Source organism: Bidens hawaiensis, unplaced genomic scaffold (assembly GCF_021521415.1).
Source record: "Bidens hawaiensis isolate Kalapana, Puna unplaced genomic scaffold, B.hawaiensis_p1.1 tig00012097_1, whole genome shotgun sequence".
NCBI lineage: Eukaryota > Viridiplantae > Streptophyta > Magnoliopsida > Asterales > Asteraceae > Bidens > Bidens hawaiensis.
In genome coordinates, this window is record NW_027491973.1 from 207,421 (window position 1) to 279,509 (window position 72,089).

General features: G+C 35.4%; 2 protein-coding genes, 3 non-coding genes and 2 pseudogenes across 6 annotated transcripts; 2 read left to right on the plus strand and 5 right to left on the minus strand.

Moving 5' to 3' along the window:
• Window positions 1–6,098: 6,098 nt before the first annotated feature.
• LOC143539943 (loganic acid O-methyltransferase-like) lies at window positions 6,099–8,257 on the minus strand (annotated as a pseudogene).
• A 6,695-nt stretch (window positions 8,258–14,952) lies between these two features.
• LOC143539954 (protein ARV 2-like) lies at window positions 14,953–17,552 on the minus strand (annotated as a pseudogene). The gene is made up of 9 exons (XR_013136516.1): window positions 17,370–17,552; window positions 17,236–17,283; window positions 17,048–17,134; window positions 15,862–15,907; window positions 15,680–15,762; window positions 15,511–15,604; window positions 15,379–15,445; window positions 15,226–15,301; window positions 14,953–15,148 (listed from the first exon to the last, which is right to left on the minus strand). The product of XR_013136516.1 is annotated as a protein ARV 2-like (transcript).
• A 3,103-nt stretch (window positions 17,553–20,655) lies between these two features.
• On the plus strand, window positions 20,656–23,764 carry LOC143539979 (cell division cycle protein 48 homolog). Its single transcript, XM_077033154.1, has 7 exons — window positions 20,656–20,707; window positions 20,796–20,961; window positions 21,086–21,314; window positions 21,406–22,466; window positions 22,550–22,831; window positions 22,913–23,272; window positions 23,353–23,764. Exons 1-7 carry the CDS (start codon window positions 20,679–20,681, stop codon window positions 23,641–23,643), a joined length of 2,418 nt encoding a protein of 805 aa, XP_076889269.1. The 5' UTR covers window positions 20,656–20,678; the 3' UTR covers window positions 23,644–23,764.
• A 22,905-nt stretch (window positions 23,765–46,669) lies between these two features.
• On the plus strand, window positions 46,670–46,740 carry TRNAC-GCA (transfer RNA cysteine (anticodon GCA)). Its single transcript has one exon. It is a non-coding gene; the product is annotated as a tRNA-Cys (tRNA).
• Window positions 46,741–49,091: 2,351 nt separating this feature from the next.
• Window positions 49,092–49,175, minus strand: TRNAY-GUA (transfer RNA tyrosine (anticodon GUA)). Its single transcript has one exon. It is a non-coding gene; the product is annotated as a tRNA-Tyr (tRNA).
• A 177-nt stretch (window positions 49,176–49,352) lies between these two features.
• On the minus strand, window positions 49,353–49,424 carry TRNAE-UUC (transfer RNA glutamic acid (anticodon UUC)). The gene has a single exon. It is a non-coding gene; the product is annotated as a tRNA-Glu (tRNA).
• A 5,230-nt stretch (window positions 49,425–54,654) lies between these two features.
• Window positions 54,655–56,311, minus strand: LOC143539955 (serine/threonine-protein kinase PCRK1-like). The gene is made up of 3 exons (XM_077033137.1): window positions 55,590–56,311; window positions 55,371–55,493; window positions 54,655–55,280 (listed from the first exon to the last, which is right to left on the minus strand). Exons 1-3 carry the CDS (start codon window positions 56,229–56,231, stop codon window positions 54,744–54,746), a joined length of 1,302 nt encoding a protein of 433 aa, XP_076889252.1. The 5' UTR covers window positions 56,232–56,311; the 3' UTR covers window positions 54,655–54,743.
• Between the last annotated feature and the right edge of the window lie 15,778 nt (window positions 56,312–72,089).

A 72,089-nucleotide genomic window follows, 5' to 3' on the forward strand; every position in this document is an offset into this window, starting at 1 on the left:
AATGTGACAAATGATTAAGTCACAAATACCTTTTGTTGGTCTGAGATCAATGTCCAACCTTTCCCATCATTAGTCACATCTAAACACTTACTTAACTCAAGCATAAACCATTCCCAATTGTCATTGTTTTCACCCTCAACCACTGCCCATGCTACAGGATACATTTGATTGTTTGGATCCCTACCAATAGCAACCAATAACATACCACCTAGAAAGGTTTTAAGGAAGCAACCATCTAGGCACAAAATCTTCCTACAACCTGCTAGAAACCCCCTTTTCAAACCATCAAAACATACAAACAACCTGAAAACATACCAATTCTATGTTAAAGCTTCTATATATTAACTAAAACTATATAATCATTAAAAGTTAAGATGTACCTGAAAAAAGACTCTATTGGGGATGCTTCCAAATCTTCCCTATTGTATCCTGGTGGGGCAGTAACTAGTTCAAATGTTGATGTTGGGTTTGCCTTTCTTAATGCTGCTATATATGAACCAAGTTTGCTGTAATGATCCCTCATTGACCCATGCAACATTTTATAAGCACAACTTGTCACACCCCGACCAATGAAGGCGAAAACGTCGAGGCGCGACATGATTGCTCATTGCACAATGACACTATAAAGCTAGAATATTTAAACAACTCATTTAAATCCATATCATCATAAATAACACAACAATTGTTCATACAAAATGCCAAATAGATAGATAAACAAATAACTTGTTCTTTTATTTTCTAATATCCTAAAGCCAAAATAATAAGTTTCTTCAAGTAATCCAATCAAGCTAACATCAAACCTGTAACATTGCATAAAATAGAGTTTGTCAACACGAAGGTTGGTGAGCAATTTTCATAGTTTTGGACAATAAGTATATAGTATGAAATCCACAACTAGTGTATGAAAACAATAAATAATAGCAACAATTTAGATAAATGAAACCGTCAATAAGAATACATTGACGAACCGTCAATAAGAATACTTTGACGACAATAATGAAATCGTCAATAAGAATACATTGACGACACCTTTCTATATGGGGATACCATATATACTCGGAATTAACGTATGATCATACTTTGATGAGGCTACCCGCCTTAACATTCAAGAGGCTACCCGCCTTAGCATTCAAGAATTTGCACATTATCATGTAAAGCATATAACACCAAATCGAGCATTTATTTAAATAAACATATACAATACGTGTTGTGGTTTAAGACTCAAGTATAAATCATTTGAATTTGAATAAATATGCAATGCCACCCCCAAAACGAAAGATGGAAAACGGGGGATGAAAAAGTACTCACATTAACAAGTAACTTGAAAGATAGTGTCGTGAATAATCAGAGAGATCGGTTTAACGAGCAAGACCTATATTAAACGGGTCTTGTGTTAGTAGGTAGTCTTGGAAGGGTTTAAAATAAAATACATGACAAATAAAGTAAATAAATAAAGTTTAGGATTTAAAATGTAAATATTTGAGAAATTAAAAAAAACGAGTTTTGTAAAATAAGTTTACTCGAAACCGGGTCTCTGTATTCTATTCATTAGTTTTTTTCTTTTTTTTTACTCAACCTATGTTAAGTAATAATGTGGGTTAAAATGCGATATTGCAAAACCTTTGGTTATAAGAATACCAAAACGAGGTTTAAACGAGTGTTCGGGTTTGTCGGTTCGAGACTTGATAATTGACCAAGCTCACAGTTAACTTCCCAAAATAATAAATGTTATGAGATAACTCAATAAAATCAAAATAGACTTAACCAAGTATGTAGTATTGTGAAGAACCTTAACGTTCGTTAAGCGAGTATACGACCTTATCGGTTCGAACTTGTTATAAGATCAAGTTGGTTACCGACATGCCAAGTATGTTTAGAAATTAACTAAAATTGATTTAAAATATAATCTTGAAGAAAAATATGAGTTTTGGTGGCTAAAAACACACTTGTGTGTCTTAAGCGAGTGAACTCGGTTTAGTTCGGTTTTTGGTTCGGTCCTTGACTCGGAATAAGACCGAGGATGGTTACCACATACCCAATTACCATGGAACTTGTAAAATAACTTATAAATAATAATACTCAAGTTTTACATTTTTAAAAGTTAACAATAAAGCTTTTAAACAAAAGTTCGGTTTTTTGGTTCAGTCCTTGACTCGGAATAAGACCGAGGATGGTTACCACATACCCAATTACCATGGAACTTGTAAAATAACTTATAAATAATCATACTCAAGTTTTACATTCAAAAAGTTAACAATAATGCTTTTAAACAAAAGTTCGGTTTTTGGTTCGGTTCTCAACTCGGGATGAAACCGAGGCTAGTCACCACATACCCAATACCATGGAACTTGACAAATATGAAAAATAAACTAAAATATGTAGAATTTAAGCAAGTATAACAAGTTATATGGTTAGATTTGTTAAATATATAAACAAGGACTACAAAGTCCTCCATGTAACCTTGCCTTACTAGTCCGACATTTCAACCGGCCGAGACCGGAGAAATGAAAGACCGAAGGTAAACAAGGAGTGTATATTATATATATGTTGTAACATCAAGCTTTAAGTATTGAGAAGTTAGTTAAAATGAAAGATTAGCTTATGAAGAACAACCTTAGAATTCAAGAATTTGAGAGAGAAATGAAGAAATGAGCAAGCACAAATGAAGAAGATGGGTGTGTATATATAGGGTAAGTTGAATGGTCTTTCATAATGGGTGTTTCATGAAAATGCGTTGGTTATAGACCCAAGAAAGCACAAACTACAAATGGGTCCTTCAAGTCTCCATTTTGGTAGTTTTAGTCCATGGAGTTCGTTTTGAGCGTTTTCGGGGAATTTTAAGAACCGAAAAGGGTGTTTTTTTTATCCAACAACTATAAAACAAATATTTAACATACAATTCATCATTTTGATAATATCGAAAGGTTCGGGATACAAAACGGGTCGGGTTTACATTAAGAATACAAGTATAAAATAACCCGAAATTGACAAATGTCACACAACTCTTGGCATTATAAGCCATCCACTTGTTTATGATCACATGATACTTTTCTCTAACAGCATCTTGAATATCTTTGGCAGACCAATTTGGTTTTGCTTTAAACATTGGTAAAAAGTCGGTAGCAATGTATGAATTAGTCAATTGCCTATTCTTTTTCATGTTTCTTTGGCAACTGTGTTCATTTGTTACAGATTTAATCATGTAGCTTTTTTTTCCAGTATCATATGAACAAAACAACTTGAATGGACACCCTTTTACACACTTAATACTTATTCTGCCACCTCTGTGCTTGTTACTAGAAGAAACAGACAGATTCCTACCATTTACCACGGCATACTTCTTCATAGCTGATCTAAAAGCCTCCCTACTTATAAACCTTATTCCAACATACCAGTTAAAATTTGCCCAATCAGTTTGCTTACCTACAATTGGAACATTTTCTCTGTACTTGTTGCCTCTTATGTCATCATCTTCACTATTTCCAGGTGTGTGAACATCACCATCTGAATCTTCATAACTACTGTATGTGTCTAAGTGACTGGTCCTCACATGACTTAACAAGTTCAAATCATCTGCATCTTCACTTGTTTTGTTTTTCAACAAATCATCAAGAAGCTTCTTTTGTTTTTCAACAGCCCGTTCATTCACTTGTTTTCTTGCAACATATGAGCTCCTGAACTCTTCATCCTCAGATCCCTCATCATCATCCAGATTGAAATTATAAGATTCATCCTCTGAATCATCACCAGATCCAACATCAGTAGACTCATCTGAACTACTATGAATTGGGGATGCAAGTTTATCAATTGGTGGTGAAGGTGGAGTTTGAACAATTGATGGTGATGAAATGTTGACTACTGGTGGTGGAGGTGGAGTTTTGACTACTGGTGTTGAAATCTTAACTGGTGAAATTGGGAATACCTGCTTTCTTGCTGTATTCTTGGAATACCTACGAGGACTTAAGGTAGTTGATGGAGAAGTGGCTACAATAACTGGGACTGGGTTAGCAAGAGCTTGAGGGTTAGTGGGCTGGGCTTCCATGTTAATGGGCTGGGCTTCCATGTTAATGGTCTGGGTGGGTTGGGCTTCCATGTTAATGGGCTGGGATTCCATGTTAATGGGCTGGGTGGGCTGGGATTCCATGTTAATGGGCTTGGCTTGAGGATTATTGGGCTCCGATGGCTTTGGTTTGGTTATCTTTTGGGTTTAAACATATATGATCAAACGTTCTGATGCACTTAACAAGGAAGCCATCTCATGCACTACACTATCACTATCCAACAATTTCACACGTCCATCACCGGGTATCATGGCATACAACTACAAATCTTCCTTCTTTTCATACGGATCATAATCCATTGCATAACCAAGTATCTCAAAAAAAGGATAGCTTATCAACATCTAACTCTAATGAAGTAGTTTTTACATTACCAACATACCTTAGCTTCGGAGGTTCGACCTCAAATTTCCCACCTGTCTTGAAGTCGATGATAATATTATCACCCATTGTCAGTGTTGCTAGGGTTTGGAGTGAAGCAGACGAAAATGAAGAAATTGGGGCTTGATTGAGGAGAGTGAAATGGCGATCAATCGATTAAGGAGAGAATTAGGGTGAGAGTGAATGGTGACTAATCAATTGATTAAGGAGTGACGAAATTATTAGGTTTTAGTATATTACGAATTCTATGTCATCATCCTCGTTAATTTAATCTATATGTTTTTTTAATTAATATACCAGTCAGCATCCCAGTCAGCCGGTTACGTGACAACTCAGCCGCCACGTCACAAAAACTAACGGCCGGTTAAGTTTCTGTTAATTTTCCACCCACATGCGTAGTTGGGATTATATTTTTCCATTTCGATAGTTGGTCCTTATATTTGCCAATGGGCCATACTTAGGATTATATGAGGCCAATATTCCTATATTTAAATATAAGGATATTGTTTGGCATTCATTCCCTCAATTGCATTACGCATCAACTGGTCGACAAACATGATGCATTCTACAAAACTAGATTTTGTAATCTTGGATGTCTTTCATCCTCAACCATGTTTGCGTAATCTATCACATGTATGGATTATCTTTTTCTAAATTAACTAAATATATATATCCTCAATTAATTCAAACAATATAATAACGAAACAAATATTACTCCTAACTTTTATTCAAAGTACAGTTGTCATCGACTATGTAATGGTATCTTATTTTTACCCATAAAAAAAGGTCATTCTTAACTTTTACCTAAAACCCAAGTTCCAACCCCCCGAACTCAATTTATTGGCGTTCACCTTTGGCATTGGGTTCACGAACTCAATTTTCAATCCAAAATAGAAGGTGATTGAACCCAATTTATCCAATGACATTTTCTGAAGGCGTCCAATACGTTCTAACAAAAATCAATTCATATAAGAAGTTGGGTTAGAGCATTCTCAGCCCGTTCCTTTAAATATGTGCATATTTAAAGTAGGTTTTGTAAATTACATGGTATGGGTTGTGTGGTTGTGACTTGTAAGTAGAGGAGAAAGAAAATGTTATGTGAGAATGTTAAATTTGGATTTATAATGTTCACACCGTATAATTTTTTAATATTTTATAAAAGTGGTTATAAGTAGATGATATAAAAATATATTAATAAATATATAAAAAAATATTATTTAACTGAAAATAAAAGAGAAAAACTAGTGTGTTTTAGTGTAGTTATATGAATATGATTATGAAATGGGGTTGGAATGCCCTTATTATCTAAGATAATAGGGTTGTTTTTATTTACCAATTTTACAGCACCACCCTTGAGGCGAGTCTATGCAAAGACCCATAATTTTCTATCCTTTTTAGGAAATAATTTCATCCAAACCATTTAAATGCAGATTAATAGTCAATAGAACCAGAAAAATTAACCAATCATACTTATTAGCTTAGAATATAATGCAACTCGACTTAATGGTGGATAGCGTCGTCTCACTCTTCACTAACTTCCTGCGTGGTCTCTCTCTCCCTCTCTCTACCCCCGACTTTAAAGTGAATAGTGTTGTCCCACACTTCCCTAGCTTCATGCACCCCCTTCCCCCATCTCTCTCTCTCTCTTCCGCATCAGCGTCACATCACCTTCCTTAGTCGTTTTTTCTTCCCTAAATTCATGGTGTCGTTCAAAACTCCCTATACGTTTTTTGAATAAAAACATTAACACATTTATGTACAAACAAAAATATAATAAAAAAAGCACCAATAGTTGAAGATAAACAAGTAAAAGATTTACGTGTATAAGAGCATTCATATTTGAATCTTTATCTCTGTCACTATAATTTAGCCAAAAAGCATATTTCCATCTTATTTTACAACAATTTATGACTAGGTGTGTCTGTTTGTTAGAGAAAATCTTGTACGAGTAAAAAATAACATACATCTGGATCGAGTGTTGAATGAGAGTATATGTCATACCTCACTAAAGCGGAAGACAAGGGGTGACGATCGTGCATCACAACTAAAGTTCAAAGAATTAAAATGCACTAAAAAGATAAGAGTTGTGACATACGCGAGCACGTAATGTCTAACCATGTCTTACACGTACTTCAAAATAACACCAAACAAAACAAATTATTTTGCAACTAAATATTAGCATATATGCAATTAATTCAAGCCATAACAAATGTCATGTAAGAGATTATATGAGGTTGTCGTCTTCATAAAGAACTCGTGGTTGTTTCGGACGACATGGTGTGGCTATATTGTAATAGCCAATCGATCAACTGTACATATTGCCAAAAGTCAAGTATATCGTGAGATGACAAAAGATATGTCAGTTGATTGTCATCTTATTAAGGATCGTGTGGTGGACACCAAGCAAATCCTTCATTCATTCAATCGGTTTATATCAAGACGGAATTCCAGCTTGCAAATATTCTCACCAAACATTCTGAAAAACACGGATAGATTTTATATTTGACAAGTTAGACATGATTAATATCTATGCATAAACTTATAAGGAGTCCGTAGTATTATTGTATTATTAAAGCGCATGTTTAAAGCGCATTTTTAGGTCATGGCCATTTTTTAGGTCATGTTTAAAGCGCATTTTTAGTATTATTTAGGTCATGGCCATTTTTATCGTTCATATATTATTCCACCTTACAAATTTAAAGCGCATGTTGATGCATGCACTTTAAGGAAGGCAGCATCGGTTGGCTGGGTTAGGTGCAGGAGCAGCGGCGGCGGTCGGTTAGGGAGGAGCAGCGGCGGCGACGGCTATTGCGGCGCTGGAGGTAGAGGTCGCGGTGGTGCGGTGCGGCAGTGGAGGTCACGGTGGTGATGGGGAGGAGATGAAGAGGAGGAGAAGGTAGAATGAAAGGGGGCTAGGGTTTGGAATAAGATAGAAGATGCAGAAGATCTGAAAAGAAGAAGGTCCATGTCTTCCAGGATAAGAGGGCGCGAAGACGTTTTTTAATGAAATGTCTTCAGAAAAACAAACAGTCTGCAAGCCTAAAGGTTTGTACGGTACAGACATAAGAGGCCAGGAAGATCTTTAGATAAAAAACAAACATCACCTAAGTTATAGGATGATTACCTCCTTAATTAGCCATTTCCAACAAGCACAACCCAAAACCTCTAACAACACCTTACCAATGCACTTGGAATGTGGAATTTCATTTGGCCGGGCTGACACTAGAACCACAGCAAACCACCTCTTCAACTCGTGCTGGTGCATTTCGAAACCCACACATATCTCTCTCGTATTGCTGTTTATAAGCCATCCCCACCTCTTTTTCACCACCACAATAATGAATCTCCCTTTATTCCAAGCCGAAGACACCTTATCCATCACCTCATCAGGCACTTTAGAAAGCTAATGAAGTGCAAACGAAAAGTAGACGACATGAAAAAACGAACGAGGTAACAAACGAGTGTAAAACGAGCTAGGGACACCAGCTGCGAAGTAAGGTTTATCGTTAGGAAGGGTTTGGTATTTGAGTTGTACGGAGTTTATTATGTTTTGGAGTACTGCTAGCTAGAAGGTGTTGGGGTCGACGTTTTGACGTCTAGCTTTTCGGCAATGGCTTCGTCAGTGAGCGAGATAACGACTTCATCGAGTGACTTCTACCTAAGAGTTAAGACCAATAAAATGATCATGAATAAAGATATAAATGATATTTGAGATCACAGATGATATGAAATACCTAATATGAGGAGTAGTTGGTGTAGCTAGAATCACCATCTCCACCCTTCATTGGATAGGCTTGGGAAGACTTGTTGCTCTCCATCTTTTAATATGTTTTGAAAGAACAATAGAACATGAATGCAAATGCTATCTTTATTTTTGTGCTGGTTTTCATGTTGTAATTTCAGATAGCTATAGGGTGACACAATCAAAGATTTGAAGAATTAGGGTTTACGAAAGTTGTTGGATTTTATTATCTACTATAGTTATTATTTTTTGATTTTGGGTCATACTGTTGATACATCTTCCCATGCATATGCATTCTATTTGACACCTTCGAAGGCCACCCACAAAGCACTCTGACAACCGCTTTGAGAAAAAAAAAATGTCAAAATTAGAAAATTGTTCAGAACAGTTGTTTGAACAATATCCTACGTGTTCTAACTATAAGGTTGAAACTATGAAAATTATTGGTTAGAATGACCGTTAGGCAATCTGGACAATCAAAATTAATTTTTTATGTTAAAACGGTTGTTCATCTCTATCTGGACGGCCGTTGAAACGGTATGGTATTAGATGTCAGTCGCACATGACTATATGTATAGCTGGTTCCTTTGATTTTTCATTTGTGCACTAAATCTTTTTTGTTTAGTGGTATCCCTAGTTTGAATATTAATATAATATTAACATTTTATCGTCATCATTAGTTGTTTAGCTTTTCATCTATTATGTGTCGATAACTAAGTTGAAAACATACGTTAACTTCTAAAACTTATATTCGAATGATTTATATACTTAACATTGGGCATACTACAAGAGAATTTTGAATGCTGTCAGGTATGCAAGTGAGGTACGAGCGTAGATTCTCGTTTTAGTAATCTTGTTACATTGTTTTATTAGCCATTTAAAGCATACGGAAGTTGCCACTTGCAAGTTGTCAGCTAGTAATGATATTATATATATAGAGCCGAACATCGATTCTTTTATGGTCTTCGATACAATGATCCAAGCAGGCAGCTACTAATTAAATATTCTGGATTACGTACTTGCCTAGCTAACTTGTACAAATATTTGCACATAATATAAACAACACCGTTACCTAATAATTTGTGTAGTGAACAATAGGTCACTAAAATCCATTATTACAATAAAAATTTTACCACCATGGAAATGATAATACAAATGAAGTAGATGGCCTAATTTTGAAAGGTATCCCATAGTAATATTATGATATTCTGTTTGCATCAAACATGTGTTGACATTTAATTATTATTTATTTATAAAAACCTAATCTTGAAAGGCATTCCTCAACATGAACTACTTTTTTAACTTTTTTTTTACTCTATCATACTCTTTGGATTGCTGTTTTATTATGATCTTGAGGTTATGAGCTCAAGCCGTGAAAAGCAACCTCGTGTACAAAGGATAGGGTCAGGTTGCGTACGTCATATTCATGAAGCGATCTAGCTCCTCCCTAGATCTTGCACTAATACGACATTGGTCTTGTCACTTGTGTGGCTTGCGAGTAGGCGGTAATTCTTAGACCATTTTCAATAAGGGCTCACGAGCCACTCTCTTTTATGAACATGCCCCTAATTATTTCATTTTTGCTTTATATTTTCTTTATACATATGATGTGACCTTTTTTTTCTAAAGAGAGATCACCACTACATCACAAAAATTCCCATACGCAAATTAAAAATAAATTTACTAATATGGTTGAAATAAATTTTTTAGTTTAAAAGCAATCTACCTGTCCGCCTGATTGAAGCATTTGACCAAACAAAGTGGTAGATGAGAGGGTAGGGTCTTGAGTTTGACCTTCTGGTTTATCTGACTCAGCTCTGACTATGTGTTGTGAATTGTGATACTAAGTTATCCATAATTAAGCACCTTCCATGCACTCATGTATGTATGTGTCATGCATAACATGACACTCCACCATGACTTTCGTTTATAACATGCATACATGATACATGAATTAATTAACCAACATATTTACATAAACTTGTAATGATAAAACCGTGGCCTTGAATCACATTTTCCAATTTGTTTATATCGTTGATTTATTAATTTAGTTTTGCTAATTTGTGTATGGTGTATATTTTCAATTTAAACACTAAGATAAAAGGAATTTTCACATATATCCCTTATTAAGCCTCTTAATTATATATCTTTTTAATATTAAAATCTTAATTATATATTTCCCTTTTTAACATGCAAGTACTCGTTTACCCATATTATGTGACAAAATTTGTTCATATGCCACCCAAGTTAGAAATATTTAGCTTATTAACTATGTAAAAAATATTTTTGATATTTGCTAACGATTAAAAAATTGACTCCAATAATGTGTTAATAATAAAAATAATAATAATAAAGGGATTAAAAGTTTTATAAAAGTTTACAAACATTTTAGATGAATTTCAATTTGTATCATTTAAAATTTCAGTGCGTCGAGTGATGTTTCGGAAATAATATCCATAAATTTAAATTATTAAATCTAGACATATATCCATTTGAGTAAGTCCAAATTAACAAGTGTAATTATTCTTGTTAGAAAGGGGATATTTGTAAATAAGTGTTTAACTAGTTCATTAAGGGTAAAATAGTTATTTTTTTAGTTAATTTTAATGAAATGGGGAAATATGTAATATATATGGTTTAGGGAGGGGAAATATGTAATTGATTTTTAATGGTTGGGTAAATAAGTAATTAGGGCTGTAAACGAACCGAACGAACACGAACAAGACCTTGTTCATGTTCGTTCGTTAAGAAAATAATGTGTTCACGAACGGTTCATGAACACTTACCGAACGAGCGTTTATGTTTGAGTTCGTTCATCAAGGAAATTAATGTGTTCACGAACGGTTCACGAACATAAATGAACACAAATAAAATCGGCAGAACCTAGAGATTGAGACCGATGTATTCATCAAAGTGAATATTGAAAGCCTTCAAACGAATCGAATGAACACAAACAAGGGCATGTTCTTGTTCGTTCATTTAATTTTAAAAGAACACGGACACTTAATCGAACAAATATTTATGTTCATATTCGTTTATTTAAAAATGGACATTTGTGTTCGTTGGATTAAATCTAAACGAACATATCTGAACAAAGATAAACGAACATGTATGAATAAATGTAAATGAACACAAATATAAACAAACCTAAATAAACACAAATTAACAAATATAAAACATTTAAGCAGATGACCTATCCAGATAATATTTAATTAGTTTTCTATTAATACATAAATGAACATAAATAAACAGCCATAAACGAACGTTCATGAACATAAATGAACGAACGGAACATGTATTCATGCTCGTTCGTTTAATTAAACGAACACAAATTTTGTGTTCATGTTCGTTTGTTTATTAAATAAAATAACATAAACGAACTTCCCGCCGAACGGTTCACGAAAAGATCACCGAACGCTCGGTTCGTTTACAGGCCTATATGTAATAAGGAAACTTAGGGAGGGGATATATGTAAATGCCTAAGATAAAATGATGGAAAAATTACAAGAGCATTGTGATGGATCAAAATATATATCTAGCTTCTTTTGGATCACCTCAGGGTATGCTTGGATGGAGGTAATGGAATGGGAGAAGGAATGGAATGGACAAGGGAATGAAATGGACCATTTCCATTCATTTGTCTTGTTTGGTTAACCTATATGAATTAAATGAATTATTACTTTATGTTGTTTGGTATCAAAAAAAATTGTATGAATGAAATAGAATAATAAAAACACTCCTATTTAAAAATATTTTTTTTACAAAAAAAAAAAAAAAAAACGCAATGGCAATGGTGGTGGTAGCTCCGGCGATGAAAATGGTGGTGTCGATGATGACGGTGGTAGCGGGCGATGGTTGTGGTGGTGGGGGCGGCGGTGGTCAAGTGGTGGTAGCATTGGTAGTGATGGCGATGGCAGGGCGGCGGTGACGGTGGTGGCGATGGTGACGGCGGCGGCGGTGATGGAGGTGGTGGCAACGACGACGGTGGCGGTCAGCTGGTGGTGGTCGTTGTTAGGTGGTGGTGTTGTTGAGAAAGTATGGTGAAGGAGGAATGGAATGAAAAAAAAGAAGGGGGGTGGGAATGAATAGTTTTGATGGAATGAGATTCCATGTGTAATGAATGATTTTATTCCATTGAGCAACCAAACATCACTTTTTCCATTTCCATGTAATGAATCATTCCATTCACAGTGTCATTCCTGCATACCAAACGCTACCTTAATTTGAATGCCTTAGTAATTACGTGTGTTGATAATAATATACCGTCAATGATACTCTTTTTTCTAGTTGTAACAGCTAGTTGATGAGTTATGAAAGTAAATCATCGAAAGTCTTTCACTCACATAATATTTAACAAAAAGGTTTTTACAGCCAATTTCAAGAAAATATTAAAGTGAGTTAATATGCATGCAACGACAATCATACCCATTACCCAGTAAATCCTACAAATCCGTTAATATGTATACAACGAAGATTTAAAAATATAAACGAATATACAAAAGAATAAGGTAGCGTTTGGTAGAAGGGAATGAGAGAGGGAATGGAATGGGTCATTCCAAATGAATGAAAAAAACCATGTTTGGTTGTCATGTGGTAATGAAATGAGTCATTCCATAATGAATGAAATTCCTCACAAATATAGGATTTTCATTCTTTAAGGAGTAAGTGTTTTTTTTTCCATTCCTTCAAGGAATGGAATCAACAACAATAATAATAACAAAATATTATGATTATTATTATATTATTGTTATTAATTTTATTATATTATCATTATTTTTTATAATATAATATAAAAATTATTATATTAGAGTTATTATCGTATTACCAATATTAGTACAATTATTTGACGAGTTAACGCTTCATAATACGTATGCGTGATTCAACATTTTTATGATTATTTTTATTCGCTTTAGTGGTCTCGTTGAAGCGTGCAGGTCTTAAAATGAGTTAATACGAATATTCATATTATTAATATTATTTATTATTAATAATGAGCATTCCATTCTATACGGTAACCAAACATGACAATGAAATGGTAATAGTCAATTTCATTCATTTGTTCATTTTATTATCACATTCATTATATTCAGTCGTACCAAACATACCCTAAGTATCACAATCTCAATGAGTGCCCCCAATATGGGGACAGTTCCTCGGTTTTGAATTTTAATCTCCCCATAACACGACCAAAACGGTAGGTGAAATGTAAACATTTTAATATTTTATAAATTAAAGTTATCCATTTTAGTTTGACGAAAATAGGTTTTTAAGAGAGTAAAAACATGAAAGAGTAACCAGGTGGATATTGGACATTGGAGGGTAGGTACGACATAATTGTCGTTTTAAGCGTGACAAATAGGATGTGGGTCCCACTCCTTGTCGTATCCAACGTCACTGTGATCTGTTTGTGGGCCGTGGCCCATGGGTATTGAAACGATGATACGTGGATTTGGACTTTACTTTTAAAAATAATATTTTTTTTATATTGAATTGAAATAAAATAAACAAAGCAGAGTGGTGCATCTACTTCAAGTCTACCAAGGCATGAAGCATGACTTCATAGCACTTAAAGTTCCAGAAGGCATCAGCCCCATGATGATTATTTTAATCTTAATAAAAAAAGTTATTGGATTTTAATAATCTTAATCCGGACAATATTTACAGACAATCTAAACTTTGAGTGAATTTTTCTTCAACAATCCCATACATATTTTCCAGATCATCAAAAAACTAACAGGATCACTTTTCAGTTAGTATGGAATTACTGAAGAAAAATACGTTCAAAATTGGGGTACAGTCTGTAAACATTTCCTAAGTTGGAATTAATCTAGAGTTCTCAACCGGTAGGTGGAAGTTGGGATCACTAAAGCAATAACCCAATAAAAAATGGCAAATACCATTAAAAACCAATATACATTCAGCTTTTTCTCACAAAAGTTTCATAACAATTTTTTGCGCGTTAAAGTCCTTGCACATGTCAAATTTGAACAAAAAAATGACTTAACTTATAAAACACTATGAAATTGATAATTTTTTTTTTGCTTACGACTTTATTTTTTCCTTAAGCGCGCATGTGTGGATAGATAAGTTCTTCCAGCGTTATATATAAACCTAGATAACAAAATTCACCGCAGGGTGAAACGAAGCGTATTCGGTCGATGTTGGTTAGGTTCGTTAGGGTAACATGTATCGGATTATTTCCAGCATTGGAATTAAACAAAAAAAGCTGTCGATGTAAAATGACAACAAATGAACATATTTAAAATAGAAACACGCGCGTTATGAAGGTCAACTACTGCGAACTCGTTCAGTATCAATGGGCACCACAAAAACGGCCACAAATTAGGAATATTAACAAAACTAAAACTAAAAAAATAAAATATAAACAAAATGTTGCTGTTGGGAGTTGCAAAATAAACTCACACAAAAATAATAAGTCACGTTGGAGTTTGTTAACTGTGTAAGTGAATATGATAAACCACTCAACCACAGTGAAACTTTTATCTTTTTTTTTTGTTTGCCTAATAACTAAACTAAGAAACATAACTGAAAAATAACACATAAGCAAAACAAAACAAAAAAATCAAATTCATATTGTTTCAATAAGTTACGTCACTTTTTTGATCAAATTTAACATGTGCAAGGACTTTAACATGCAAAAAAATTTTAAGAGACTTTTGTGAGAAAAAACTGAAATTATGTTGGTTTTTTATGGTATTTGCCCTAAAAAATACCAATTGTAAAAAAAAATTATTGTACATTTATGAAGATTAGTGTGTTACAAACAAAACAAAGTATACATATGAATACATTAATCACTTGTGTAAACATTTTACATCTCCTGTTCTGCTTCAGAGCGTGATTAAGTTCGCGAGGTTAATGTTTAGTGCTAAACTGACGAAGAACTTGACGGCATGTGCACACAGGCAAACACCAAAACATTTACTTATTGCTGACTCACTCATCACTGAAAAACCACAAGTTAGCACCAAACCACTTTTATGAAATTGAAAAGCAAGCAACATCTTAAACCGTGCTTCTTACCATTTAAAGCCAGCGTGTTTGATGACAAGACAAATATATCGATTATGAAAATCACCGAAGAAGGAAACTCCCACACCTGATAAAAAACAAACTCGATAATAAAGTAATATTATTTGCACGGGATTCAGAAGAATTTAGAACAAGTAGGCGTACCATCATTGCAAAAAGGAACAATTTTAAGTAGCTTGATGCAAGGATAGTGAGCCATATGTTTTTGTACCTGAAAAGGGATCAGTATCGCATTAATAATATAATAAAACACAAAAATATAAAAAATATGCTTACCTGGAGACTTCGGAGGACGTATCAAGAAAGATCTCGTTCCAAGAACTAATATACTAATAAACAAAAGATTTCCAACAACAGCATCCAGCAATATCTATAATCATAAGCAGGTTTTGAGTCCAATATTTAATGTTATAGATTTCAAGCATGAAAACGGTTATATTCATACCTTTCCGCAGCCCCAGATCAAAGAAGCCGTGCTCGGATTTGAACCTGAATCCTCATTATTTGGAAGTAAAATGGATATTCTGTCTTGAGTAGCTAAGGTTAACAGACTAACAAGATTGAGTATGTGATTACTGATTATTATCTTACTAGTTTAATGAGTTATCATGTGTGTAAAATGGATACAAGCATCTAAGAAGAGAAACCCGAATGTCAGCTTCCACGTTAGTCCCTGCAATAACACGATAAGTTTAATCACTAAATATAGATTCCAAACAACTAATTGCATCGTAGGGCGTGTTCGTTTCACGGACTTTTTTTAAAGGATTTGGAATTGGAATTGGAATGGAATGGAATGGAATGGAATGTTTGAAAATCCCTATCATGTGTTTGGTTGGTTAATATCATAATATGTATTGGAATTGGAATTGGTTTCGAGCTGACACGAGTTTTCGCACTGGACGGGTTGTGTTTCAGTTTCCTTTGATCTTTTTGGTCGGTTTCGGAGCACTAGACGGGTTGGGTTTCGGTTTCTTTTGTTTGTTTTTGGTCGGTTACGAATTCGTTTTCGGCCTTTTGTTTCGTTGTGGTCGGTTTTTTCAGTTTCATTTCTGTTCGGTTTTAGTTTTTTTGTTTCGTTTTGTTCGATTTTTTCGGTTTCCATCAATTCGGTTCAGTTTTGGTTTGTGTTTAGTTTTCGTCGACTTTCGGTTTCGGTTCATTTCTCTTTTTCTTTTTTTTTTCTTTTTCTTTTTTCTTAAAGAACAAGGGCAAAGGCGGAAACGTTTTAGTTTTTTTTACATTTTTCGTTTTTTATTTATATTTTGAGTTGTGTTTTTTTTTTATTTTTTTGAATTTTTTTGGAGGTGTTTTTATTAAAAAATTTCAAAAAAATTAATAAAAAAATCATAACTCAAAATATACATCAAAAACGAAAAATGTAAAAAAACTAAAACGTTTCCGCCTTTGCCCTCGTTCTGCAAAAAAAAAAAAAAAAACCGACCCGAAACCCACCCGTTATGACCCGAACCTTTTGACCCTAACCCGTTCCGACCCGAACCAAAACAACCCTTCTTTTAGTTGAGCCATTCCGACCCTAACCCGTTCCAACCCATGAAAACGACCCAACCCAACCCATTTGCCACCCTAGTACTGATTAGGGTTAATAAAACAATCCTTTATTTTCCATAACAATCCTTATAAAATAGGTGGGATTTTAAAATCCCATGAAATGTGGGATTTGATGGGATTTAGTTTCCGTTCCCATTATTTCATTTAATGAAACGAACATATCAATTCATGGGATTTAAAATCCCATTCCTTAGAATTCCTTCCAAATCCTTGAAACGAATAGGACCTTAGTGATATGTACAAAGTTAATAGCTTTGGGATCAAACATGTTGTAGAACAGATGTCGATACGCCTTCGCCTTATGAAGGATCAAATCAATTAGAAGAATCTAAAGAAAGTAAGGATGAAAGTTAGAGCATAGCTCAAAGTCTGAAACCAAAGTATGTATATATGATGCATACATATAAACAAAAAGTAGGCTTCTTTTACCATGATTTCACATTCAATGTATTCATCTGCAACTGCTCTGCAATTTTGCTGTTGTCACAATTTAAATGAATGGTTGCATAACCTAAACAAGCAACACAAACAGTTATGATTGAATGCTTAAATATACAACTTACACATTTCATGAGGCGGATATTTCCTGGTGAATATTGCACATATAGACTTTTTATATGATGTCCGCATTGGACACATCGATAATCCATCTCATTCAATCAATGATTTGTCACTTTGTCCTTCCTGAAAGTCGTATTAAACGAAACTGAGAACCGTTGGTAACCAATTCCATGTATAAAAACATTGAAACTATGATAATCAAATTCCACATTGCCTTTTTGCATGACAAAATGGTAAATAACCATGGATCACAAACTCATAACAATAAAAAGTGGTATGCATACCATAATTAGTGAGAAACAGCATTTCAAAGTGTGAAAATATATATTATTCATTATGTAATGGCAACTACCATCCTCACTTCCACAAATTAGTGACACCTATGGGTGTTCACGGTCTGGTTTGACGGGTTTTTATCACCTAAATATGGAACAGAACCGTTGAAAACTAAAACCGAACCAAACCAAACCGTTTCTAACTGTTTGGATCCGGTTTGATTTCACAGTTTAGGCTTTTTAGGCCTTCATACAGATTGTTCACAATAAAGCAAATACATGAAAACAACCAAAAGTCGATAACATATAAACAAAAAGTTAGCATGTAAAGAAAGTTGGCCCATCGACAACTTATCATGGCATCAACACAATGTTATGCCGTTCACAAAAAAAATATATATATGATATATCAACAGAATGTTGCATGCAAAACCGAAGTGACATAAAAATGAAGTCTTGCCCGCAATAATTACTACATTGTGGCTTAGCAAAATGAGTTAAAATAAAACGCCCAAATTAATCGCAATTAAAATACATAAAATCAAATAACTCGAAGATTAAAAAAATTAAGAATTAAATATAGTTAAGCTTTATGGTCTGGTTATATGCGATTGGTTTTTGGTAAAAACCGCAAGCCAAACCGTTTGTTACAGTTTGTAAAAAAAACTTGAAGCTGACTAACCGAAAGTAAAAAAAGAAAAAACCGACCACAAAGGCAAACCGATGACCGGTTTCACAGCTTTGAACCGAACCATGGCCACTCCAAGACTGACACCACCATTTGGTTTTTTTCCATATAATCAATTAAGGTGCTTTAAAGAGAGTAATAGAATTTTAAATACTTGAATGATTTAACATCTTGAATAGTATTTTTGTTAACCAAAATCATGTGTGATTCAACAATATCTACAGTTAAACCAGAAGCTAAACTAATACAAGCCTATGCAGAGCTAAAATAAACTAAACAAAGTGATTAGCTTAAATTAAAACATTATTCACTGATTATGAATCTAAATCAAGAACACAAGTTCACCTGAGCACGATGACATCCAGTGTTATTGGAGGTTCAATCCGAGGAATCTTGGAACCCTAATCGGCGGATCAACTGCCCGAGTTCGATCAGCAGCACCCACTTACCTTTTGGGCCTCAATTTTGGGTCTGTACATAAATGGGCTGATATCCAAACCAACATAACTGTCTTCAGATAATAAATACCTTCGGCTTAATCGCTACCTTACTTCGTATTACGGTATGTCTCCATGCTTGACACCAGAACTAATAAACGGGTCGGGTGGAATGGGTCAATTCAAAAAAGAGTTAATTGGTTCGGTTTGGGATAGATTTAGGTTGAAAGGGGTCAAGTCAGAACGGGTTTTGGGTTAGAATGGGTTTTGGGTCAAAAACAGATTGGTTTAAAAAGTTTTTTTTTTATTATTGTACATTTCAGTTTTGTTTATGGTTTTTGGCACATGTTATGCACATTGAAACTTTCAGCGCCGGTCGTGCGTTCGGAGCTAGTCACATGTATCGGAGCTATGAAACGCACGAAACCCTGACATGATTCACGCTTAACACAATGCTTTGCGTGTTTACTGCCGATTATGAGTTTTAATGTCGATCACGTGTACCGAATCGAGAAACGCGTGTCTAGCACCACATAATGCGTGTAACTCGGCCTAATATGTGCCTAACTCAACACTTGACACATATCTGGCTTCGCATGATTAATCAACATTGATATGTGCGTTGTTGGTTACATGTGTTTAATGTTTGTTACATGTGCAGTGTCATTTATGCGTTTTTTTTTTGTCAGTCGGGCGCATCCTGACATCAATTATGTGTCTGATGCCGCATTACACGCGTATTGCCACCGCCATCTTGTTTGTTTAATGTTTTCTTGTCAACGCCTCTCCATTCATACACTAACGTGAGGGTTGCCCCACCATGTCTTCTAGTCATCATATCGGGATTTGTGCCATATTCCTCTCAGACATCAATTTGTTTGTGTTTTAGATTTTCAACGTATATCCCTTTTCAGATACTTTAAATAAGTCTTTGAACAATTGTTGCATTTCTTGTAATACATCAAAACCTACTTGAACTTATTTCCCGTTATTAGGAGGTGTTTGGGATTGTTTATTTTAGTCTTTTTATAACTTATCAACTTGTTTAAAAGTAATAAGGTTTTCGGGTTTGCTTTTCGTGTGGGAGTGATAAGTTAATAAGTTACAATTTTATAACTTAGTAACTTATTGAAAAGTTAAAAGAAGTTTTCATAAGGAATCCCAAACACCCCCATTAGTACGTCACTCATTATTCAGTGTCATCTTCTTGCACATCTCGTTCGAGTTATTGGCATTTTATCACATTTATCAATGATTATGGTCGTTTTACACATATTTTTTCATTAACGTACAAATACCAAGCTCTTCATTCTTTTTACCATGCTAGCTCTGTTGTTACAATTCTTTTTCTCTAACACCATCAAAAAATGTTAATGTGATAGTTAAACCAAACTGATTTAGTGATAAATGAGTCAGCCATTATATATCATATCTATTGCGCATATAAACCTCAACAAAACGAGGCACTTGCACGAAAAACTATCACATGTCTCAAATTCCAAGTACTTAACTTTTTAATGGCATATGACATAAGGGCAGTGAGGGTGGGCAGCCTCGGGTATCCCCTGTAAAAAAAGATATGATGTTTATATCAATGCGGACGTATTTTCAAACAACTTATTTTAACCTAACTCAAATCTTTTTTAAACTCTTTTTAACCCGGATATATAGACTTATTTTTGACCCGGATATGAGTCGGCTATTGCTACAATATCTTCGAACTTATTTAAGGCAAATAGAAGATATCTTTTTTTACAAGAAAGGTTGCGATACTTCTAGATATATATATATATATATATATATATATATATATATATATATATATATACACAACCAAAAACCCAATTCCAAGATCATCATAATCATAATCCATCCATCAATCAAACCCTCAAATCTTCACAACAATCAATCATGACTGATCACGCCGGATCATCCGACCCGTAAGTACCAATTACCCCTTTAATCAAACTAATACTATCTTCACTCTGTTTTCCTAATCAATTTCAATTCAATTCTTGTTGTTCACAGTAAGGCTGCCAAGAAGGACTTCAGTACCGCAATTCTCGAGCGAAAGAAGGCGCCGAATCGACTCGTTGTCGATGAAGCCATCAACGATGACAACTCAGTTGTGTCCATGCACCCAGCAACCATGGAAAAGCTTCAGCTTTTCAGAGGCGATACAATCTTGATCAAGGTAATAATTGTTATTTGTTCAATTATGTCATCTGGGGTTTGTTAAATTCATGTAAATTTTGTTAATTTAGTATATTGGTTGCCAAAGTTAGGATTTTTATAGGGTATGTGTGTTTTGAGTGTAGGGTAAGAAAAGAAGAGATACTGTATGTATAGCACTTGCTGATGACACCTGTGAGGAACCGAAGATTCGGATGAATAAGGTCGTTAGATCGAATCTTAGGGTTAGACTTGGTGATGTGATTTCGGTGCATCAGTGTCCTGATGTTAAGTATGGGAAGCGCGTTCATATCCTTCCGATTGATGATACGATTGAAGGGGTCACTGGAAATCTGTTCGATGCTTTCTTGAAACGTACGTTTAGTATTTTATAATCGATTACGGTTTGTTAAGTGTAATTTATTATTAATGTTCTGAGAATCTGTTTGGTTTGTAATATTTGCAGCTTACTTTTTGGAAGCATACCGCCCTGTGAGGAAGGGTGATTTCTTTTTGGTAAGGGGAGGAATGAGAAGCGTTGAGTTTAAAGTTATTGAAACCGACCCTGCTGAGTACTGTGTGGTTGCACCCGATACTGAGATATTCTGTGAGGGTGAGCCTGTGAGAAGGGAAGATGAGGATAGGTTAGACGAGATTGGTTATGATGATGTCGGTGGTGTTCGTAAACAAATGGCGCAAATCCGTGAGCTAGTTGAACTCCCGTTAAGGCACCCGCAGCTTTTCAAGTCTATTGGTGTTAAACCACCGAAGGGGATTCTGCTTTACGGCCCTCCTGGGTCTGGAAAGACTTTGATAGCACGTGCTGTTGCTAATGAAACCGGTGCTTTCTTTTTCTGCATTAACGGGCCGGAGATTATGTCGAAGATGGCGGGGGAGAGTGAGAGCAATTTGAGGAAAGCGTTTGAGGAAGCGGAGAAAAATGCACCGTCGATTATTTTCATCGATGAGATTGATTCGATTGCACCAAAGCGTGAGAAAACACACGGTGAAGTTGAACGGAGGATCGTTTCCCAGTTGTTGACTTTAATGGACGGGCTGAAATCACGGGCTCATGTGATTGTGATGGGTGCAACCAACCGGCCTAACAGTATTGACCCTGCATTGAGACGGTTCGGTAGATTTGACCGGGAAATTGATATTGGTGTGCCTGATGAGGTTGGTCGGCTTGAGGTTCTTAGAATTCATACTAAGAACATGAAGCTAGCTGATGATGTGGATTTGGAGAAGGTTTCGAAGGATACACATGGATATGTGGGTGCTGACCTGGCAGCTTTGTGTACCGAGGCCGCACTTCAATGCATCAGAGAGAAAATGGATGTGATTGATTTGGAAGACGAGTCTATCGATGCAGAGATTCTAAACTCTATGGCGGTTACAAATGAACATTTCCAGACCGCTCTCGGGACAAGCAATCCTTCGGCTCTTCGTGAGACCGTTGTTGAAGTGCCCAATGTTAGCTGGGAAGACATTGGTGGCCTCGAGAATGTTAAGCGAGAGCTACAAGAGGTATTACTATTAATATACTTTTATTATTTACATACATAATATTTTCTTTATTTTGATTAACCGTATAAACCATGGTTATGCAGACTGTTCAATATCCAGTGGAGCATCCTGAGAAATTTGAGAAGTTCGGTATGGCTCCGTCTAAAGGAGTTCTGTTCTATGGTCCACCCGGTTGTGGTAAAACTCTTCTAGCCAAAGCTATTGCAAATGAGTGTCAGGCTAACTTTATCAGCATCAAGGGTCCCGAGTTGCTTACAATGTGGTTCGGTGAGAGTGAGGCTAATGTTCGGGAAATTTTCGATAAGGCTCGTGGGTCGGCTCCGTGTGTCCTCTTTTTTGACGAACTTGATTCCATTGCAACCCAGGTTTGTTCACTTAAATCACTTAATTACACCTTAAATTTTATTCACTTTTTTATTTAATTACTTGATATATATTACGTGCAGAGAGGGAGTAGTCAAGGAGACGCTGGTGGCGCAGCTGACAGGGTTCTGAACCAGCTTCTGACTGAGATGGATGGAATGTCTGCCAAGAAAACGGTTTTCATTATCGGTGCAACCAACAGGCCTGATATCATAGATCCAGCACTTTTGAGGCCTGGTCGACTTGATCAGCTGATTTACATTCCTTTACCTGATGAGGAGTCGCGCTATCAGATCTTTAAATCTGCATTAAGGAAGTCACCAGTCGCTAAAGATGTTGATCTGCGAGCTCTTGCCAAGTACACACAAGGCTTCAGTGGTGCTGACATCACGGAAATCTGCCAACGGGCCTGCAAATACGCCATCCGCGAGAACATAGAAAAAGTAAGTATCATCATTCATAATATGTTAATGCATTTGCAGATATATATGCTTAAGTGGGAATATCTTTATTTTTTTGGTAGGATATTGAGAGGGAAAAGAGAATAAGCGAGAACCCGGAGGCTATGGAGGAAGATGTGGAAGATGAGGTGGCAGAGATCAAAGCTGCTCACTTTGAAGAATCGATGAAGTTTGCACGAAGGAGTGTTAGCGATGCTGATATAAGGAAATACCAGGCGTTTGCTCAAACACTGCAGCAGTCGAGAGGGATTGGTTCTGAGTTCAGATTTTCTGAGACAAGTGGACGTGCTGCTGCTAGCGACCCGTTTGTTGCTCCGGCTGGTGCAGCTGATGATGATGATCTTTATAATTAAGGTTTTGTTGAATAAATGTCTACTTGTTTAGTGTGCTTTTTATCTATGGTTAATAAGATGTCTCTAGTTTGTATGTTTGCACGGTAACTTTGTAAAACCATGTGTTATGAGTTTGTGAAAAAATAGTGGTAATATATCCTTAAAACATAATATTGTGTGGTATCTGGTGAAACTGTTTAAAGAGTTTCAACTGTTTTTTAGCAAATATTTGACGCTAAGCAGTTAATGCGGAAAAATATCGGATAGCGGCAGAGGACCGATATTTGAGATATCGGTTATCGCGGTAAGATATCGGTAATTTTAATATCATGCAGATATCGGTTATCGTGGTGAGATATCGGTAATTTTAATATCATGCAGAATATATATAGCACTTTAACACTAACAATTAAGTATATTCTCCTCCTATTAACAAATTAGCCTTTTGTAACACTAACAATTGTAGCAAGTAGGAACTGATTAAGACTCGAAACACCAACATTAAACACTAAAGTTGAAAATTAAGATTTAAAGCACTGATATCGGGAATACCGTTGATATATATATCGGTGAAATATCGGTCAATATCGGTAAAATATCGTTCAATATCACTGATATTATCGGTACCGATATTCTGACCGATATTTCATATGAGGGCCGATAACCGAGATACCACCTAGATTGACTGCATAGATTTGACGTAAGCATTAGTAAACCAGCCTAGAACCCCAAGATTCCGTACTTGAGAAGTGGAGAATCGCATTTGAGCTATTGACCAGTCATTGATCCAAAAAAATTTGCTTTTAAAAGAAAAATAGTTTGTAAACCTTCCCATAATTCTTCTATGAAACTTAACTTCCTTTTACAAATTTTATTTCGAAGAATTTTATAATTGAAACAGCTCTTAAATGCCTTTATTTAATGTTTTATGCCATTTAATTCTTAAGAATAAATTTCTTTATAGTACACACTAGATATTGGACCAGAAAGTGTAGTGGTTCCGTTTGCAGGCTGCAGCTTTAGACTGTGCTCAAACACGAGTGAATTATTTGGACTTTAAAGGTGTAAATTTTGTATTTATTCCTCACTGAAAACGCTTTAATATTAAAAAAGTATTTATTTGCTATCTTCTTTATTAGATAGATACTAGAAACTGAACGGGTTTGTGTTTGTTTATGTTTGCTCGTTAATAATATATATGGATGTAAAAAAAAGAACACAACTGAACATAACAAACATTAATGAGTTAACACGAAAAAAACGATGCACACGACCTAAAAATCAAGAAAACAAGACTAAATAGTAATAGGTCTATTTTTAATATATTAATAAACTCAATTAGAAAGTGTGTGTCGCGCGCGCATATATATATAATAGTTAATCATAATGATTTGAGGAATTGTAAAACGATAGTTTGAGATAAAATATGATTGAATTACGTATAAGTGACCAACAATTTTTTTATTTTTTATTTTTTATATTTGATGTCATATATCTCCAATGATTTATTATACTTAATATATTTAACAATGCATTATTTTTATTAATATAAATACTATGAGGCGAAATAAGAGAACGAGAAAACAAATCCCGGGTTCACAAAATTTTAACATTTGGCACACCAAGTTATGTACCTATCTATTAGATATAGATGTAAACAAATTTGAACAAATGTAATATGGTGATCACTAGGCATGAGATCGGTAATGTACCGGTACCGTCCCGGTATCAATACCGAAAGTACCGATACCGAATTTGAGAAAAAATGGGTACCGAATACCGTACCGAATATATCGGTTTGGTACCGACACGGTACCGGTATTTCGGTAATTTACCGCTTCGATGACGCTTTAGCATTTTATCTTTCTTCAGTAATCCAAACTAGCGTTTTATTTCTTTTTGCAACACAAAGTCAAACCATTTTTAGATGTATTATGTGGGTCAAAACTTCCTATTTTTATTACTCATTGGTTATTGTTAATTTATTGAATTTTTTTATGCTATTGTGATAAAACAAATTATAAAGTGGCAACACTTTTATAAATCTCTTCAGATTGTTCTTTCATCTTTAAGCTAGCTGGTGTTTTGAAATCTTGAATGATAATGCTTTAACTGTGTAATTTGTTGCTTTTCAAGAAAAAAAAACTGAGGTTTGTAATATTAATTACGAACGAAATATAGATAATTAGATACTCTGATTAAAATTCCCTTAAAATAGGTAAATACAATTAGTGATACCTTTTAAAATTCAATCAAGGATCCTTAAAAATCTCTAAATATATCTTAAATAAATTCGGTACCAATACCGATTTTTACCGCCAAGTACCGGTACTGATACCGCTTTTTACCGATACCGAATTTAAGAAAAACGAAAACCGACACCGGTACCGCTAATGATCGGTCGGTACAGTAATGATACGGTACCGGTACGATGTCGGTATTCGAGAAAAAAAGCTCATCCTTAGTGATCACAGATGAATGTAAACAAACAGACATACACGAATTTAAATGAATTAATAATGTTCATGAACATAAATGAACAAACGATAATATGTGTACATGTTACTTCATTTAACTAAACGAACAAAAGTTTTGTTTATGTATGTTTGTTTATAAAAGGAAAGCAAACACTTCTTGCTAAATACTTTTGTTTCTGAGTTAAAAGGCTCTTCGATTCAACTTATGATTAGCTATATTCCATAGTACCAACGTCACTGTTTCGATTGATCAATTATTCAAATTACTGCAAGATAGCGTGTGGATGTGGACATATTTGAAAAGAATAATCATTTCATTCAAAAATAGTGACATGAATACATATAGTATATTACTATTAGTAATATATATAAAAGAGAACTTTGGTGTCGCAAGTGTCCGATTGGGCAACTTAACGACACCTTAGTGGTCAATTTAGCTTTTTTTTTATTGTTTATGTTTTTGTTCCGGTAACATAACGTAAATCGATCGAATACCAATTTGGGATTTTTTTTTTTGTTTTAGTTTCGGTGTCATAACAAATGTGACGGTTGCCGATCGAATTCGCATAGACTCGTCATATTTTGTTTTAGTTATAGGGCTGTAACGAACGCAACTAAAACTACCAAATGCCATATTTGTTTTTTTATTTAGTTCTAATTACTGTAACAAACTCGAAGGAGACTAACCGATTTGCTTAGACACGCCACCTCAACGCCTGAGATTGACAACGTTCGGGTTTTACCAATGCCCGAGTTTTACTAACCATTGTCACCCCATTGGTCAACCTCAATTTCTAAAGCACGTAATCGAAACAGAAAGAATTCACATCGATTTACCGTTTCAACGCCTGAGATCGACAACGATTGAGTTTTACTAACGACTGGATTTTACCGATATGCTCCGGCGTAACGCGCCGGGTGACAATCTAGTTATATTACATATGAGGAGAAAAAAACTAATTTGATATAAAATTTAAATAATTATAAGTGTTAACACGTGCCATAATCCTATAAAATAATTATCTTTTTGAAGTTCAAACATTACATATTTCCGTCCCATATAAATGAAAAAAAAAATAAGTAATGTTTTAACTTCGAAAATTTAAGTAATTATAAGTCTTAACACATTGCATAATCCTATCAAATTGAGTTGAGTAAGCTTAAGTTTAACATTCCAGCTTGATCTTAATTTTGAGCCGTGTTAACTAAGTATGAAGTTCGAGTCAAGCTCAAGCACACACTGGCTCGGTTTGACATATTAACAACCTTTAAGTGTTGGTCTCGTTGCATTAGACGTACACTTCATTAATTGGTATATGTATGTATCATGTGTCTAGGCTTGTAAACAAACCGAACGAATAAGAACAAAGATATATTCGTGTTCGTTGATTTAACTTTAAACGAACACAAACATAAATCAATGGACATAATTATAAAATTTTCAAGGGTATTAATCCAAACCCGAATAGTAAGGGACCTAGTTATGAGCTTTACACGCAGAAGCCAAGTGCTTTTCACAGTCTCAAAACACGTGTGTCCCACACATGTGCTCCACGACTTATAATGTTAGTACTTTCTGCTTTAATACTTGCACGCCATCTTAATATTGTCAGAGACGCACGTGTTATTTGACTAGACTTTTTGTTCCCCAATCTCTTCTTTACTTCCAACTACCACTTAACTCTAAAATAAACCTATGCACTATTTTTTCCCTTTTTAAAATTTACTTCATGTAAATAAATCTTTTAATATTCAAATATTCTTTTTTATTGTTAAACTATGTATGTGTTGTAGAAGCTTTAGAGGGTTTTTGTGAAAAAAAGAAAAGGTATGTTAAACCCTTAAAGAAAGCTTTATTGAGGTTTTATGTGAAGTGTGGTATTGAGTTAAGGTGATTTGTTTGGTTGGTTATATATATATATATATATATATTATGTAATATTATAAAAAAGGAGTTTAAAAATAATCAAATGGTGCCCCAAGTCCTCAACTCTCGCCAAGCCCTCGATTCGATTCTCTTCTGGCATCCCATCATGGTGGTGCAGGCGCTCCGCGACCATCTATTATTAAATATTATAAGAGAGAAAAAATAAAAAATATCAAATCCTGCCCACATCTGCGACTTTGGCTAAACCCCTATCGTGAGCCCCCTCCAGCGCCCCTCCGTGATGGCGTTTGCAACCGCACCCACTGATGTGACACCAATTGCGAAATGTGTGAAAGAGATTGTAATTTGCTTCTCATTATAATTATATATATTAATTGAGAAGTGTCCGCTGTCTCATATTTTGTTGCTGTGCTAGCGCTATCATTTTTAAAGCATATGTTACAAGTAGTTAATGCGTGTGGTTGTTGCCACGTAGGGTTATGCGTGTCCTTCCAATAACTAACTCCTCTACAATTTATCACTGTTTCTTCCTGGCTTCGTTCTCTCTCTCCGCCAGCCAGGCGATTCATGAATTTTGTTGCTTCGTTTGTTTGTTGTTAACTGGTATGTTGATTCATTTGATTTTCTCACACAAACTATAAGCCGTAATTATTAATTTATTTTTGTTCAAAAGGAGAGACAGAGGGGAGCAAAGAAATAGAAATATGGCGGAGTGGGTGGCAGTTCAGAGACATAGACCCACGGAGAGCCTTCGACTTCTTTATCTCACATCGAAATTTTAAATGCACTAACTGGTTTTTAATGACTAGCAAGAATTATTGCCAAGAAACTAAGAATAGTATCCCTAGGTGCTGCTCCATCCAAACACTTCCATCACTCGGGTTAAGATTTCCCCAAATGGCGTCATAATTAATATCGACACATGCATCTACTTACTACTTTTACCATGGTTGTGTTGTGTGTATTACTATTACTTGCAAAGGAATTAAGTATGATAGTTTTACTTGGCACAAATGGTTCTTAAATAAGCATTCCAAACGAAAAAGGTTAATAACTTATGAGATACTTAAATGAAGTTTTCCTGCTATATTTAAAAATGTTTTGAATGATTAAATATAAACAAAACCTATTTTAAATCAAAATATTGTTACTTGTTGGTTAAATTGAAAGACAAGAAATAATCTGACTTACACCATCTGAATAGATACATTAAATGCAAGTTTTTGTTAGTGAATTATCGTTCTAAAAAAGGAAATCCTTCTTACAATCACTCCATCAAACAACCAACATGCCATCACCCTATTTTCCTCCTCTGCTCTCTCGTATGACACAACCCAATACCCACCCACATCCATAATTATTTACTAATCGGAGCAGCAGTCAGCCATCTTCGAACCGACACCACAACTGCTCCTGACCTTCGACGTAGCCTTAATCGAAGCCTTTGTCTTCATTTGCTTTGATTCAAATCAGGTGCACCGATTTATACAATCCAACTGCAAATCCCCCATTCATCCGTAATAACCCAAATCCCATTTTCACTTTGTACATTTAAAAATGAATCATCATCAACTAAAATTTTGAAGAAAATAGTTGCCCGCCAGGTGTTTGACAAAACGCCTCAATGAAATAATCTTTGTTTTTGGTGTTTTGAGGAGGGGAGGGCAACGGGTGGTTGCTCTCCTCCTTCCTCTTTGGTTCGGGTGTTCATTCCTCAAACTCAACTCGAGTTTTGTTTTATTATTATTTTTCTTGGTGTGGTACTTGGCTACCGGGGTGTTTTGTGGGTCGGTGGTGGTATGACCGGGGCTATTGAGGAGGTTGTTTGGCCGTGTCCGTTTAGAGGCTTCCACTGTTGCCCGGATGGATTACCGGGGTCCAAGGGGGTTCGATTGGCCGCACATATTAAGCGGCTTCATTTGTCATCGGATGACAAGAAAGAGACCTTACGGGAGGCGATCTCGACAAATTTGGATTTGTTTATTTCGGTTGGTGAGGCTTTAAAGGTCTCGCGTAGGTGGATGTGTGAAGCGTGTATGGAGTCACATGCTCTCCGTCGGGGGTGCCATCATGATGACGGGTCGGTCTGGTACAAGTGTGTCACGGGAGATGTGGAGGAATATATAGTGGGGATTGCGAAGCCACATGTTGGGAGGGAAGTTGTCGCGGTGGGAAGGGTGGAGGTGGATGTAGCTCTCCTTGAGCGTGTCTTCACTCTTCCTATTACGACTGTTAAAAACATTCCTCATAGTTGTCGTATGGCTTTTTCCCAAGCCTTAGTGGGTGCTCTGGGTAAGGTGGCGGCTATGCCAGAGTCTGTTGAGGCGTGGGTGAAACTGTTGTTGTTACCACGTTGCACCTTACGAGTTTTCAGACCTTCTAATCGTCAGCAACGCAGGTCTGGCAATAGAAAGTCTGAGCAATGCCGAATTATTCAACGGTTGCTATCCGCTTGGGGTGACCGTGACGGTTTCTTTGAGCTCCTTATATCGCTTTTTAACCAACCCCTAGGAGATACCCCGGGTGGTGATGCGTTTGTACCCGAGTCTGACAATGCCGGGTTGGGCGCCAATGTTAAACAATGTTTGCGAAAAGTTGCGGACGGGCATTTCACTGCTGCGGTCAAGGTATTATGCTCTTCAGGGGTTGCACCTTTCGGTAAGGATACTTTGAACGCTTTGTTGTCTAAGCATCCCATCATGGCACCTCCGATTATGCCTGCTTCCTTGCTTTCTGAGTCTCCCCTTGTCGTGGACGTTGATAGTGTGCTTGGGTGCATTAAGTCTTTCCCTAAAGGGACTTCGTGTGGGTGGGACGGTTTGCGAGCCCAACACATTTTAGATGCGTTGTGCGGAGAGGGGTCTCCGATTGCGGATGGTTTGCTCAAGGCTATCTCTGCGGTGGTTAATTTATTTTTGGGGGGAAGGTGTCCTAAGGTGTTGGCAGAGTTTGTTGCGTCTGCCCCACTTACGCCGTTGCTTAAACCGGACAATGAGATTAGACCTATTGCCGTTGGGGCCATTTGGAGGCGGTTGGTCTCTAAGGTGGCTATGAGGGGTGTCGGGAAGGAGATGGTTAAATACCTCGGTGACTTTCAATTTGGGGTGGGAGTCCCCAGTGGGGCAGAGGCCGTGCTTCATAGCGCGAACAGGTTTCTAAATCAGTTTCATTCGGATGGGTCATTGGCTATGCTTACTGTTGATTTCTCCAATGCCTTCAACTCAGTAGATAGGACGACCCTTCTACATGAGGTTCGGAGTCGATGTCCTTCCATTTCTCTTTGGGTGGATTTTTTATATGGGCAGTCGGCTAGGTTATATGTGGGTGATACTTTCATTAAATCCACCACTGGGGTTCAACAGGGGGACCCTCTTGGGCCTCTCCTTTTTGCCTTAGCTTTGCACCCACTTGTTCACCAAATCAGAGATCGGTGCAAGCTTCTCTTTCATGCTTGTTACTTGGATGATGGCACGATTATCGGGGATACTAGAGAGGTAGCCAAAGCATTAGATATTATCAGGTCTGAGGGGCCTCGTCTTGGTCTTGAATTAAACGTTAAGAAAACAGAGTTATTTTGGCCAACATGCAATGGGGTGAAGGCACAGGAGGGGTTGTTCCCTTGCGGGATTGGAAGGCCGGTGCTTGGCGTGAAACTCCTTGGTGGTGCTGTAAGCCAGGATGCGGGGTTTATCAGCAGTTTGGCTATGAAAAGGGCATCTAGCGCTTTGGAACTGATGAGCTGTCTCCCAAGACTTCGGGATCCTCAATGCGAGCTTCTTTTGCTTCGCTCATGTATGGGAGTCGCCAAGCTTTTGTTCGGTTTGAGAACATGCCAACCTATGTATGTGGGGGAAGCTGTTTCTATATTTGACAATGGTCTTCGAATGGCGATTGAGGACATCGTGGTTTGTGGAGGTCCGTTCTTTGGGGATCTCCAATGGAGGTTGGCGTCACTTCCGATCCGTTATAGGGGGTTGGGTCTCTGTTCGGCCGAGGATGTATCTACATATGCTTTTGTGGCTTCGAGAGCACAGTCGTGGTGTTTGCAAGACCATATTCTTCGGGGTTGTGATATTTATGGGTTGGACTCTGATTATGGGTGTGCGATGGATCGTTTACGTACTTCACTTCCAGATTTTGATCTTAGCAGGTTCTCTAATAAGGACACCGCCCCCCCCCCCCTAAAGCCCAACATGTTGTGGCGAGTGCCTTATTTAGTGGAATCGTCAAGAGTTTAGAAGTGAAGTTTGATCTATCCCCTCGCCAAAAGGCGGTGTTTGAATGCCTTCGGGCTCCTCGGGCTCAGGATTTTCTAACGGCTATCCCCATTGAAGGATTAGGCCAACGTATGTCGGGTTTGGAGTATCGGGCTATCCTTAAGTACCGGTTAATGATCCCTATGTTCCCGACGGATGAGCCTTGCCCAATTTGTCGCAAGGTCTGTTTGGATTCTTTTGGTGACCATGCGGTGCATTGCAAAGAATTGCCTGGCTTTAAATACCGACATGATCTGGTTAGGGATGTTCTGTGTGATGTTCTTAAACGGGCAGGGATTTCCGCTAAAAAGGAGGCCCCTGTTAACTTTCTCACGGATCCTATTGAAGGGAGGTCTACTTTACGACCAGCTGATATTCTTGTGTTCGGGTGGGCAGGGGGGAAACACGCCTGTGTGGATCTTACAGGAGTGTCTCCTCTTGTTGGGCTCAGGGACCGTGGGTTTGTTGTGGGTCAGGCTGCTTTGAAGGCTGAATCGGGCAAAGTTGTTAAACACGAGAAAGCTTGTTTAGATAATCAACATGTCTTTCTACCATTTGCCTTTGATACATTTGGTTTTCTGGCTCCAGAGGCTGTGAAATTTTTGAGTAGGGTTCAGCGCGTCGTACACGGAACCTCTTCAGCTTCTAGGTCCCAAAGCTTCGTTTTTAGCAGGATTGACTTTGCTGTTCAAAAGGGGGTTGCGGCGCAGCTTGTTGCCCGTTTGCCTGCCACTTTATTGTAATCGTTTTATAGTAAATTATATAAAACTTTTATTAATCCAAAAAAATAAAAAAGAAATAATCGAATTTTCAACAATAAAGCTACCTTGGTGTATGAAATCAAAATTACCTCTTTATGTGGGTGAAACATTGAAGCTAGAAGTCGACTTTATATTGGGAGAAGTAGAGTAAGTTTAAATTTATTAACTTTCCTTTGTAATTTGTAGTCATGTTGTGGCACTTTGGTTGTTTTCTTTCTCTTTTCTTGTATGTTCCGATCACATGCGGGTTTTCTTTTTTTTTTTGTTTTATAAAATTTTGACATTTCAAAAGAAAAAAAACGATTATATATGAAATTAAAACATATATTTCGCAACTTGTGGTACGTTTGCGTATTATTGATGCATTATAAAATTCATCTCAAAATTTAAATGTAAATTTTAGGTAAATATACAAGTGGATGAGTAATTGCAATAACGAAAGCATTTCATTAATTGCAATAAAATTTCATACCCACTATGTTTATCAAGCTGCTAGCCACAGCACCCACCTAGGTACAACCATCATGTTTACAACATTAATCCTGTTATTATTACACATTAAATTCATACTAGTTATTTGTACTTCATAAGTTTGAATGATCTATGTATATACATACATACTATATGTTTTTAGGAATAAGTATTCATCTCTTTATAAATTTAAATTTGATTAATCCAACTTGCCCGTGACCTTATAGTCCAATGGTGTGATTTTTGTCTCGCATGAAGTGATACGAGTTTAAATTTTTGAAGCGTAAGATTAGATAGATTTTACGTGTTAAAAAATTGTCGTTAAAAAAAATAAAAATGAAAATCTATATGCATGCCTTGAAAAGGAGAGCATTACTAGCAAGTGTTGAAAAAAAGAGGAAAATGCAACAGTAAAAGGTGGCCGCACGAGGGGGGACCTGCTGGGGGAAATTTTATGACTCAAATAAACAATTATTTGAGCTTTTTAACATGATGGAATTTATTTTTCAAAGAGTAAGTTAATTGCTTTATATATATTTTTTAAAGATAATCCTCTCCAGTGTTTTAAAAACCGGTTTAAACCGGCCGGTTGAACCGGTTAAACCGGATTTCGCACAGTATGCCGGTATTTTGAGGCCGGTATTTTGGCCGGTTTACTAGAACATCGTATCGGCGGTTTTTTTCTAAAATACTGGTTTTTACCGGCAAACCGGTTTTATGTCCTAAATTTGTTTGATATTTGCGGTCCATATTTTATCAAAATTACTTTTAACCTAACAATTAATATCCAAACGTGTAAACTTTAGGATTGTTTTTTTAAAAATGAATGCTTTTGTATTATTATTTTAATACGGATTAACTTTTGGAGTATTTTTTGTTATGAAATCATTTAATTTTGGGTTATTTTTGGATTTAAAGTTATATTTATAGAAAATTAAAAGGTAAACTATTCAATCGGTTGAACCTCCCGGTATAACTCGGTTCAACCGGTTGTACCACTTTTTAGCCCAATCCGATACGAGTAAAAAACCCGTTTTTAAAACATTGATCCTCTCTACTTAACTCATATGAAGTGTAAATATATGTAAAATTCTTGTACGGTACTTAAATAACACTATAAAATCCCAATTTTATATAGATAATCATTCTGATTTCATGTTGAGGGAGGGGTTACCGGCTGAACTTTGCTACCTTCTCCACCGCTGATGCCACATAGATCCAGACCACGCCCGCAATACCATTGTTGTAGTCTTGTAGATACTCTAAACTAATATAATCAATCATTTCACTATCTACACAAAGGGAAAGGCTGAGATTGAAATATGGAAATCAAATCAATCTTTCCACCTCTTCATCGGATCATGAGGTTCTCTGCACCTTTTCAGCTAAGATATACCAAACTCACCACTTGCAAAAAAATATCCCAAAAGTATAGAAATAAATGTAAAGAACTTTTTACACACCAATAATTACTAATTTAAAGTCCATAATTATAGTAAGTAGTAACTTAACCCCCGCGCTGTCGTTTTAGGCGTGATTAAACCATAAACACGTAAAGAGAAGCATACCAAAAAAACACGTTGTGACGAACTTGAAAATCTAGAGAAAATCACGTTGTTATAAAACTGAGCGTTAAAAACACGAATACGACTTGATTTTTAACAAAGAGAACGTAAACCGAACCTAAAGCCTTTCAAAGGTTATGAAATATATAGAAAAAGATAGAAAAACTATAATGTTACTTACGAGTGTGTTATCAGTTGAGGGTTTTTTTAATATACAAAACTATATTATGTAAATTATAGGAATTTGGTGAGACTCTTAGTGTCACTTTCATTTTGGTGGGGTGGTCAACAGGTTTCTCTTAAAGGTTTTCTCTTGGGGTAGTGCTCAAGTTTGAATATGCACTCTGTGAATTAATATAAATGAGATTTGAATTTAAGTAAGATGGGTTGCATGTGAATGGTAATTCTTTTGAAGTCTCGGACAACCGGTTACACTTGCATGTTCAAAATAATAATAAAAAGAGAAAAAAGACAGACTCTCAGTCCAACTTTTTCTCTGAATACAAAAGCCTAGCCCGTACACATGCATTCTCGTATTCAAACACCACCCACCACAACAGCGTACAAGTTCCAAATTTTAACTCCATAAAAACCTATGACCATCATTGCCGTAAAAATACCTACCCTTTTCCTCTCAAAAAGGTATCTATCACCACTCAAATTGGTCATATATATATATCCATCCATATATATACATATATAGTGAGAGAAAGCCATAGAGAGAGGAACAAGCATATATACTTCATAGATTCGTGTAAATGGAAGTGGAGGAAATCAGTAGGAGCAAGAGCAGCAGAAATAGCAACACAAGCGGGTGTAACGGTGGCGGTGATGGGCACGAGCAAGAAACGTGCAACAGATCATTCGGGGAGAAGTGTAGCCATATAGCAAAGAAGCAAAGAGCTAAATTTTACATTGTAAGGCGTTGTATAGCCATGCTTGTATGTTGGCGTGACAAGGAAAAATAATCTCTCACTCTCTCTAATTTCACTTGTTGATTATATGCATAATATTTCTGTGTCTTTTGTTTTCCCCTTTTATTTATTGATTTTGTTAGAAAATATTCTGTCCCACCATTTTCTTAGTTAACTATTCATAACAAACAAAAAGAACTCTTGGTTTCTTCCAAGTTTAAGATCTGTTTGAGGTATATGTTCTTTGGGTTTTTAATACAGCTTTATGGTCTATATCCTTCTTTCTTTCTCTATAGAGAATGATATATATACTGATATTAATATTATACACTCTCCAACTGTTAAAACTGTAGATATGTGGATTCCAGTTGTTATTAGAGACTAAATTACAAATTTAGCTAATATATTTAGGGTTTTCCATATCAGATTAATCTTATTAATTGTTGCTTTTATTACTATACTACTGTTGTTAATATTATTATTATCTATATAATATAACAGAATATAATTTAGGAACAAGAGAATAAATGTGTTCTCTTTTATTTTATTTTTTTATGTAACTCTGAGTTTTTTAGGGTTTTTCCAAGAACGTACGTCTTGGAACTTGTATGTATTTGTCTTACGCATTGTTATTATAAATTTAGATTTCATGATATTGTTGTCTTAAGCTGATCTGTGCTGTGAAGGATGGAGTAACAATTGGTTTTTGAGATTAGAAATAAATCAAACTTGGGGGTTGCTTTCTTGAATTGGAACAAATTATTGAATTGAGTCCCCTTAATTTTGTGAGAATATATGGTGATTTTAAAGTTGAGATTGTAGACTTCCTATATTGATTATCTGATATAAAACATAAGTAGGCATGTCAATCTTCTGCCAAGTAGCCCCTGCTCAAGCCTAACTATTCCTAGCCAAACTTTTACCTGCTAATACAATGTGTATACTAAAAGTCAGCGCGACTGAGTTATTTCTAACTTAGCATTCATATTAGCTATAACAAAATGTAATAACAAATTCGTACCACATGCGTGGGCATAAAATTTTCGTCCATAACTTACCTCCCTAGTACATCATAAGTCAATAGGTCTATCTTATCTAAATCTACTATCATACCATCTTGATGACCACTGTCATCGCTTTCCAGGAGCCCATCAAATGCTTATAGAAGAGCCCAAGTTGACTTATATAACATTCGTACATATACTCACTCATCATACTCATTCAACATACACACATTTTGGATAACATACAACCCATCCCCTTACCTCACTAGTATGCGTACCAACCAAAAACAGCTAGAAAATGCCTCTAGAACACACCTGGTATCTGGAATAAATTTAACTGAACTAATTCTTTAATCCAAACATGTGTGCATGTATATGTTCACATACGAACAGTTAATCTCCATCAGGGGCGGACCTAGTTTATAGGAGGAGGGGTAGCCTCCGCTACCATCAACGTTTCGCCTGTAATGTGAAAAAAAATATTTTGGTCGGTTTTCATTGTTTCGTTACCCTTGAAAAAAATAATGTTACCCCTATGTATTATTGTATTAATACTTAAACCTAACAAAAATCCACTTAAATTATAAAGCCCAAATCAAAAAACCCAATAACCAATTTGATACTTAAACCTAACAAAAACCCACTTTTAAGTTTAACAATAAAAAAATGACCGGATATTGTGAACACAGGTACACAGCCGACTTCTCTCTGCCTTTCTAGACTCTGCTCACTGCACACCGCTAGTTCACCTCGACTGCCTCTACCTGCCGCCACCTCCACCTCCAGCCGCCACCAGCCACCTCCTGACCTCACTCGGCCACTCTACCCCCGGCCTCTCCTTCTTTCTGGTAAGATTTCTTGTATTTAGGGATTTAGGATTATGTTTATATTGGAATTAATTTGGGATTTAGGGTTTATGTTTAAATTGGAATTAATTTGGTATTTAGGGTTATGTTTAAATTGGAATTTATTAGGGATTTAGCCTTTAGTTTTATGTGCAAATTGGAATTGATATTAGGTTTTTGGTTCAAATTTTGTTTATGAAACTTTGAAGATGAGTAAACAACCTCTTATTAGCAATCTTTTTGGACGTCAAAGAAAAAAACACGATGACATTGATTCATCACCAAGTTTAAATATTCCAGTTTCAAATTCAAACACGTGTGATTCTTTTCTTTTCTTATTTAATTAAATATATGTTTATCAATATTTTTGTTGAGTAAACTTTGAAACTACTCATTAACAATATGTATATGTGTTTGATCTGATCGAAAGATATCAATAAAATTATTGTATTAGTAAGCTAATAAGTTTGAATAATTTTATATTATTAAGCAAACAAGTTTATGTATTTTTAATGCGACATATAATAAAACAACTTTTATTGATCCGCTTTGCAAATAGGTTAACCGGGCACCGGTACGATTGTAACACAAAGCCGGGCCAGGGACGCACTAAACGCGTAACTCGACACCTGCACGAGCAAACGCATTACTGGGCTCCGCTACGCGCGAAACGCGTAACCATACCCCGTAAACGCGAAACCGGTAAACAAATTTCTTAATGTACGGTTAAAAAAATTTTTTACGCTACCCTGAAATTATTTTCTAGATGCCACTGATCTCTATATTATGTGAAAACTCCCAAGTATATGCTCACTAGAAGTAATCGCTCATCAAAAGTAATCCTTAATAAGAGATTCATGTTTGTCAATGCAATATGGGGATTGTCTGCTAAAATATCAAAATCGATAAGAACATTTTATGGTCCTGTAAACGGAACATCTATGTTGTATATGGGTGGAATGGCGTGCGGAAAAGACAAACCATGGTGGACTAAGAGAAAATGAGTTTTGCACGGTGTTTGTTTGATAAAAAATAAATATTAATAGTCAATTCATCTTTTGTGGCCCAAGATATATATCATATATATCGTTTTTCATTGTATATTTGCTGAATATAAAGAGTTAATTGCCCGTTTGCCCCCTGTGGTTTGTCAAACTAGCACGTTTGCCCCCAGTGGTTCCGAAATAGCACCATTGCCCCCTGAGGTTGTTTTTTTAGTACCCGGGTGCCCCCAAACATGAACGTCCGTTAGTTTTCACCGTTTGGTGTCAGAAAGTTTAGGGTATTTTCGTCTTTTCACCGTTTATTATTATTATTATTATTATTATTATTATTATTATTATTATTATTATCCCTGCAACACTCTCCAGTGAACCAAACCCTAATCCACATCCCAAATTGCAAAACCCAAATTTGAGTAATAAGAAGGTGAAAACTGGTAATGAGGATGTGAAAATGACGAGTGAGGTGAAGAGAGTGGCGGAGATAGTGTTGGTGTTGGCGACGCTTGGGAAGATGAGAGGCGGAAGGAAGCCGAGTGCGGTGGAGGTGGAGATGATGGCGGAGGCGAGGGAGAAGTTGGCGGAGGTGTGTAAGGAGTTTAAAACTAACCGAATCCCGCTCAGGCATTTTATCAAACACTTGGCGCGCAAGCTCAACGCACCCGCATTTCACATATAAACAAATCAAGCAATTCTGTAAATACAAATCACTCCCAATTCCAGTCTTTTTGAACAACCCATGAACCTGCATCCCTTCTTTAACCAACCCCAACCGCGAACACGCCTTCAACACCAAGGAAACCGTAAACTTATCGACACAACAACGGTTTTCGAGCATCAAACCCAAAACAACCACAGCTTGTTTCGGGTCATTCCCATGTGAAAAGCTCTTGATTACTGCATTCCACACAAATGGGTCCTGTGTATATAGCTTTCTTGGAACGAAATGGGCGAAGAATACGTATCGGGCGAATTGGATTAACGGGTTGTGTGGAGAATTGGCGAAATTGAGGATCAATTTGGTGGTTAAAGAAGGGCTTTTGATGAAGCCAGTAGTGAGTAATCGAGTGTGGATTTGGTTGATATCGAATTGGGTTTTGCAATTTGGGATGTGGATTAGGGTTTGGTGAATTGAGTTCCATGGCTGGTGGTTTGAATTGATGATGCGGCAGGTTACCATTTGGGGGTTTGGTTCACTGGAGAGTGTTGCAGGGATAATAATAATAATAATAATAATAATAATAATAATAATAATAAACGGTGAAAAGACGAAAATACCCTAAACTTTCTGACACCAAACGGTGAAAACTAACGGACGTTCATGTTTGGGGGCACCCGGGTACTAAAAAAACAACCTCAGGGGGCAATGGTGCTATTTCGGAACCATTGGGGGCAAACGTGCTAGTTTGACAAACCACAGGGGGCAAACGGGCAATTAACTCGAATATAAATGAAAATTTAGTTACGTTGTGTTTGTGTTTGCTTAAAAGGTCTGTAAGGGGCTTACGTTTGCGGGCGCGCAGACATAAGCTTCTGAAGACTATTTGTTTGTTTAGAAGAAAAATATCTGAAAAATGTTTTTATGGTCTTAAAAAATAAGCTATTGCTCAACTTCTTCACATCCTATCAGCACCCAATGTCCAACACCACCACCACCCATCGTGCGCCACCACCATCACCGTCGACCACCACCACCCACCGTCGGACACAACCACCGTCCACTATCACCACCCACCGTTCGCCACCAACACCGTCCACCACCCACCGTCACCGACCACCACCATTCACCACCCACCGTCACCGACCACCACCATCCACCACCCACCACCACCACCGTCCATCACCACCACACCCATCATCGGCCACCATCACCGTCCACTACCACCACCCACCCACCCACCACAACTGTCCATCACCACCACCGACCGTCCACCACCACCATTCACCGCCTGCCACAATCGTGTGCCACAAATCGTCCACCACCACCCACTTCCACAGTTCGTACACTACCACCAATTATTTTTGCAGTCTACATACGTTAAATAAATTCCATCCTCTGTGATATGCATGATAGGTAACTAATTTTCAGCTTATGCAGACGATATCCAGTTTATAAAACAAACAATATTATATTTTCAGATTACAGACCTTCAGACCATATCTTCAGTTGCAGACATAAAATCAAATGAAATCAGATTGTAGACAGTTTTTGTCTTTAAAAACAAATAGCACCTTAGTCTTAAGACCAATATTGCTCTTTTGATTATTCTTTTTTGGGAAGATGTCTGTAGCAGGGTACTCTTCCGTCAATCTTGTGATTAATTAATAGAAACGAGGAAAGTTCAAAATAAACTTAAATGGACCATTGGCGTTATTTTAATAATTTTCTAAGCCTTTTGTTATACAAAGGCTCTTCTTTATTTTTGTACAGGAGAACTTAAAAAAAATATCCATTTTCAAAAGGTCTATTTACGGGAATCTTAGAAATTTACATTTTTCAAACATCATGTCAGACAAAGAGTTTAAACATGATTCAAAGTACTAACAAGTAACAACTAACAAGTCACTTGCAACATAATTGTATGATTGTATCTAATCTCCAAAGGAAGATTTTTCTTTATGAAAGTTTGATTTTCTTTTGATCAACACAATTGAAAGTGGGATCGTTTTTATAAAAGCTAATAAATACGTATTCCATTAAAAAATCAAACTAAAAAGCCATTCGCAATAACTAGGAATTTAGTCCACATCTTTTAGAAGCACAATATATATTTTTGCACCAACATGAAACTCAAAGTGATTTTTTTCCCCAAAAATGTGATGATGAAAAAAAATATTAGCATGCTTGATTTGAAAATATTTGTTAAAATAAGGTTAAAACTAAATAACTAATTTACTTGTTTATTTTCGTCTTCTAAAAAAAAAATTCAAGCTATGCAAAAATAATCCATAGCCATGTTAAATAATAATATAACTTATAAAAATATTTTTATTAGCTAAAAAAATTTAATATAAACTAGCGTGCCATATATGTGGGAAATGAATAATTCGATAGCTGGTAAATTAGTATGTTCTCCCAGGAGAGAAAATTATTCCAACATTTTATCAAACATATCAAAATGACATTGGGTGGGGTAGAAAAAGATTCTCGGTACACACTAGTGGGTGACTCGTATTGTTTGATGGGTTCGCAAAAGTTTAATCTAACCTAACGTCTAATCTGACTTGTCTTAAGCACCTATTGTATTTGGGTATTATTACTATTACTAGGATAGAGCCCGTGCGATACACGGGTTGTTGAAAAGTAAAATAAAAACGTTAATTTAATAATATACATATTTACATATCTTATGGATTCATAAGATATAAATAATTTACAAAAATACATAGATTAGTAAGAATAATTTGTATTTGTATTTTAAAAATAATAAAATGGAAGGTTGTGAATTTATACCGATTAAGAAAAAGAGAAGACTAACATCAATTAATCCTAGTTGAGTTGGTAAGCCATAAACATTTTAAAAGTAAGGTATTGACGTCAATTCCCACTAACATGTTTTTCATTTTATCATTCATAAGGAAAAAATTGTAAAAATGAAAACTTGTACACTTGAAGCTTATGTGGAAAGTCTAATTGAATGACAAGTGAAAAAATTATGTTACTTTAATATATAGGTAGAGGTAGATTTTAAATAATAATAATTGTTAGAGGTTGCATTATATAAAGTAGTGAATTAAATATACATTATTAAATAATTTATACTAATTTATGGTTAAAAATTAAAACAATTTATCATTTAAGAAGTTAAAATTACTTAAAATGAATACATGTGTACCGTATGAATAAAATATTGTAAAACTTATGTCTTTCACAAATGAATTATAATATATAGTATAAATATAAATATATAATTAAATATACCAATTATTAGTAATATTCTACTAAAATAATATATAAAAATTCTTCTTAATTATTGGTATAAATTCTGAAAAATAAAATAAAAATCAGTTTTATGCTATAATATCTTTTTATGAAACTAGATTTAAATAAAATAAAACATTAACAACCACATTTCTTCTTTTTCCCTCCATCCATACTTAAAAGTACGAAATTCTCACCATATCAAACTTAACTATTGAATTGATTTGATGAATGATATATCTATATTCCTTCTGAAATTATCATAATTATAAGGTAAATGTGAAATTTTGTTGTTAAAAAGATAAAAATTAAATTCATATTACTTCATAATTACAAGATAAAAATGAAATTATGTTGCTTTAATATATAGGTAGAGGTAGATTTTAAATAATAATAATTGTTAGTGGTTGCATTATATAAAGTAGTGAATTAAATATATATTATTAAATAATTTATACTAATTTATGGTTAAAAATTAAAACAATTTATCATTAAGAAGTTAAAATTACTTAAAATGAATGCATGTGTACCGTATGAATAAAATATTGTAAAACTTATGTCTTTCACAAATGTATTATAATATATAGTATAAATATAAATATATAATTAAATATACCAATTATTAGTAATATTCTACTAAAATAATATATAAAAATTCTTCTTAATTAATGGTATAAATTCTGAAAAATAAAATAAAAATCAGTTTTATGCTATAATAACTTTTTACGAAACTAGATTTAAATGAAATACAACATTAACAACCACATTTCTTCTTTTTCCCTCCATCCATACTTAAAAGTACGAAATTGTCACCATATCAAACTTAACTATTGAATTGATTTGATGAATGATATATCTATATTCCTTCTGAAATTATCGTAATTACAAGGTAAATGTGAAATTTTGTTGTTAAAAAGATAAAAATTAAATTCATATTACTTCGTATTAATGGCGGGTGCATGTTATACGATGTTGATATTAACCGAGAGTCCGAAATCATTATTTTCCCGTGATACATAAAGAACGTTTGATAAGAAGTCGTCAAACAACTTCAATCATTTTTACTATTGACCCCATTGGTTTTATGAAAAAAAAAAAAAAAAGATGACTCATTGCCCATTTGTTCAATATATCAAATTGTCAGTTATATATAGGACATTAATTATCTAATAAAAACAAAAATACATGACTAGTTATCCATATCTCATGGTAGAGTTATAAAAGATACCTTACGTTATTTTGAGGTTGGTTAGTTATGTCTTTATGCTTGAGCAATAGGTAGATTGGTAGAATGTAGTGCCACAAGATCCTAATATGAATCGATGCCTTAATATGGTTTCCATATATACGCGAGTTAAGGTGTGTATCACCTATATTTATCAGTATAAAGACAAATTTTGATGACACACTAGTGAAAGGTGATATATGACCACTAATCGCGTAGAAGATGCATTTACTACCACATTAGTAAGTATATACAAATGAATATATGGGGGGGGGGGGGATGGATTAGCGACAGTGTTTCAAATGTCATGACTATGGAGATAGTTTCTTTTGATCACATCCTGAAAACAAAGATTATTTTCGTGTTTTTCTAAAAGATAGTTTCTAAAAGATTAATGTCATACGACACTAATCAATATAAGTGTTGTAAAAGCATTGACTTCTTCACGTCTCACACGAAGTGCATGGTTTTAGATAAAAAGTTTTGGTTTTATTTTATAAACTTTGAGGATTTTTATTTGTTATGTGGTTTAATGTGACTACATGGACGACTTGACTACCTTTTTCGCCATTCTCATTAAAAACGTTTTATGTTTTTGTTTATGTATTCCACGTCAATTAATTCCCGAACGTTTAGGTCATTTTAGTAACTATATATATAAATAATCTAAGATTAACGAAATACGCAAACACATAAACATGCCACGTCAAGTGCACACAAATAATACTAGCTTAGTACATATTTGTTCTTAAACTAATTTTATAGATTCAATAATGGAATATATAAAAATATTTAATTAAAAATCATAATTATGATAATAGGTTATCATAGAGTGGAATTTAAACCTGACCGTTGGATAAAAATTCAAGATCGATTCTCAGCCCTCAGATAAGACTATAGTGAAATTTAAACCTGACCGTCCGATAAGAACCAAGATTGATTCTTAGTCCTCCAATAAGCATAAGCAGTTACTTCCTTTACTCATTTACTCACGTGTTCATCTTCTTTCTTCCGAAATTGTAGTGTTCCAGGCGGTTACCTATTGCAGTTATCTCCCAATTCCTATTTTACAGGTTCAATTTCTTCATATACGCACCTCTCTCTCTCTCTCTCTCTCTCTCTATTGTGGAATTCAACGAACAAAATGAATTGAATGAATTTAAGGTACAATCACTTTTTATGAATCAATCGATGCTTAATCGATCGATTAGCTAAGGTATATCGGATCGGTTTGTATACACTAGAGAAGTAATTCAACATCCACTATTTGTCATTCCTGGGTTTTTTTTTCTATCGGTCACATTCAACTGAAATAGGATAGTGATTTCTATATCATTTTGGATATCTTTTCTATACTATGTTTTTTTATTTCCTTATTTTTTTTTCTTGCTCTACTTATTTTCTTGCTATCTTCGTATCTATTTATCATTGCTTTTATAGAATCTTTTTCTAAATAAACCTTATTTGGTGGATCCTTACAAATATAAAAAATTATGAGATTACCTGTAGTTTTCATTCGAACTCTAATACCAAGTAAGAAACAAGGAATCGAAGTTCGTTATTCGACTTATTATATATGGATTCAATACACTATTGATTGCATAAATACGTTTTCTACTTTATCTTTATTTATTCTCCACCTAAACTAAAAATTTTAGTATATATGCATATTTAGTGCCAATCCAACACAAGTCTTTTTTTCCTTTTTTTCAATTTTAGTTCTTGTACTTTTTCCATCGTATTCTTTTGTTAACCTTTATATTGACAATATTGTATCGAACAAATATAATTCATCGTGATAAGTAGCTCTATTTATTTCTGTCCTATAGGTTTTAGGTTTGATTTTTTACCTGTTGATTCAAATGATGGGTTCGTTGGATTAGCTTTACTACTCGGATTTTTGGTTGAAAAAGTGGATAACCTGGAAATAGGGGATAGTCCAGCATTTTTTTACATTTCTTTCTTTTGATTTATTTCTTTTTTTCGGGAAATTTTTTCGTAGTTTACGTAGATTTATGGTTTGATTTAATCATTTTTTTATTCTGTTTATTCTGATTGTATCTACATATCCTTTTTCTATGTGGGTTGCTAACTCAACGGTAGAGTACTCGGCTTTTAAGTGCGACTAGGATCTTTTACACATTTAGATGAAGCAAAGGATTCGTCCATACCATCGGTAAAGTTTGGAAGACCACGACTGATCCTCAAAGGGAATGAATGGAAAAAATAGCATGTCGTATCAATTAAGAGTTCTGAGAATATTTTATTCTTTCCGGCTCAAGACAAAGCCTTTGTTTAAATTATTCAAAAGAGCAAATAAAAGTCAATTTTAAGTTGGGTCGAATTAATAAATGGGTAGGGCCCCATGGCTTCAATTAATTTCATTTCGATTATGGGGAAAGAAAAAGCAACGAGCTTCCGTTCTTAATTTGAATGATTACCCGATCTAATTAGATGTTAAAAAAATATTATTGCCCAATACGGAAAGGCTTTCTCCCATGAATGTATTCTTGATTTTTTAATGAATCCTAAATATTACCATCCTCCATTTCATAATGGAGATCAATCGAAGGGACAATCAAAAGGGGAAAAAGGGTTTTTTTCTAATTTTGATAAGTTTAGTTAGAAAAAGGATTCAAAAGGGGATGCAGGTACAATAAACTAAAATTGAGTAATCCAACAAAAAAAGTAAAAATTTCTCCTATTGTGTATCGTTTTGGCGGCATGGCCGAGTGGTAAGGCGGGGGACTGCAAATCCTTTTTCCCTAGTTCAAATCCGGGTGCCGCCTCATCAGCAAACGAATCGGAATCTCTTATTCTGTTCTGCTGATATAACTCAACCTAATTTTACCCAGCCAGAACAGAATAAGGGGACTGTTAATACTTGGTTGATTCTAAACATCCGTTCTAGGGATTTTGTAAAAGATTGGAAATCGGAAATCTTTGAATCCAAAATGTAAAGAAAGATTTTATTTTAATGGTCGAAGCAAGACTTCCCAATTCCTTTCTACTACTAATGTAATGTCTACTTATTGGGTCTTGATTGGAGATAATTTAACTACTGGTTGGGGGAAGTTTTTTCTATTTCTATACTGTAATCTACATATATAGACTAGCGAGAATCTCTGAGTGTTCAGGCATTCAATCACTATTAGATTGAGATGGATAATTTATAGAAAAAAACATGATAAAATGATTCTTTTTTTTAACCTCTCGTCAAAAGTATAATATACTATCTCCCAACTCCTTCAGAGAGACAATCGGGAAAGGGTACAGATTAGATCAAATAGGAAAAAGTTTGTAATAGATAGCAATTGATTTATTTTTACTTTGAAGGGCAAGAAAAAAAGGAATGTGCCCTCTTATTTTATTACTAGATGTTCCATTAGTAACATTCCTTTGTAGTTTTGATTTTTTATTTTACTTGTGTTTAGTCTTTCCCGATTATAAATCATATAGAAATTTTTGAAATGGATTTTTTTGATTGGTTCATCAATAGTGTTCGCCCAGAATCCCTTTTTGACTATGGACCATTCATTCTACTATTATTAGTGAGCAATAATGGAATAATTCTATCATAGAGATAAGAGACATAATTCACATGGATATAGTAAGTCTCGCTTGGGCTGCTTTAATGGTAGTCTTTACATTTTCATTTTCACTCGTAGTATGGGGAAGAAGTGGACTTTAGAAGCACTCCTAATTTAGTTGAGGAATGAAACGGTATCAATTGTTTTATAGATCGTTCTGCAACGCATTTTTGATTTGAATTGAAATCATTTTCAAATCAAAATATCTTCGTTTCCAAATTCCATTGGATTATAGTGGATAAATGTATTCTATAACAGTAAAACAAAACAATTGTTTCAGATTCATCGGAATAAATAGAATCAAAGAAATAGAATTGGATCCTACGTAAATTCCATATATGGATTAATAACTACATATATTGAAGATAGAAGCTAATATAGTATACCAACTTTATTAGAAACAATTTTATACACTACTTAACACTAATAGAGAGTATGATAAGTAAGAAATCAATTTCTTACTTACCATACTCTCGGATCTCATAGAATACCGCCAATTATAGCCCGTTGATTTCATTTAAGGCGCAAAACAAAAATAGAATACTTTTCATTTGATTTCTTCAACTATTGATAAGAATTCAGAAGTCAAGTTTCATTTAAAGTAATTAATCATTTTGACTGGCTGTTTTTACGTAAATTATAAGTAGAAAAGCAGTAGGAATTAAAATGAAAAGTGCAGTAGCAATAAATGCAAGAATATTTACTTCCATAATCTCATCGTTTTTTTCTTCAAAATAACTCGGGATTTAATCCCATAGAGATGATAAATCTTTCACCTGTCAATTCAATGAATTCATTACCTATCGATGATCTTGAATCGGATCAATATCATGAATAACAATATCTGAGCTATTAAATTAATTCGTCGTCGAGAATTGAATAGTATAACATACGAACATCTTTTATCCATACCGAATCCAAAATGGGATTCCCGGACCAATCAAAATCCCCTTTACTTTATTTATCCTTCTTTTCTTTATTTTCTATAACCTACCTTCCTTAGGTCTTCCTTACAGAACCATCAAACAAACTCTAACTAACCGCCCGAACTACAAAAACCCAACAAACAATACAAGCGAAGTGGAAAAAGAAAGGAATTAGGTTCTAAATTTTAATGATCTAAATTTCTTTGGAAGACAAATAAGTATGAGAAAGATGAGTCGCGGGAGAAAAGATGGAATATTCTATCAACTTCACTATTTTAGTTAATTTTTAGTTTAGGGTTTGTTCTTTCTTCGACAGAATCCTGAAAAAAAGAAGGGAAACCCCTTTGGAATTCAATTATGCTCTCTGTCCCTTCTTTCACAGAAAATCGAGAGGTGAATTGATGTACTTATTGGATCCGTCGGGACTGACGGGGCTCGAACCCGCAACGTCCGCCTTGACAGGGCGGTGCTCTTGTCTATTGAACTACAATCCCAGGGAAATAAGAAGAGATCTAGCAGAGATTTTGGATTCTTTTTTATTCTCTCATATCAGGTATTTTTTCGTATCAGGTATTTTTTAAGAACAAGAGGGTTCTACTATCTGATAATAGATTGACAAATTGTTGGGCCGAGCTGGATTTGAACCAGCGTAGACATATTGTCAAAGAATTTACAGTCCGTCCCCATTAACCACTCGGGCATCGACCCAACGCCTAATTCATTTTAGAAGTTCCATAATCAACTTCCTTTCGTCTCCCAGTCAGATTTGACAAACACATATCACTTTATATAAAATACAAAGTCCCACTGAGTAGACTATTAGAAGGACTTAACGAAGATGGATCACTTGATGGAAAATCCCACTCCTATAGTCTTGAGTTGGTATACCCCTAGAGGGACTTGAACCCTCGTTTTCTCCGTGAAAGAGAGAGGTCGTAACCACTGGACCATAGGGGCCTTTGGCCACCTTACCTTAATATAACTCAGACCTTTTGGAGATGAATAGGAGATGAATCAAGCCGAAAAACTCGTTAACTATTCTGGAGGTTAATGGTAATCAAATCAAACTTTACCATTCAATTACAACCTTGAAACTTGATTTCATTGGTCTTTCTCGTCTTTATATCTCTCATTCACAAAGGGTTCTGCGTTGGATCCAAGATCCTTTACTATCCAGTGGATTCAAGGTGCTTTACCAAAATAGTATTTGACCAATTAAATTATAGTGCGCCCTAAGTCATATGAATCAGGCGACTTTACACAAACCTTGAATTCAATCAAACAATCCTTCTGCTGTTGTTCATCGGTATTTTAAATTTGTAGCCATGGTATGTTCAATTTCTGTTTCATATTCAGTTTTATATTCATAATTTAATCGATTCTTAGTTGATAATTGGAACCATAGCCACATTATTGGTTTAATCGAGGATTTTTGTGTTACGGAACTATTATGAGAAATTAGTAATTTTGCGAGTGTTTGATTTTATGCTTCAATGAGACTTATCACGTTTAATGGTAAATTAAGTATTTGTTTTTGGGATATAAGTAGTTTTGCAGACTTAGAGATTGTTTTTGGATATTAGTTTGGTGTAATGGGAAATTAGTAAATTTTGTTAGGGATCATGGAGGTTAAAGAACAGAAGTTTAAAGGAGACCATGGAGGTTAAAGAAAAACAAGTTAGATACTATGTTACAGGTGACAACTTCATATAAAATATATTTATTTCAATTTCAATGATTGCTATATTGTTGACTGAATTCACATGTTGTATATTATGAACATTATTAGTGATGCAACAGGATGTTTGTGTTGACTATATATTTTTTTTGTTAATTCCTTTCCTATCTTTGTTCTTTTCCATTTAAATATATGTACTTTTAATTGATTGTTTTATGACTTATTTGCATGTGCAGACCTCAGCAATAAAAAGTGGTTGAGATGAAACTTCTTGCTCAATGAAGAGATCTTTAGGTAATCTCTATATTTAATGATACATATCACAAAATTTACTTATTCTCTCAATTGAACTAAACATTTTACATGTTTCCTTTGTGTCTACCAGCCAAAGATTTTGGATATCGAGAAGTGGTTAGATGTTTCCACTTTGCAAGCTAAAGGATAAGGATGAGGTTAGTTATTGTACTCTAATTCATCTTTTTTTTATGATTCCACAAGTAATTTAGCTTTCATGTTTAATGCCACAGCTCGCTTGTAACTAAAAATTTACTTATTCTCTCAATTGAACTAAACATTTACATGTTTCCTTTGTGTCTACCAGCCAAAGATTTTGGATATCGAGAAGTGGTTAGATGTTTCCACTTTGCAAGCTAAAGGATAAGGATGAGGTTAGTTATTGTACTCTAATTCATCTTTTTTTTATGTCCACAAGTAATTTAGCTTTCATGTTTAATGCCACAGCTCGCTTGTAAGTAGGCTCCACATCGAATTTTGGTTTCATTTGTATGCATTTTGAATGTGCTAAACGAAAACACCTAACAAATATAAGTCTCTCTAGATATCGGACACGTATTTAATTATTAGCTTTATAAATTACAAGGGTATTGGGATCAAGATCAACTTGACTCATAACTCGTGAATGTTAAATGACTACAAATTCACCGACATACGAAAATTAGGAGAGGCGAGGCGAGACATTTATTTTCTGATAGTTTAAAGTTTATAAACTGACATGAATACACTGAATACATGTACAGACAAAAGCATGATAAAATTTGTGTTTTTGTATGTACTCATCTTACTCATGTATCACTCAACTGTATGACAAACTAAGCCACATGGCAGTTCATGATGCATTTGTCTCTTCATGTCAAAACATATTACTGTAAGGGTGCGTTCGTTTCACGGACTTTTTTTAAAGGATTTGGAATTGGAATTGGAATGGAATGTTTGAGAATCCCTATCATGTGTTTGGTTGGTTAATATATATTGGAATTGGTTTCGAGCTAACAAGAGTTTTTGCACTGGACGGGTCAGGTTTCGGTTTCCTTTGTTTCTTTTTGGTCGGTTTCGGAGCACTGGACGGGTTGGGTTTCGGTTTCTTTTGTTTGTTTTTGGTCGGTTACGGATTCGTTTTCGGCCTTTTGTTTCGTTGTGGTCGGTTTTTTCAGTTTCATTTCTGTTCAGTTTCAGTTTTTTTTGTTTCGTTGTGGTCGTTTTTTCAGTTTCATTTATATTCGGTTTCAGTTTTTTTGTTTCTTTTTGATTGATTAATTCGGTTCAGTTTTGGTTTGTGTTTTGTTTTGGTCGACTTTCGGTTTCGGTTCATTTTTGGTTTTCTTTTTTTTTTAAGAACGAGGGCAAAGGCGGAAACGTTTTAGTTTTTTTTTTACATTTTCGATTTTTATTTATATTTTGAGTTATGATTTTTTTTGAATTTTTTTTAGGGGTTTTTATTGTTAATAAGAAAATCCTTAACAATCCTTTAAAATAGGTGGGATTTTAAAATCCCATGAAATGTGGGATTTAGTTTCCATTCTCATTCTTTCATTCAATAAAATGAACATATCAATTCATGGGATTTAAAATCCCATTCCTTAAAATTCCTTCTAAATCCTTGAAACGAACATGCCCTAAGTAAGAAATGTATGGACCTTGTGATATACTAATAAAAGCTCCTTTTGGCGATACATACATTGTTCTTCTATTTTTTATGATTACGTGGGTGCCTACTTTTTCTATACAGGCATTCCTTTTGGTGATGCATACATTGTTCCTCTATGTTTTTATGGATTTTGAAGTAACTGAAGGGATCTATGCCCGGGCCCACATCGAGAATGCAAATTTCATGTGCTTATGGTTAGGAGCAAATGTAATGCTAGAATATTCTTGTGACAAGGTGCGTCTTTTCTAAGTTAACGTTTACAGGTCTATCCATGCTGATTAGCAATGTTCACGAGTCGGTTTAGGGCTTAAACAGAACCAAAATTGAAAATCCGGTTTTTAGTTTTCACAACGGGTTCAGTTTGGTTTTGGTTTTACCATTCATGCTAGAAAATTTTGGACAAAAAAAAAGTGGCCCAAAATAATGAATTTAGGTGTATTTTTTTTAATTAATGATTTATTTAAATCGGTTTGTTCGGTTCAGTTTCAATCAATCTGGTTCAGTTTTTTTGGTTGGTTGTTGGCAAAACCAAACCGATAAATCGGTTTTTTAATAAATCATAAATATCAAACGTCGGCTTTTTATTTGGTTTGGTTATGTTGTTTATTTCAGTTATAGTTCGGTTTTTTTCGTTTTCGTGCAAATGACCCATCACCAATTTTTGTCCTTTCAGGGGAGCTTGGGTTTAGCTTAACTCATTTAGTTATTTACACCCCTATAGTTATGGATTTGCATATCAACATTAATTACACTGGCTTATGCCAACCGGGAAAGGGCAATATTCTGTAATTACTTTCTATTTCAATGTTAGCATCTGTTTCTAATCACATGTTTCTCCCAGTGTAATGCATAGAGCGTTCTTAATGGTTGAGTAACTTAATTGCATAACTTTATACCCCAAATTACCATGTTGCAGGTCTTTAAGTGGCAAACCGGTTGAATGGCAATTTGTTTAACGGGTTACATCTTGGATTCTTGGGCTTGAAGGGGAACATCTATGTTAATGTTGGGCTTGCTATCATGTTAAAGCTATATGTGGCTTCAAAGGACTGGTCAGTTGAAGTCAAACCCCGTGAATTTGACTGTAAGCACCTCAAAAGGGAAATGGTTCTAACATTTACTTTTTTAGGTTGGGTTCTAATGAATTAGCTCAGATCGAATGGGTGACTGATAACACACTTTTTTTTTCTCTTAGTTTTTTAAATAGTTAGTGTCTTAGTTATCATACTAATTTTATTGAATTAATGTAGTCATATTCTTGTGTTGATGTTTCCGTCTACCAGACGGGCATAATACTAGTTAAGTTGAGAAAAATGTTCCCGGCCAGTTTGCTCTATATATGTTAAAAAAGAATAAAATTAAAAAGGGGTAAACTACTCCACTCGCCACAATTTTATTCTTAATTTATTTTGTTATCCCCTCATTTTGATTTTTTGTTATGTTATTCTCTTTCTATCTCACACTCTTCAATCTACCCACATATTCCCCCCTCACACTATTAGTCGTCGGTCGCCGACACCAAGGTTAACAACAAGTGACAATTGGATGAAATGTGTTATATCCAGGCATGCATGTAGAAGTGTAAAACAATGTTGTAAATATTGTGGGAACTAGGTTCATCTTTAATTTATAAAATAAAGATACTCTATTTATTCACGTGGGAAAACAATACTACTATATCATGTACATAATATATTATGATCAGTTAGCTTTTTAAATATTCTATGTATAGTTTTCACTTTTACCTACGAATATCTTCTGCCTCATTTACCATGTAAATAGACTACGTTTGTGTTATATTTTTAGCACATATGCGTACATCAACATATTTTTTTGCTTAATTTTGCAATAAAATTCTAATAGCCTTTTATGTTACTAATCATCTGAAATTAAAATAGCTATGTTAGACGAACATGCGTGTACTATGTGTGCCAAAGATCATAGATACAAAGATTATATATACATACTATATTTTAATAACCTTAGTTTCTTAAAGGTACACTTATTTATTCTACATATCAACATACAAATTCAAGTGATGCAAAGGGCGTGCACGGTTCGGTTCAATTCAGTTAATAACCTCAACCTAATTAACCAATCGGTTTTTGGTTAATGTTTGGTTTATTCGATTAATTTTTTGGTTTTGGGTTCGATTAGTTTCGGTAAATATCCAATTAAAATCAAGTTTGGGGTAAAATCTTTACGTAGAAATACATGATATGGATACATAAATACATGAAATGAATATATAAACACATGAAAAGTATAAAGATATAAATACATGAAATGGTGGTATAAAACATAAAATACATTAAATAGAGAGGTATATAAAAGTTAGAAATATATTAGAAATATAAATTGTTCAATCGGTTAATTTCGGTTAACCGATGGTACAAAAAATAATCAATAACCGTTTTTCAATTAATTTCGGTTCAGTTCGATTATTGCTCACCCTAATCGATGAAAAGCACAAGAGTTTTCTCATGAATCTTTAATAAATGAAACTTTAATAAACTAGCTAACCTTTATTCCGGCTATGTCAACACTATCAATCATTGATTCGTTTATGCATTAAGGACTGCTTCCACTCATTAACCGAAAAGGGACAAAATAACATTAGTTACAAACATTCTATACACATTATCACTTCAAATCAACAAGTTATTGAAGGTTTCCAAGGCCATAATCCAGAAAACCAAGCAGAATCTCCAAGTTTGACATCAATGGAGGTTGTTTTACTTTTACCTTCACTTACACCATTCTTTTTACCCTCGGTTTCTTGAATAGCGTCGAATGGGACCGGAACAATAAGAGGTGATTCAGGAACCATTGTTTCGGACCCAGCCGCTACAAGTCGGTTAACCATTTCTAAAACCTCACTCATCTTTGGCCTTGATTTTGGGTTTCTAGACAAACACTTGTTTGCAATCAATGACAACTTGAGTGCAGATTTCAGTGAGTACTTACCTTCAAGTCTACTATCAACTATGTGTGGAAAGTTTTTAACATCTAGGAAGGGTCTCACCCATTCTAGAAGCTTCTGCTCGGCCGTGGGTCGGTTTCTATCCATTGGACGCCTACCCGTTATGAGTTCATAAAGAAACACCCCGTAACTCCATACATCGTTCTTGGTAGTTAGATGACCGGTTTGTATGTATTCCGGAGACGAATATCCCATTGTTCCTATTACCTGATCACATTAATTTTTACATATTTACAAACTTGAAGTTATAACTTATAAACTTATGATAAAGTTGTATAATTCATAATGTGACGTTACCGCTGTTGTGACATGTGAATATCCTTCTTTAGGACCTAACCGAGCCAATCCAAAATCCGAAAGCTTAGCATTCCATTGATCGTCTAGAAGAATATTTGAAGATTTGAAATCTCTAAAGATAATCTACCAAAAACACAACAATAGTGACAAAACTAATCAAGGATTATATATGTACAATAAAATCAAAATGCATAGTTTTTAATTGTAGAAAAGTAATACCTGGAAGTCCATTCCTTCATGTAAATATGCCAATCCACGAGCCGCGTCTTGAGCCACTTTCAACCTCATCGACCACGAGAGAGTGGTAGGGGATCTACTAGACAAATGATATTCTACCGAATTATGAGGCAAGTATTCGTATACCAAAAGCCGTTGGATTTCTTTTCCATGATCTTCCGCACAATAACCAACTAACTTAACAAGATTCGGATGCTCAACGATCCCAAGAACGTTAACCTCGGTCACCCACTCCTTGTGCCCCTGAAATCCTCTTTTGCCAAGCTGTTTTACAGCCACACTAAGATCTTTACTCGGATCCCGTGGATTTTTAACTGTGCCCGTGTATACTGACCCGAACCCGCCCTCTCCAACCTTTGCAGACAAACTAAAGTTCTTGGTAGCCGACTTGAGCTCGTAAAATTTAAACTCTTTAAGATTAGTTGGCATTCTGGAGAAACTAGGATAATATTTGGACATTTTTAATTTAGTTGTGGGATCAGGCACACTTTGGTAACTTGACTCTGATCCGGATGCAGACGCGGTTCGATCTAGAGACCCAGAGTTTAAGGAATTGATCGTGCTTTGTGTCGGACTTATCGGTTGTTCGTCCTTGTCACAATAAGAGAACGGAAAGCACATCATAGTGTGTCAAGGTTTCCTGTATTCCTGTGAAACCATAATAACATGTTCTATAATTCTTAATTTTCCTAGGATGGTATGAAAAGATTTAAGGTTTCTATGTTTTGTGAACTCACAACTAATTAATTTCTTCTATCACACAAGTAACATATACATGATACATCATATAAATAAAGTTATGTTCAAATAATTATAAAGTTACCTTTAATAAGCAGTTGATGATCACAAGAGAGTAAAACTGTTTTAGGAATCAAGGGAATAATGAGATGAAGAAAGAAGAGGAAAAGAAATTGAATAGTAAAATAGGATGCAAATTACGAAGCGCAAACGGAGAGGACGAAAGTTTTGACTTTGACTAATCCGATGAGAAATACATAAATAATGACAATAGCAAAATAAAATATAGAAAAGCCAGCATCTGAAAGTGACATTGAAAACGAAGTTGTACAAGTTAATTGCATTAATATAATGATATGGATAAAAAGACGGATGTGATGTGTTCGTTGGATTCGTTTTATATTTTTATGTGTTCGTTAGATTCGTTTTATCTTTTTATCAATTGTAGATTAAATTACAATTTGTTTGTCTGGAAAATCGGATTTAATATTTCTACTAGAAAGACAATTTTTACTCATTGACTTATGACTTATGAGTGTTTCTTTGCTCTAATTCTATAATTATATAATATATTGTTCTTCCTAACATTAACTGTATTTTTGAATCATTACAGCTGTTTAAAGTCTTCAACTTTAAATCCTGATCATTTAAAGTACTAAAAAACCTTCTCGAAGGGGTGATTCGTGGAAGTTCAGCTTTCTCTCTCCCGTTATCCTACACTTACCTAAATATAAGCCATTATGCTGCAGTTACCTAAATATGAGGAACTACAACTCCCTGAATCTTCATATAACCAACGAGCGAGGAAAAAAAAATACTAAGATGTCTCTTTGATCGGTCACTGTCACCAACGAGGAAGCCATCGCCGCCGCCCAATATACCATCACATCGTCCAATTGGCCATTGAAGCTACACAATCGGTCACCTCCGCTGTTGAATCTACCTCATAATTTACAAGGTATCAATATCTTGGTCATTAGATTGAAACTATTAATGTTAATGCCAACGTTCTTTTTTTTTTCTTGAATTGAAACTTAGGCGCTGTTTGTTTACATCTTAATGGAACCATTAAGATGGAAACATCTGTTTCATTCAGACTTCAGACTGTCTGGTTCCAGACAAACAAATATCTGAATAGTTAAAATTGGGTCTGAATCATTCAGACTCATGTTGTTGCTGAATGAATACGCTGAATGAACCAAACAGCCCCTTAATGTATTAGTGTTGTTTTTGAGAAATCAATGTTCAGTGAATAAGAAAACTGCTACTCATGGTTTTTTTGCAGGAATTTTATGAGTTATGGCCAGAGAAATTTTACTACAAAACGAATGGAGCAACTGGGGTAATAGTCCATAGCTAATACGATTTTTTTTTCCGAATTGTATCATAGCTAATATGATGGCATAATTCTAATGGCTAAACTTATTATTATTATTATTATTATTATTATTATTATTATTTGTTTTTTGCAGTTTGGCTTCGTTGGATTGTTTGATTGTTGTAAGCAATCCCTCTTTATGTACTCTCAGAGTAGAATTTTAGATTTGTGATATTAACCTCTTAGCCCGTCTCAGAGAATATGCATCGAATTTTGAGCTACAAAAAGAATGGATAAGAGTAATTTAAAGTTTAGATTTCTACAATTTCATGAAGTAATGTTTGGCCAGAGGTGGGAAAGCGGGTGTGTTAGATAAAGATCTGGGCCAAATTGGGATTGAGCAAAACGAGTAACTTTACTGTGTTAAATATGATTACCAAAAATTTTTATTATTTCAACAATTATCCATTTTTTGAATAAAATGATTTAGGAGGTTTCATCCATATATAAATAAAGTTAAATTAGCTCCTTTACAAGAAAACCTGCTGAGATAACAGTATTCTTTTGTGCGATGTTTAGCTAAAGAGATTTGTTTGATGTTTAGGTGAAGAAGATCAACAAAATGAACCTTGCTCAATGCATTGGAAAAGTGAGTGGAGTGAAGGCTGTACATAACTTATTAGTTATTACCTTAATGTGTTGTCAGTTGTCACTTTGTTACAATCTTACAATTTGGCTGCTATACTTCAAAATTTGTTACTAAATCACTATATCTTTTCAAATTGATTGTTTTGGGTAAATTTTACTAGAAATATCTTAAATGACAAAATTATGAATGAAATGAAAGTAGGTTACTTACAGTTTATCCTGTAAGAGTTTAGAATGTTCCTATTAATAAGTATAAAAATTGTTTTATTTGTGTTATTATGCAGCAATGCATGGCATGAAGTATCAGTGTCGCGAAGCTACAAAATTTCTTATGAATGAATGTGTCACTACTGATTGAATGAATGTGTCACTACTGATGGATCTGCAATGTTCATAATATTTTGTGTATTGTGTGTTTGACTTCAAAAGTCAAAGCAGTACAATGGTCATTTTATTTTGTAGTTGGTGTGTTTGACTTTAAAAGTCAAAGTAGTACAATGGTCATTTTTATTTACAATGGCCATTTTATTTTGTCCTTTGGGAAATATGAGATGTGAGATACTTACTTTGCACATATGAGCATAGCAAGTAAAATAAACATATTATTTGGGAAGTTTGGAAGTTATTGCCTTTAATATATAATCTCCTTCCACAACAATGATGTTTGATCAAGGCTAACCCAAAGAACACAAACCATAAGATGCCTAGAACAAAAGCAGCAGCTCCTGTTAACATTGTCTTAACAAGTTTCAATTAAAAAACTCAAACCTTAAGTATCCCTATACTGTTGATCACAATTCAAAAAGAAAGCTTACCATCCAATAACGTTTGTCAGTAGTGTCAAATCCGCCTTGATAACGCCTGAACCGGGTATGAATATTGGGTCTCTTTGTTCTTGACCTTAACAGCACGAGTGCACCATATGGCTCATTGGCTGGACAGGGCCTAGCTAATCAATGAGCTCAAGATATGTATACCGCTTTTTAGTTGAGTAAGTTCGCTTCTTACTGTGAGATTGGTTGATTTGGTGGGCATATCAATGGGTCAAAAGGTTCACTTTGAGGCGCACCATTTTTAGTTATGTGTCAAAGGTTGAGATGAGTTGGCATTCGCTTTATTCAGTTGAGATAATTGACAATCTAGAATATCGAATCATTAATATTTGGTTGTTATATCTACTTTCATACCACAACATCACTTTCAACAAATCATGTTTTTTTTATTTAGAATATAAATTTTTTTAAAGAATCTATAATTATGTTATTATGGCATTAAACTGTCCGTCCACCGGACGGGTATAAAACTAGTTAATATTGTTATTAATTAGTTAATTGAAACTTATATAAACATGTTAGATTGTTAGGGAAGAGAATCTCTACTTGTGGCCTGGTGTTAGGAGGTTTGAGTTTTTCAGTTGAGATCCACTTCGAATCCCACTTGTATTATTTTTGGGTTGGCAATGAAAAATTAGAGCTAGACTTTATGCAAAGGTTGTCAGTTCGAATTCAGAGCCCACTCGAGTTTTCGTCTCACCGTGTGTTACGCCAGAGAGTTTTGCTCTTGTGGTGGCAGTCGGCGGTATGGTTTCCAAGAAAGTCACCGTTCTAAAAAAAAGATTGTTTGGGAAGATTTATGTATAAGAATAAACATGTAAAATTATAAAGGTTAATTAAAAGAGAAAAATAGTTCAACTCATCAAGGCTCGAACCAGTTCAAGTAAAATATTAGATGAGTACGAGCTGAGTTTGCAACTCGGATTGGAGGTTACAACTCAAGCTAGCTTAATCAGTTTGTCTTAACTACAAGTTCAAATTGATGTTAGTTCTACTCACTTCTCTAGTAAAATAGCCCAGCCAAAAATTAAGCATGACTATACCCTACTTGGATAGTTGGGTTATTATATAGCTACGTAAGGTCTCTCGTTGTTTTTCTTTTCTTTTCTTTTCCTTTTTTCTTTTTTTTTTTTTTTTTTTGCTAAATAGAATTAAGTGAATAACGCGTGAGCTCCGTTGACAGAATGGTTTTTTAGACACAAGTTAACACAAAAACACCAAGCAAAAACCTATGGTTGCTTTTGAAATTTGCCGTAAATAGTTACACAAACGTTTCAAGAATTATAAATTTATGGTGAGTAAAAGTCTCTTCTTAATATTCCTAGCTTTTTAAATTATTAAAACTTAATAATCTAGAAGGAAAAAACAAAAGAAAATTAAAACCCTAAACCCTACGCAAGCTAAACATTTGCAAAAGAATGATTCAATTATTTGGTTTTTGCATAACTAGATATCTAACACATGCCAAAAATGTGTGTAGATCTGCTAAAAACTTTGAAAACCACCTCTGAAAAGAAAAAAGAATATTATTTGGTCTTTGTATAACTAGATATCTAGCACGTGCCAAATAATTTAATTATTTGGTCTTTGTATAATTTAATTCTTTGAAGTTAATAACTTATAAAAATTTTTACAAAGAGTATTAATTCAAAATCTCTCTTTGTAATTCACCTCTCTTCATCTCAACGTACATCTCTCTTTAAAAAAAATACAAAAAACTAATGTGATTGGAGATGGATAAGTTAAAAACTGTTGGAAGTTTTGGTATATGTGTGTGTGAATAAATGTCTTAAAAATGGAAGTGGTAAAACCTTGTCCACATCGGTTGGAGAACAAAATGAGGAGTGGTTTATAAGGTGCAACATTTACAACTCATTTGAAGCTTTGTGATGTGTTTTACTACAATTCCTACCCCCGCGCAAGGGGGTGCAAAATTGGGTTTCTGGACTAAAAAATCTATGGGCTAATCATTATTCTATTATTGATTATTATAATGAAACTGATTATTATAATTTTTAGTTTCAGACTAATGACAAAAACATACTGTTAGGCTCCGTTTTGTATAGTTAGTCTTTTGTATTGATTAAGTTATGTATTTGGGCCGATGGGTCATTTTGTACATTGTTAAGCCATGGTCCATTGTAAAGAAGCCCATTGGGTATTACAAGCACCTTACTTCTCATGCATACTTCTCTATAAATAGGAAGCATGCCATGAGAAACAAGGAGGTGGTTGTTTATTGTTCATTGGTTGTTGAAGTTTTATATACAAAACATTTTGCAAGAACTCTATCACTTTCTTTCTCTCTCTAACCTCTCCTATCCTTGACCGAAAATAAACTCAAGATCCGAGACCTTTTGGTTGCTTAGTGTGATTTCCGCTAGCACTAAGTTAGGTTGATCCAAAGACGTTGTTAGATCCACCCGACTCGGGACCTACAATTGGTATCAGAGCTTCGGCTCACTAGTTGAGGGTTTTTGGATCACAACCTTGGGTTTTGATTTTGAAAAGAAGAAAATAAGTATTCAAGTGTTCTTGACAAAGAAAATTATCAAAAATTACAAAAAGAATTGGCAAAAACTTCATAAAATGTCTTAGAACGTGTTCTTGGTGAAAGTCTCAAGTCTTAAAAGTGGTGTTTACGGGTTTCAAGTTTGCTAGTTTGAAAAGTAAAATTTCGCTTCGCTCAAGCATTGTACCAAACATCGTACTTGTACTGTTAATAGTGGGTGAAACAGATCCCAAGGAAAGATTTGCTTTCTGGATCCTTTCGCTTCGCTTGGAATAATTTCGCTTCGTTTGGAATCATTTCGCTTCGCTTGGAATCCTTTCGCTTCGCTTGAAGCCGTTTCGCTTCGCTTGAAGCTGTTTAAGCGAAAAAGTTGACTATTTGAGGATTAAACTTTGTTGAAGGCTTATACAATGGCTAGTAATGATTCAGAATTATTGAAGGGTTATTTGCTGTTGGAAAATCAAGTGGGAACACCTCAAAAACCTCCTAAGTTTATGACCTTAGATGATAACTTTATTGATTTCAAATGGAGGTTCATGAACTTCATCTCATTAACTGAAACTGATTTGATGAGATGTTTTGAAGTTGGTCCTCATGTTCCAGTAACTCGCACTGATGCTGGGGAACAACCTAAGGCACCGGAGAATTATGATCAAGATGATTTGGATAAGTTAGCACAAGATAAGAAAGCGTTTCTGTTGTTGACAATTTGTCTTTCAAATGAAATCACAGAAACACTACGAGAACACATAAGTGCCAAGGGATTATGGGAAGCTCTTGTTGAGATGGTTGAAGGAAATGCTGAAATTAGAGAAAACAAGAAAGCACTGTTGAAGGAAGAATTCAACATGTTCAACCATCGTCAAGGTGAGGCTGTGCTAGACTTAGTGAAGAGGTTTGAGAAGCTCATGGTCAAAGTAAGAGCTGCAGGTGTTAACATTCCCAACACTGAGGTGAATCACAAGTTGATGAACTCTTTGCCTTATAGTTGGAGTGTAAACACAATAACTATCAAGAGAACCACAAATCTAAATGGGATGACAAATGGTGAACTAATATCCACTATCAAATCATTCGAAATGGATGAACAGATGAGGATGAACAATCACATGAATTCTCTAAATCAAGCCGGAGTAAGTTCTACATCCTCAAGTGTGCCAACAGCTTTTGTCAGCAAAACCCAACCGAATGTATATCCCGTGACCAATCCCAAGTACTCACCAACTGTTCCTTCACAATCAACCGCATTTATCTCCACCAGCAAGCCATCAACTCCATCCAGTGCAAGTTCGTTTCAAAAAGCAGTTGACAGTGCAGTTGCTCAAGCTCTGAAGGCACATGGAATTTCTGCAACAAAACCTCAAGCAAACAAGCCCTCCAGCTATTGTGAAGCAATTCCCATGCTGAATGATTCAAATGTGACACTCGTTAAAGCTTTTCTGTCTTGTCATGAAGAGCTGTTACAAGGGAATTTGTTACCGGCTCAGTTTGAGATAGGTGATCTGAAAGACATAAATCAAAAGGATCTTGAGAAAATGGACATCAAGTATCAGATGGCCATGGCTGTGCAAAGGGCCACCAACTTCATCAAAACCTACGGAAAAGACAGCTTCAATGATTCGGATCGAAAGCGAATTGGTTTTGACAAGAGCAAGCTTCGATGCTACAACTGTGCAGAGATGAGTCACTTTGCCAGAGAATGCACAAATCCTCCCAAACCAGCAAACGATATACAGGTGACAGAAGTAGCTGATGAAGAGAATGCAAAAGCTGCTGGAAAGAGGCATGAGGATCAAAAGGCAAACAACTTAGCTCCAAGAATAGGGAATCGTCCACACAAGGGTAGCTCAAGCTCAAAATCAAGAGCCCTTGTTTCTCAAACAGAAATCCACACTGGTATGGATTGGGACGAACAGTTTCAAGAGCTGCAGAATCCTCTAAATATGGCTAGCATGGCTTTCACTTCAAACGATGAACCCTCTTCATCCTCTGCTGCCGATTCTTGTGCATCACACCTTGATGAGGTAAAACGAAATCTTTGCACAGAAGCATGTGTTAACAAAGTTACATACTATAGATACTTGCAAGATGAAGTTTTGAAAGAAAATGCAAAACTTCGTCAGTTGAACACTGAATATGTAAAAGCTGATAAGATCTACATTGAAAAGATCAAAACTCATCATAATGATGTCGCTAATCTTAGACTTGAAATTTTTCGAGAAAAACATAATGTCATTTACTATAAGGACATAATCAATGATTTAAAAGAAGAGATTAAGAAATTAAAACTAGAAGTTACTAATAAGAAAGAAATGGAAAAACAAGTCGAAAGGTTTGCGGTATCATATGAGAAATTAGATGATCTTATTGGAGCCCAGAGAAGTACTAAAGTTAAAGCAGGGTTGGGGTACGACTACACGGCCGTACCACCACCATTCAATGATAACTACACCAGTTTGCCCCACTTTAGCTATAATACTTCTCCTGATGAAGAAATGGCATACGGTGTTGGTAGGATACCAAAACATGTGAAATTTATTCCCGCAGCATCTCAGATTGTTGCTCCAATTCAATCATTTGATAAATCTAACATCAATATGTCTTGTGTAGAAGGTAATGTAAACAATGGTGATTGTGGGAAAGTTAATCAGGGTTTTAAGCAAAATAAAGGATTAGAACCACGTTTTGAGTCATGTGTGGGTCTAACCAAAAGCATTAATAACCCTGTCTGTAACAAAGTTTGTGAATCCATGTTGGAATGTTTAATGTCGGAATCAAAACCTGTATTTTGTGAAACCACTTGTGAATAAGATTGTAAAGAAGTATGTAATGAAATTGAAGGTTCTTCATCTGATTCTGAGTGTGAAACAATTTTTGATGAAACAAATGTGGCTAAAGTTAATGAACAGACAAGTTCTAGTTGCTCGTCAACTGATCGTGATTTTGAGGACTTACGAAAACAAGAAATTGTCTTTGAGAATGAAAAACCAAGCACGTCGTGTAAATATGTGCCTTCAAAGAAAACTTCATTTTCACAAAATACTACTAATAGGAATAGTTCTCAATTTTATGATCAATTTGATAGTTCCTATTACTACTCTGGTCATAAACCTAGGCAGTCAAATTACTTTGCATCAAATTATTCAAATTTGTTTACAGATAGAGGTTATCAATACGTTAACTCTACCACATCACCTCTCCCCACATATTTCAGTGATCAACATGTCTATGATTGTAACAAAAGAAAATGTTGTTTTGTGTGTGGAAATCCGTCTCATCTTGTGAGACACTGCAAGAACTGGCATAAGCAACAAAGAGACGCCAAAAGCAAGTTTGGTCAGACATTTACTGAGTTAAACGTTCAACCTAAGAAAATGTCTTATCAAACTTGTACCTCAACCAGTAAGACGGATTCAAGAATTAAAAGAACCGACACACCCAAGAAACCCTTCTGGCTAACACAAAGAGAAAGGAAGCGGTTAGCCAAAGGGTCAGAAGCTGAAAACCCTAAAAACCCCTCTAAATCGTTTTCAAAAGCAAACAAAGAAGATTTAACAATTAAACTCAAACAAAAACGAAGGCAATCAAGAAAATCTTTTCAAAACCAAGGGAATCTTAACACAAGTTCCTTGAGTGATTGCACTTCAGATTCAGATTCACCAAAAGATTACATTTTTAAGTATCATAAAATAAAACTGGGTGATTTTCTGTTTGTTTTACCCGAGACAAATAAGTCTCGGGGCCCTTCTACTAACTAGCTGCTCATGTATGTAGGGTTAGCCTGGAAGGCCTGTCAACATTATTTGGTACTTGGACAGTGGCTGTACCCGACATATGACAGGAGATGAGTCCCTATTGTTTGACATTAAACCATTCGATGGTGGACATGTTTCCTTTGCTGGTGACATAGGAGGATAAATCACGAAACAAGGAAAGGTCTCTAATGGCACATTGACCTTCGACGAAGTCAATCTTGTGGAACAACTCAACCACAACTTACTCAGTGTCTCTCAAATCCGCGATAAGAAATTTTCAACTCTTTTCACTAAAAATGAATGTCTTATTCTTAAACCAGGCTTCAAGGTCCCGGAAGAGTGGATTATGTTGCGTACTCCGAGGCACAATGAGGCTTATATTCTGGACATGAGAAGCAATTATTCCATGCGGACTGCTTCTTGTTTGATGTCCAAGGCCTCGAAGAAGGACTCTTCCTTATGGCATCGACGTCTAGGGCATGTCAACTTTAAGAACTTGAATAAGTTGGTTAAAGGTGACCATGTGAGGGGCTTGCCTGTAAAATCTTTTCATTGCGTTGAAAAATGTTTATCTTGCTCTAAGTGCAAACAGCACAAACTCCATCACCGCCCTAAGAGTGTCAATTCCATAAACTCCACTCTTCAACTGTTGCATATGGATCTTTTTGGTCCCGTTCAACCAATGGCAATAGGTCCAAAAGCCTAATGTCTGGTTATTACTGATGATTACTCGCGTTTCAGTTGGACCTTTTTGCTAGGTCACAAGGATGAGACAACTCAGTTTCTTATCAGATTCATCGTGTTGGTTGAGAATCAGACGGACAAACGAGTCAAGTGCATCAGAAGTGACAATGGAACAGAATTCTGCAACAAAGCCGTCAACGAATTCTGTCACAACAAGGGAATTCTTCGTCAATTTAGTGCACCCTACACTCCTAAACAAAATGGGGTGGCTGAGCGACGAAATCGTACACTGGTTGAAGCTGCAAGAACCATGTTTTCATACTCCAAGCTTCCCTTATTCTTCTGGGGGGGAAGCTATCAACACTGCTTGCTACACTCAGAATCGTGTGTTGCTGAACAAAAGACTGAATAAGACACCTTATGAAGTCCTTTATGGAAACAAGCCAAGGGTTAATTTCTTCAAGACATTCGGTTGCCCTTGCACAGTTCTTCAGCCAAATGTTGGTGCCACTTCAAAGTTTGCTGAAAAGGCGGATGAGTGCTACTTTGTTGGCTATTCCGCTGACAAAAGTGCTTATCGTGTGTTCGACAAGAAATCCAGAGTGATTTTGGAGTCCTACAACATTGATTGGCAAGAACTGAACCCTACCGATGCACACAATGGTCCTGATTGGATGTTCGATTATGAAGGCTTGTTCAGGCAGTTTCGAGTAATGTATGTACCATCGTATGCACCAGTAATGTCTCCTGTTGTTCCTGCACCATCTCGACAATTGTTGATCAATCAATCTTGATGCACGCCATTGGGAAAGGTCTGACGGACATTCAGATTGCTGCTCCCACACCCGCACTCAATGGTCCACACGGGGCTAATCAACCTGTCCCGGAAGTCAATGTGTAAACATCTGCAGAATCTACTGAAATGCCCGCTGTAGAAGACACAGATGATTCAGACACCGACTCATTTATGTCAGCTGACAATGTGGGAAACGACCAGACCATTCAAGCGGCGGTTCAACAAACCCACCAAATGGAAACTTCGCCAGCTGATAATCCAAGTATAGTTGAATCAGTTCCTACACCTTACTCTGAAGAAGACGTTCATGGATCTGCTGAGGAAGCTATTCAAGAGAATGTGCAGAATGACACTGTTCCTGTTGGAACTTCTCGCACCACTGACTCATCATCAGTACCTGCTGTCGTCGTACCTTTCTACGACAACCTATGGGAAGGCACCATCACACGGGATCATTTGGTTGATCAAGAAGAAGATGCAAGAGACCCCCAACCAAATGCCGCTGTCGATGTGACCACGGTCTTTCATCCCATAGAGAGTCTGACCATTGAGCTTGAGGCAACACCAGTCGAGAATGTCGAACAAATCCCACAGTTACCAATTCATAGGCGACATCCGACTGAGAACATCATTGGAGATCCATCCGCTGGCATCCAAACACGCAGCACCTCTGGTAACATTAACAGATGTCTTTTTGCTTGTTTCATTTCGCAGGTAGAGCCCAAGGACTACAGAGTTGCTTTGAAGGAAAACTCTTGGGTTGAAGCAATGCAAGAAGAACTGCTGCAATTCAAGAAGCTAAACGATTGGAGGCTAGTAAAGAAACCAGATCACAAGAAGCCAATTGGAACAAAATGGGTGTTCCGTAACAAGAAGGATGACAAGGGGGTGATTATAAGAAATAAAGCCCGGTTGGTCGTACAAGGTTTTTGGCAACGAGAAGGACTTGATTACGATGAAGTTTATGCACCGATGGCCAGATTGGAAGCAATTCGTATCTTTTTGGCCTATGCCTCGTACATGAATTTCAAAGTATATCAGATGGATGTGAAGACTGCTTTCTTGTACGGGAAAGTAAAAGAAGAAATTTATGTGAGCCAACCTCCAGGTTTTGAAGACCCAAATTATCCTGACCACGTTTACCGACTTGACAAAGCACTTTATAGTCTTCACCAAGCTCCTCGTGCTTGGTATGCCACACTGGCTGATCATTTAGTGAAGAATGGATACAAGAGAGTCATTGTTGATCAAACTCTCTTTGTCAAGAAAGTGAAGGATGATTTGATTCTCGTTCAAGTGCATGTTGATGATATTATCTTCGGGTCCACGAATGAGACTCTGTGCAAGGAGTTTTCTGAGATCATGCAGAAGCGATTTGAAATGAGTTCCTTAGGGGAGATGACTTTCTTCCTGGGCTTACAAGTTGAGCAAAAGAAGGACGGGACTTTGATTCACCAAGAAAAGTACGTTCATGACATTGTTCAGAAATTTGGTTTTAAGGACTCAACTGCTTTCATGACACCAATCGCTACGCGTCCTGTTCTCGCTCCTGATCCATCAGGAAAACCAGTCGATCAACACCTTTATAGGTCAATGATTGGTTCCTTGATGTATCTCACTGCAAGCAGACCGGACATCATGTTCCCTGTTTGTCAGTGTGCCAGATATCAGTCTGACCCAAGAGAATCCCACATGACTGCTGTCAAACGTATCTTCAGATACTTGAAAGGGAGACCACGTTTGGGTCTTTGGTACCCAAAGGATTCTCCTGTGACATTCGTCAGTTTTTCGATTCGTTTTCGTATTTGTAAACCCGACCCGTTGGGTCGTTTCGATGTATTAAATATTTTATTGTATAATATTCATTATTCGATGTTCGTTGTCATTCAAGTATTTATAAATTCCCGAGCCTTAAAGTAATCAAGCCGTACGGGTTAAACACGTAAAACTGAAAACTATTTAACTTAATTATAAAGTTTAGGGTTAAAAATGTAAATTTGAAAACTTTATTTAACTTAAAAGATATTTATATTATCATTTAAAGGTTCTTTAAACTTCAGGGACTAATAATGTAACATTTTTAATTCAATTTATATTAAAATAAAACCCTACCCGCCTCCCTCCCCGTTACCCGTTTTTCCGGCGAACCTCCAGTGGCCGGAATCGGCGCCGGAGGTAGCCGAAACCTTTTTCTAACGCATTTTAAACCCGGGTAAATATACCAAAACGATTCTCCATCAATATTAAACACTAACCGACTAATTAATCGTGATTTCCTTGCCGTAAAACACCCCGTAATCGACGCCGGATTTCACGGAATCACCCTTAACGAATTAAACGCATAGACGCTCCTTCCACTAGTATAAATAGGTGCCTAAACCTCTAAACAACTTGCTCATTCTCTCCAATCCCCCTCTAATACACAGATTTCTCTGTAATTGGGAGCTTCTTTATTTTTTTTTCCGGCAACTGGGTTTCGATCAAAACAAAATATTATAAGGTAATTAATATATGCTTGTTAATGTCGTTTAACCTATAATCAATAACCCTAAACTAATTTGAACAAACATAGAACAGAAACCCCAATTGAATTATTAGGGTTTATGTTCTTCATGTGAAGAAGATGAACCTGAAGTATTATATATGTATAATGATTCTTAACTCTTAAACGAATATCCTTCTAGTTCAACTGGTTAAACTCATTTCCTCGCAACCATGAGACCCGGGTTCGAAACCCGGGTCATGCTCATTTTTTTTTGGTTTAATAATCTGGCCCTGTTAATATTATTATTAATAAAATTCTTTTGAAACAGCCATTATATTTAAATATTAAGAACTAAACCATAAACGAATATGCAGTCTAGAGCAGCTGGTTGAAAACAAGAATTTGATAACCCCAAGACCCGGGTTCGAAACCCGGGTCAGTCATGTTTTTTTTATGTATTAATTAAATTTAGTTTATTAATATTAATTAATTCTTAATCAATTAAAAATCATAAATAAATCATAAAAGTCTTTTTAAATTAAATAAAAATTACGTAAATTAACTATGAAATATAACTCACCATCTCACCCTTAAAAACCAAGTTTCTCATTTTCATAAGCCGCTATTAAAAATCATTTAATAAACGTAAAGTAAACTTTAATTCTCTAAAAATCGTTTTGTTAAAGCAACAATTATATTTTCGACTTGTAAACAATAGTTCAAGCTTTTCGAACATATAAACTTTGTTTTCTCGCCATTAAAGTGCTTGAATTGTACTAATAACCAAGTTGTCGTTAAAACATAAATAATAATATAATAATCTAAGAGCCATTAGATTCGTAATAAAATAATAACTATCTTCTAAAACTATCATACAATTAAACAACCTTAAAATCCTGATAGAATGGTCGTTAAAAGTCACGTTTATTCTTATTTATAGTTCGTACGGATTGATTGCTTCGGTTCCTTTGACGGCTTCAAGATATTCTTATTCCTTTTTCACTTCAATTACTAAGGTGAGTTTTTCACCACCCCTTTTTAATGTTTTAATGTTTTGGGGTGGCATATGTATCCTTATAAAAATTCAAGTATTATTTCTTCTATTACCAAAACTACAATTCATATACGGACTTGTGTGTTACTTGTATTACTTGTACGAATATTACTTGCACGATTGGGAAGCCTCATTAAGTATGATCATACGCCCCCCTTTGCACTCCGGTCCATTTGTATCGAGTGGAAAAGGGCCTCATTATCCAAGTACGTTGGTTGTTACCAATTGGAAAGGACCTTACTTGCGCGATTATCTAAGTACGTTGGTTGTACCAACTGGAAATGACTTACTTGCTCGTTTACCACACGTCTATGAATTGTATGGTTTTTATGTACATATTTAAACTGTGGAAACTCACCAGCTATATTTATAGCTGACCATATTTTATACATATGTTACGGGTACCGTGATTAGAGGTTGAAGTATTGAAGACACTTAGATTACCTAGGTTATTTAATAAACATTGTTTATCTTTGATTTAAACTCGTATTGTTTACTTGATTGAACTTGTGTACTTGGCTATTTAATGAATTAATGTTATTATGGTCACTTAATAGTGCCACGTGTGTTTGAGCAATCTGTATGTCACACTCGGGCGTTTCCGCTTAAGCCGGGGTGTTACATCTCCCTTGGAACTTCATGCTTACACCGACAGTGATTATGGAGGATGCAACCTGGACAGAAATCCACATCTGGTGGATGTCAATTCCTGGGAGATCAGTTGATCTCATGGCAGTGTAAGAAACAAGTCACTATGTCTACATCCACAGCCGAAGCCGAGTACATCGCCGCATCCAGCTGCTGCTCACAAGTGATATGGATCCAGCATCAGCTGCTGGATTACGGTTTGAATTTCTATGGATCAACGATCAAATATGATAATGAGGCGGCCGTTGCTATTGTTAAAAACCCGGTCCATCACTCAAAGACTAAGCACATTGACATCCGGATACATTTTATTCGTGATTGTTATGATCGCAAGCTTGTCGACATAAAACGGGTCCATACTGATTTTAACTTTGCAGATCTCTTTACAAAAGCTTTCAGTCGTGCCCGATTTTTGTTTCTCGTTGAGTCTTTGGGCATGATTTCCTTTCAGTAAATTTTTATCGTCTATCTTTTTGTATATAAAACTGTAAATATTTTTCAAATATGTCACACTTTTAGAGGGAGAAAATGAGTTAACTTTAAATCACCAAAAAGATTTTAAATTTACTTTCAGTAAAACAAAAACAAGTCATTTGACTTAACAAAAAGATTTTATTTCTATATTTCAAGAAAATTCAAAAAGAATTATTGTCCCGTTTAGAGGGAGCTCCTGCTTAGAGGGAGTCGGAAAATTAAAATTTTCAAATTTTAAGAATTTGATATGACTATATGGAAAGTGATAGTACATTGGTTTGTAATGATTCTAGCGCGTTAAAAGAATAGAACAAAAGGCTACAAGGTCATTCATTGATGTGTAGGTAGGCTTGACAAACAAGTAAGTGTCGGGTGATATAAACCTAAATTCTTGCCGGTGCTAGTGGAGATACAATTATGAAGCGGTTGCATGATTCCGTGAAGTCATATTAATGAAGGCAAAAATGTAACTACACATGTCATATCCAAGCCTCTCTTTACCTGATCACAGTCGTCTTATGAAAGTCAGTGTCAAAT

Coding starts and splice junctions, on each gene's coding strand:
- LOC143539979 (XM_077033154.1), top strand. CDS start 20,679: ATGACTGATCACGCCGGATCATCCGACCC. Junction 20,708..20,795: donor CACGCCGGATCATCCGACCC/GTAAGTACCAAT, acceptor TGTTGTTCACAG/TAAGGCTGCCAAGAAGGACT. Junction 23,273..23,352: donor TCCGCGAGAACATAGAAAAA/GTAAGTATCATC, acceptor TTTTTTTGGTAG/GATATTGAGAGGGAAAAGAG.
- LOC143539955 (XM_077033137.1), bottom strand. CDS start 56,231: ATGATGTGCTTTCCGTTCTCTTATTGTGACAAGGACGAACAACCGATA. Junction 55,494..55,589: donor ATGAAGGAATGGACTTCCAG/GTATTACTTTTC, acceptor TGTTTTTGGTAG/ATTATCTTTAGAGATTTCAA. Junction 55,281..55,370: donor ATTCACATGTCACAACAGCG/GTAACGTCACAT, acceptor TAATGTGATCAG/GTAATAGGAACAATGGGATA.